Source organism: Antrostomus carolinensis, unplaced genomic scaffold, assembly GCF_000700745.2.
Source record: "Antrostomus carolinensis isolate BGI_N321 unplaced genomic scaffold, ASM70074v2 scaffold14606, whole genome shotgun sequence".
Lineage (NCBI taxonomy): Eukaryota > Metazoa > Chordata > Aves > Caprimulgiformes > Caprimulgidae > Antrostomus > Antrostomus carolinensis.
The window spans coordinates 1-53,861 of NW_010319902.1; the positions used below are offsets into that span (position 1 = coordinate 1).

The window sequence follows — 53,861 nt, forward strand, 5'->3', positions numbered from 1 at the left end:
GCTGCACACAGGACTCAAGGTGAGGCTGCACGAGTGCAGAGTGGAGTGGGACGATCTCCTCCCTCGCCCAGCTCACGATGCAGTGCTGGATGCACCCCAGGACATGGTTGGCCCTCTTGGCTGCCAGGACACACTGTTGGCTCATATTTTGTTGCTGTTACTCATGAAGGCAGCGTTCTGCTGCAGGTAAACAACCTACAAACAGTGGAGTTTCCTCTGAGGCCACAAAGTGCCTCTTCACTGGGCAGCGACAGCGACAGAGAATGAACTAAACCATCCTGCGTCTCCCCCCTTTCCTGGCTGCTGTCCTCCACAGAGGGGTCCCCCTGGATGGGGCTTGCCCTCCTCCCAGGTGGGCCCAGGGCCAGGGCCAAGCTGCTCCTGAGGGTGCGACCAGGCCAGGCATGGGCTGGAAGTGGTTCCTGGGTTCCCAGCTGGCTGTCCCGCTGCTGCAATCCCATGGCCGTCCCTCCTGCAGGGGCTGGTTTTGCTGCGTTGATGAGCTGGCTCCAGCCAAGGGAGGCTGGGAAGACCCTGCAGCTCTTCAGGGGCTCCCACCAGCTCTCTGCCCCATCTCCAGTCCCATCTGCTGGGATTTAGGGAATATGAGCAGCTTCTGACAACGAGTGACAAACATGGTTTTCTTTAGCTTCTCTATGGGACAAAGTGCCCCAAGTGTCACATGCTGCCTTTTGGAAAGGATCTTGTGCCCTGCCTGAGGTGATGATGGTGAGTCCTGCAGTGCTTAGGATGACAGGTTTTTAAAAATAAATCTGGTGATGTCCTCATCCTGTGTCCACCTGCTCTCTATCCTCGCTGCACTGCAGCTCAGCTCCAAACCCATGCTGGTCCTCCTCAACAAGATGTGAGGAGGGGGACAGCCCGCAGGGTGGGGGCAGCCGGGGGCACGCTGAGGGCCTGCGGTGGCTCCTGTGTCCCCTCCATCAGGTGACAAAGTTTCTTCACCCAGAGGGTGGTGGAGCACTGGAACAGGCTCCCCAGGGAGGCAGTCATGGCACCAAGCCTGACAATATTCCAGAAGCATTTGGACAATGCCCTCAGACACATGGTCTGACTCTTGGGATTGTCCTATGCTGGGACAGGAGTTGGACTCATGATGCTTGTGGGTCCCTTCCAGCTCGCCAGAATCTCCTGCCTTTCTTCTTGCCACAATATATACCTATGAAGCTCTAGTGTTTTTAAAAGAGAAGGCTACACCCTTTCCTCATGCTTTATGTGGGCAAGTGTGTTACGTTGCAAGACTCTTTTACCTCTTCAGCTTTTTGCTGAGCAGACAGATTATAAGGTACTGGGTTCTAGAGCACTGAAAGCAGACAAATTGGAGTTTAGAGGCAGGGAAACAAACACCATCATCAGAGAGCAACAAGATTTTGAAATGAAGAAAAGAACTTGACTGTCCACACTGAATACCCACCTCATCTAAGACCTGGTGTGAAAGGCATCAGTCAGCAGGCACAGGGATGTGCGGGCTGGAAGAACTCAGCATTAGGGCTGCTGCCCATGTAGAGGTGCATGTGCCTCCTGGTGTGACACCAGTGGGGCCTGCCTTGGGAACAACAGAGCTTTGTGCCTGACAGATGCTTGGGCAGAGGAAAAACCTCATTTGCTTTCTTTTCCTGGGGGCAGTTAAAGCACAGGGAGTGCACTGACCTGATTTACAGGCGGCTGATGCTTCTCCAAGTCAGGCTATGAGCAATTTGGCCAAGGGCATGCAACAAGTGAGTAATGCTGTCAGAGATGGAGGGAAATCTCTGTGTGTGTGCTTTAGCTTGATGCTCCCAGCACAACACCTCCAATTGTGCATGACATGCTAGTGATTTATCCAAGCAGCATACTTTGCTGATTAGGTTTTATCTCAGTAGTGCCTGGAACAGCCTGTGTGCCTCCCACAAGCAAAAACAGAAGGCATACCTCACTGAACAAAATGTGGTCTTTGACCTCTGGGTCTTGGCACTGAATCATACAAAAGGTAATGGTTACATATGATCCTACTCCTGACTTCATGGGGTGGGGAGGAAAGCCCACCTAATCGGTTGCTCAGCAGGAGGGGGTGCATTTTGCAAGCACAGTGTAAAATCAAAGACAGAAGTGGAGTGAAATGGCAGGAGTCACCACAGGTTTTCACCATTCTGCGCCTGTGAGCACAAGGAGAGGAAGAGGCAGGGTGGCAAAGGACACAAACCTCTAGAAACCTGACGGGGCAACTGCTGGTCTTGCCTGGCAGTTGTTTCTGGAGGCAGCGTCCAAAGTCCGTGTGCCCTATCTGCCTGAGATGTCACGTATCAAAGTGCCCCTTCACTCTCACCTGCATGCACAGTGCTACTGCATGAAAAGCTGCTACGTGCCTGATGCTTTCAAATGCCAGGTGCTGTATTTAGAAAGCTGAGATGTCAGAACATGGGGTCAGGTTCTTAAGGGTGTAAAGGTGCTTAGTTCTCATCAGCCAGGATCTAAATTCACAACGAGCCTTAGGGTCCTATGCCCAATTCCTCAGCTGTTTAGAGCAGCTGTCCAGCTGCTTCCTAAGGTTTCCTAAGTCCTGGTGTTGCTGAATTGCTGAAGTTTGCTTTTTGGCCTGGGCCCCCGTGCTGCTCTCAAACTGAACACTCTACTGCTAGCTGATCTACAGAAACTCTTCCCCTACCTCAAGCCTTCTTCAAATGCACATGAAAGGCACTCAGAAAGAGACTTCTAGGGGTTGTTATATGTGCTTGTGCCTCCACCAGGCCAGCTCTCTAGTGGTAAGGGTGTATGCCTGTGATAGAAAAATTTGTGAAATTCCCTGTCTTTTTTTGGGGAAAAAAACCCCATAATCATACATAATCATTACATTAATCAGAATTATCATGCATATTCAATATAATTATCAGAAATCATTATCATAAAACTCTGCCTCGACACGCATGCCCATTGACTCTTGAAATGAGTCAAAGGACTGGTTTTGTCACCACCACAGACGACTGACTCTAAAGAAAAGACCCTCTAAGGACTTGGCTCAACAGGCTCTTTTCCACATCCCAGTGATCAGTAAAACAGAGTTTTCAAGCTTCTATGGACATTAGAGTAATAAATTTCAATTTCTACAACACTACAACAAAGATGCATTGTTTTTGATTCTGCTACTGAGTTAATTATTAGAGCAGGCCTAGGACTTTACAGTTCCTTTTTATTAAGGTCTTTATGGTTCTCTAGTTCCAAGCTAACAAACCTAACTCAAACATTTGCTTTGTGATTTTATTTCATAATCAAACCCAATTCTTCTGCATGGTTTTGATTATTTCTTCAGAATACTTGCAACACTGGTATTCAGGAACCAAGACTGTCACAGGTTAGGTAAGACATGCTCCCATTACCACCTTTGTGATCTGAGCAGTCAGAGACCAGAGCTCTCCAGCTTTGCTCAGTTGGGTCAGGACATTGTCTTTAGGTCCATAAACACAAACAGACAAATTACAGCAACAAAAAGAAGATTTACCCTGTTACTGGGATTTTGGATGGAGAGAGGGAGAGAGCCAAGACTTGTTATAAGTCAAACTGGAGACCATAGTTGTGACCCTGAGCAGAAGCCACTGAGCACACATGAAGGCAGGACTGTGCTGCAAGGAAGTAAGTAGGTGTAGCTGGGGTTGGAGTTGGAGTTGGGGTGCTGACACATTTCCTGCTCAGCTTTCTGCAAAAGCTCCCAAGATTTGCAGCACAGATCTCTGATGTAGCTGCACTGTGTACATGCCTTGCTGAAAGGGACTTCATTTTTTTCCTGCCTGCTTCCTACTGCTTTTCTGACCCCATGGTAAACCTGTTCAAGCAGACAGAAGGAAGAGACATAGTTTTTCCTCACAAATCTTGTCCGTTTTGAGTAGATTCCCAATCTCTGACCTGCTCTCTGTGGGAATCAAGTTGTGCACCACTCTAAGGGTCAGTAGAGCATGGAGCAGAGTAAAGGCAGAAAAAGGTGAACAGGGCCAAGACTATGCTGTTCAGCAACACTTACCTGTTAGGGTGGCTTAACTGCAATGTGATTTGGGGTCTCGGAGGACTGAAGTCCCATTGGTAGTTTCTCTAGAAAAACCTTCTCTTCTCTATGAAGCTGTAGCTTCCTGCCTTGGGCTTTTATCCATGAAAGTGCCTGAGCAGAGGCTGGTTCACAAGGATTGTCCAAGACAAGACCAGTGACTGTTTTTGCATCCACACAATCCCTTCACACAGTGGTGGCAAGTTTTGTAATGAAGGGTATTGTATCTGACCGAATCAAAGACAGCTGTAACAACCCAACTTATACTGGAGCACAGGAACCCTACTGCATGTCTGAACTTTCAGAAAACTGAGCAGTAAGCCAAGAAATACCTGTACTTGGAGGAACAGGTTGGTGAGTAAGCTCCTTGTCTGTAGGTATGTGTACATATGCATATGTTAATGTGTGACTCAGAGGATAAAACCCTCTGCAGAACAATACTGCTTTATACAATGAGGCTGGAAGTTCAGCATAGATAGTCCCTAGCATTGTGTTTTTATTGGTCAGGGACAAGTGGCACATTATTGTCCTGGATGCAGCAAGAAAAGTCATGTCAGTAAGCCTTTGCTGACCTTTAGGCTTTAGGTTCTGAGATCTTAGTCGAAATATCTGGTGCTAAATCACTTTACAGTTCTTTTTTAAAAGTATGTGAAAGTTGGTGAAAGACATAAAGAAGGAAGTTGTTTTGGAGATGACAGGTTATATTTTTACAACTGTCATGTAAAAAGTCTTTGGTTTCTTCCTCTCCCACCCCTTGGATCTTTCCTTAGGGCACCTTCTGGTGACTGCCTTTTACAGTGCAGTGAAGGACCTATGCATGATTGCTTTTGGCTGCAAAGAGAACTAACATTTAATAAATTGTTTGGAGCTACAGCAGTAAGTGCAGTGCAGACCTGTCTGTCTTCTGCTGCCCAAGTCATGCATCTTGATACACTGCTCATGGTTGTACCTCATCTTACAGAGCTTGCATCCCACAGGCCAGTGCTGAGGTCCTAGGAAGGCGGCAGAGATTATTCCATCACAACATTACACAGGAGGTTCCGCTTAAACTTGAGAAAAAACTACTTTACAGTGAGGGTGACAGAGCCCTGGAACAGGCTGCCCAGGGAGGTTGTGGAGTCTCCTTCTCTGGAGACATTCAAGACCCGCCTGGACGCCTTCCTGTGTAATTTCGTTTAGGTTCCTGCTCCAGCAGGGGGATTGGACTGGATGATCTTTTGAGGTCCCTTCCAATCCCCAACATTCTGTGATTCTGTGATTCTGTGATTCTGTAACTATCTTCTGCTTTGAGTTGCAGGTTTCTACTGGATGGCTCTGCTTAGAACAAGAGATTTCAGTTGATGTCTTCCACAAGTCCCTTCCAAACAAACATTTAGGCACTTCTACAGCTTCCAAATTTCTTTTGTATCTTTCTGGCATCACATTGAGACTGTTGGTCTCTCACTGCTGCCCCTTAGCACAAAGGTTCCTGCACGTTCCTGCACTACTGAGTAGGATTAGTTTCACTTGAGCCATCTCTGGGCAAGCCTGACACCCTACTGAACAGTGCTGTCAGGGTGTACAAAGGGCTGCTCCTCTCCTACCACCTTCTGTGCTGTTGTGTGGTCTGCCTCACAGGAGACACATTGCTGTTGAGTTTGTAGGAATCAAAATCTGCTTTGAGAAACCCACTTTCATGATAAATAAGCTAGTATCTTCCAAGATTGTAACTAGGACTATGTCTAACACCCCAACTGAAGAAACAGTAGCTCAGAGATATGATTCAGTTGGCAGATGTATGCTCAGATTGTTATGGTTATGTGGTTGGTTTCTGTGTCCTTCCACTAGTGTGATCTAGTCAAGATGAAGGTAGTGTCAGGTCACAGCAGACGGTGAGGGACAGTGTGTGACTGTCTGCTGTACCTATTCACTAAATAGTTCACTAATAGCTCATCCGGAAATTTCTTGTTCTTTGCCACCCCATCATAAGCTCCTTGTGACTCTCTTCACTTTTCACTCCCTCCAAATCTTCTTATTTTTCTCCCTGCAAGGGCTCCATTGATTCCACCATTCCTCCATAACCTCTTTTCAAAGAATTTCTGTGTTACAGCTCTCTAGTTGCTCCCACCGTTAGGCTTTGGGTAGAAAGCTTCTGTCCCATAGGCCACGGCCCAAATCCTGTCTGTGCCACTGCACTGCTATGGTCTGGATATCATTGTCATTGGTTGACCTGTCCAAAGTATGATTTTTTAAGCTTATGGAATACCTTACAGGACCCAGTTCTAGATACAACAAGGAGTGGAGACTGGGAGAAATAGCATTGCCAGGCAGAAGAACAGTAAATATGACACCGAAATTGAGAAATAATTTCTTAACACCAACGTAGTCTTGAGAAGCAGGCAGTCTTTATTGCGGAGCAAGATGCACAGGGGATCGCTCCACCTATTGTGCATAACGACTCATCTCTCTACAAAAGCTTTACACTATCAAAACATGCATATTTATTACTCTCCCAAGAAATTAATTGCATTTCCAAGAACTCATTAATATATGTAAATGTCCTTTTTGTATGTGCACTGGAGTCTTCTTGGTGGTCTTTGGGAGTCCTCTGGTGGTCGTTGAAACTTTTGTCACTGTGCCCTTTAGTTGAACTTTTCTTTTGCTCATGCTTAGTTCATCTTTTTGGCCTGTTTACAACACTTCTGTCTCCACAAACCTGGTTTATTCTAACATCATTATCTTATCTACCCTATTGCAAAGATTTGGTGCCTCGAAATTCCTGTTATCATTTTAGCTCAGCTAACGTTTGTCTTTTAGCACAAACTTGGCTAGGCCTAGCTGATATGTAACCATCTTTCAGTGTCACATTGTTTAAGCAGAAGGGCATGTTCTTTCAAAATGGTATCAAATATGAGATGTTAATCTGAAGAAAAACTTCCTTCTAAATAGAGGCAAAAAATGCATAAAAGTTTTCTTCCTGTGACTGGAATTCTGACACGTGGGAATGATTCAGTTCAATCACTGGAAAAAAGTGAGGGTCAAAGTAATTTCTTCAGAAGCTTCCTTCAGGATAAATGGAAAGACCAAAACATATAAAATCTACAGCAGGAGCAGCAGCAGCAGATTGTTTTCCTAATCTTGGATTTCTTAAGAGGAATCTGTGGCCAAGAATACATGTTTCAGGAGTTTACCTTTATACAAAGCTCCCACAGGAACATATGTTATGAGTTTCCAAAAAGATGGATGGTCAGGGTTAACAATTGCACAGTATCTCCCTTGTTAGGAAAAGCACTTTATCTGGAGTTTCTGATCCATGCTGACCCCAGGCTCTTTTGAAGTGTGGGTCAGAATGGGTCATGCTGATCTCCTGCAGTTTGGGATTTGCTTATTCCTCATTCTTCTATGTGCTTTTCATTGCCCTCCCAGAAACAACCATGTCTCTTATCCTCTTCTGTATCTACAAATACTTGCCTGATATCTTCTGAACCATTACCTCTTCTGGCATATATCTAATTTCAGTTGGAAGACAGAGAGCAGGGTGTTTTGTATTCTGCAACGGCATATTCATCTGGAAAGAAGAAAGGAAGATGACATTTGCATGAGAGTAAGAAATCATTCTGACCTCAATCCATGTGCACCTGTGATTAACACATTATGAACCAGAAAACATTTGATAGATGTTGTGGCAGTCTTCCAGTTGTCAAGGCACCCCGTTGCAGAGGTGCACAGTCACTGGCTGTGTTTGTCAGGACACATCATTGCTGTCATCATGCAGGACATAGAGTAGGTTGCAGAACACGCACTCCACGGTCAATTCTCTGGATACTGCTGCTCATCTGCCAGCATGCAGTTCTCAAAGGTTATGCCAAGCTTGAGAAAAGCACGGGAGAACCTGAGCCACAGTTTTGATAACATAAATTCTGTAACTGGGTAACAGCTAATGCAATTTTAGTTCCTTGACACCAGATTGAGAAAGGTGTTTGAGGCACTTAATTTTCTAGTTAGGTGCTTAAACTCCTGTTGGGTTCAGTGGGATTGTCATACTTAAGTATTTCAGTTCCACTAAAGAACAGTTCTTTGACTGTCATCTACTATGGCAATATAAAGTGAAAAACCTAGATAAACCCAATCAGAGAAGTCAGGAACACTGCTACCTTTGAGTTATTGATTTTAACCATTGTGTTCAAACTGTGGAAAGAAAGTAGAACCACACTTGTTCTGTAGGTAGTTTGTAAGAAAGCAACTCCTGAGGTATAACTTTCTAATTTGCATTATGTTGAAATGAAGCAAGAAATGAAAAGACAGGGGGGCAGAAACTGTCTATGCTTCTGCAAACCCTTGGCAGTCTGGCAGTCAAAAGCGGCAGAATTGCTAGCTTGCTCTCCATTTGTCTCTCCTGAGAAACAAAGGCAGCAAATGCAGAAAAGTGAAGAGAAGCTTGCACAAGGAGAGCAAGGGAAAATCCACTGTCCACACCTTGTAAATGCTGAGATTAATATTTTGATTTTACAGGTTTTGCTCCAGCCTACTGAGGTCTCCTACCTGTTTCGTAGTAATCATACATATGTACTGGCACCGGTTTGATATCTGAGACAGGCAGGTTTTGCTCCACACTGAAGGAGAAGCTGATTTCCTTCCGGGAGACCTGGAAATAGCAAGACAACAAAATGTATCAGACTTTTTGTTTTCATACCTATCCCTGAGGCTAGGATTGAACAGATGCATTCCTGGGTCAGACTGGGTGACAAAGTGCTATTCTACAATTCTCTCTAGATTGCAAACTTGATATCGAATCTGATAATTGTTCAAAAGCTGTTGCTTAATACGTTTTGTTGCTATAATTGTGTGCTCTTTTCTTTCTTCCTCTTCATATTTCCATTGCCAGTTACTCCAACCATTCCCTGGTTACTGCAGCTCTCAGCACATCAGCATTCATCCTCTGACTAAAAGCTGCTGTTAGTTTAGTTTCTTTCCTTGCCTTCCTCACCATCTAAAAACACCTTCAGCATTCCTATGAATCTTCTCTCTTTAATCACATTGAACTCAAGAGTCCCCATCCTCTCCTCTGCTTCTGTTCCTCATTCCACACTCTTGCAGCCAAATGTTTCCTCCTTGTTCATTTTCCTCAGCCGAAAGCTTTCTTCTGCATGCCTGGGACTGTGCCCCAGGCTGTTTCCCTTTGTCCTTGTTTTCATCTTGATGATCTCTATAGGAATGGAGCCATGGATACAGGATCTGGACAACTTTTTGTATCACTGGTGCCCTGATGGGAAAACTTTTCACATCTCAACATCTCAGCTTCTCTGTGAATTCAGAATACTGACTCCAGTTTTCCTTATTAGATCCTTGGAGACCAACCAATAGAAAATAGTGTTTGAGAGGTAGATATTATTACTATTTATTTGTGCTTTTTCTCATCTTCCCTTCTTGGTATTTTAACATCCCTTGTGTTTTGATTTTCATCTTTCTCATCTCTCATTCCCTTTATTAATGTCGTTGATGTGGGAAGACTATTCTTTCCATACAGCAATCTCTTTAAAAGGGAGGGGACGATACTGACTCACTGTAAAACACTCTCAGATCAACTGATGACAAGCATCACTTCGAGGCTGAAGAATATTATGCAAACTGGGAACTTTTGCAATATGGAATGCAGCTTAGCTGTGTTTGTGAAGTGCTATTTAATCATACAGCATTCTTCACAAAAAGTTATAACAAATGCATATTTCTTCACTGTAGACTGCAACTGCTGTGTATATACATTTGATGTTGGACTCAGTTAAGTCCCTTCACATCTTTAAGACGAGTGTATTGCTAATCTACTATTAATAAGACTATTCTTTTATCTGGTTTAAACTTCCAATTTAATTTAAAAAAAACCCCAAAAAACCCAACCCCTCCCAGACTTACCTTCTGAAGGTAGAAGAGTATGTGGTTGTTCTTGATGTCTACGCGATTCACAACAGAATTCTGGTACTGAACCTTTAAACAAAGCAAATGATAGCAGTGTTAACATAGGAGACTTGCCAAGGAGACTTACAAATAACTATTTGGTAGCAAAACATGTTTGAAGTTGCTGCCATGCTGCTGTTGGGCCACCCTGTCATCTCGTGGCCAAAATAAGAAATGCAAGCTGAACATGACGAGTGCAAACTGATCACAATGAAAAATAGTTTCACTAGTCAGCTGTGTTGTATGTGACTTTTCTCATTAACTTAGTGCTCTTATTTCAATGAAAATTCACAATTACACGATCATTTTTTAAACTTCTGATTTTTAAAATATACAATACAGCTCAAGCTGACTCACTTTCTAGTGCGTTGTGTATTTTAAAAACAAAAAGTTTTAAAAAAATTTAGAAAAGCACGAGCAAAATTATTTTACTATAAAAATACACCAAAAGAAAATATTCCAAATGTTAAAAACCTATTTTCCAGCTATTTTTCCCCATACCTATAAAAAGGAGTACATATAAAGTAAATGTAGGTACATAAAGTATATATAATGTACAAATAAAGAGGAGCAGGGTGCCAAACAGTGTAACATCTCAATGGAAAAATCTTCCAAAGACAAGTTCTAGTAAAAAAAGAAATTCAGACCTGAATGCTGAGTGGTTATAAATGCATCTAGCTATAAGTAGACTCTACAATGAATTACATCCTTTTTATCTACTTGAAGATTAAGGCTCATGTCTTGAAGATAATGCATCTATTGCAGAACCTAAATTGTGCTAGGAACTGGAATAATGTGCTTATCAATGCCCCAGAATTGTCATCATTGTGACCAAATTTCTGGATTATAAAGGAAGAGCAATACCCACTTTTTTTTGTGTGTTTGTTAAACTGTGCTCTAGAGGAAGGAATAGCCATGTTAAAATGATAACATTGCAAAATGTCCATTTGAGCAATTTAACTATGGCAGAAATATTTCTTACATAGTTTCTGTTAGGTTGTGTGATTAAAAGCTCATCCACATAAACACAAAGGACCAGAGAGTATCCCTGGATCACCTTACTGACTGAAGGGAAATGCTGCCTTCAGAGGCTGAGTATGGGATGCTGGGACTACTGAGAAACAGAATGCTTAGGGGAAGAACCAGAAGCAACAAATGGAGAGATAAAGTCCAACTGGGAGGAAAAAGGATGGGAAAATGGGTTAAAAGGAGTTGGTTGCACATAAATAGGTTGGTCATCAGTACATTTGCCTGGCCATGCTCTGCACCTGGTCACAACAGTCTCTCCCCTCTTCTTATTAAACTCTGTTTCTGATCATTTTCCTGGGTGAAGGGCTCTCTATTCTGCATGCACTTGTGTGTATGGAGTGCAAGTCATGGAAGAGGGGACCACAGATCACAGGGACCACGTGTCTGGAGTGCCAGCATCTTGAGAGATCAGACTTCAGGCCTGTTGTCTATGGGAGTGTGTGTCAGTGGGTGGTCACTAGTGAATATAAAGCTGGACTAGCTGGTGAGCAAGTTAAGCGGCCTGGCATCTACCTACTGGGTCAGGCATAAGTCTGGGCCAAATACTGAAGATACCAGACGATCTCAGTTTGTTATAGGAGGGACCAGGAGGTCCAAACCTGTTACTGGAGGTACCATAAGGTCTTAGGGGTCAGTCCATTGAACTGGACCAGCTAGCGGAGAGTCATTTGTGTGTATTAGTGTGTGTGCATGTGTCTGTGTGAGGCAACTGGGCGACCAGGGGATCCAAGCCCAGCTGCTGCAGAGACTGTGTGTCTAAGGCTGGTTACGGGAGGTACCCACCATGCACATGTGTGGGTGCTGGGAGGCTCAGTTCCAACCACTGCAGTGGGTCTGTGGCCTCAAGGGCACATGTGTCCAGGTGCCAGCCACTGGGTAGAACAAGGATGCAGGGGCAGCTCCTGGGCAGACTGAGTGTCTGAGGTCAGCTACCTGAGGGATCCATGTTGTGTATTTGCATGTGTAAATGTGTGTGTGTATACATATAAAAATATATATTTATTTATCTTTTCCACAAATGAGCTTTCAGTCCGTTCAGCCAGAAAGGGGAACAGGATAAGGCCATTTGTGCTGTCTGTGTTTGTGTGAGTGTTGTCTTTTCTGTCTCTGTTGACCTGTGTGGCTGGCCATGTAAATCTGTATGTATGTGTATATGTACATATATGTATAGTGTGCATGTCTGCCTATTGGGAATACACACTCAGCCTTGCTGTTGGCTGGACCTGGGGATATGAAACTGCAGCAGTCTCACCTCTGTTGGGCTACTGGAGCTGGCAACTCCTAACAGGTTTTTCTTCAACAGATGAACAGCTACAAGTCTGAGACGCAGAGTATGTGACAGAAGGCTGCGCCCAAGGGCTTTGCAGAGTTCTCATGGAGTTCCAGTTTGCTCATTATTTTTGCCAACTTCCTATGTTTTCAGTGTTTACCATTCACTTTGCTCCCATTCTTTACCTTTTTCAGGGAAGATCTTACAGGAACAAAACCTGAGAGCATCTTCACGTCAATAATAGCCATGTTGGAGACTTTGCGATTTCCTGTGTAACTAAAATGAGAGAAGTTTCGTTAGTCTGGTCTGCAAATGGAGAGGAGACCAGTGAATGACATTTTCAGTTTCCAGAGGTCCTATTTGTCTTTCTGCAGCTGCACAGTAGCAGTTAACTGCCTGTACTTAAACCCTTCCTTGGATGCTTTACCAGACTGTGAATGCAAGGGAGTAGGTCAATAAGAGGAACTTACCTGGCGGAGATGACAAGGTCAAACTTTGGTGGGAAGTTGCTTGTGCAGGATACATTGGCCAGACGTACAGAGAGAGAAAATCCTGCAACTTCTTTTGGCAAATGGACATTGTACCTCAGGGTGGTCTAAAAGAGACGGTAATTGTGAGATGGTCACAGACTTACAGGCTTTTGTGGCTTTTGCAGGAGGTATGGAGAGGAAAGAGGTATGGAGGACCCCCCACTTAGTTCTCAGAAGGGTGGTGCTGAGTTTCCAGCTTGCTTACCTGCAGATAGACACAGCCAGTGCCATTCACTTCCACACTGTAATTCCCTGGAATAGTGGGTAAGGCAGCCTGCTGCAGTAGGAAGCGGTTCTTGTCATTCACCTGAAAAGTCTTGCTGGGGAACTCCATGAAGTTGACTTTGACTGTGTTGAGATTTTTTTTAGAGAAGGTGAGGTATCCATATTGGGCTAAAGCTTGGAGAGCAACAACAGTGTCCTGAAAAGAACAACATGATCCCTAATTAGATAGATACCCAGCTGTAAGGTGGTGCATGAAATTAGCACAGCTCCTATTTCCCTGATGCTTTGTCAGTGCTCATAAGTGGAGGGGACTTTGCAAAGAGCTAACACAAGTTCTGGGGCAATAGATTTGAATTAACCCAGAAAAACTGGGATAATGCTGCATCAACAGTGACTGCTGTCTACTGCTAATTTGAAACTCAAGTAAATTCCCATTTCCTAAAACTAAAATATGTATGAAGCTGCCTATGAAGAGCATAAAGTGCCCTGACAAGGACACTTATGCAAAGACCATTTCTCAAATATTATTCAAACTGATATGTAGTCAGGAAGATATGTCATGCTATTGAGACCCAGCTTGCAGGCTGGACTGCTCCCAGAAGCTTTGTTTTTACCACACCCAGCTGTTACCTGGCTGGAGGAGAAACCACCGTAGGGGTTCTGTTGTTTGACAAGCCAGTGCACGATGCGAGAAATGTAAGATAAGTCTTCTGGAGTGAGCTTGGCTTTGTAGAGCAAAGCCAGGAGCGCATAGCTTGTCATTTCAATCTCAGCAGAAGGGGCACGGGAATAGAACACAGGAAAATGTTCTGCTGGTGGCTTATTTTCTCGCTGCCAATGAATTGAACCACCTGAAAACAGAAAAGTGGAGTGCAAAAAGAATGGAAAAATTATTTGCTGGTTAATTCACTACAGTATCGCGTGGGAGACAGACATACAATTCTCTCTCTTCCTTTACCCGAAAGTTTTTTCAGCCATCAGTGTCCTGAACTGATAAGTTTTAGTTCCAAGATGGAAAAAAAACCCAGGAAGAGATGGAAAGGGAATGAATAAAAGGGAGCTATATAAGTCAAAGAGGGGTTGAAGTGAAGGCAGTGCAGCAGAAGGTTGTTAAGGTGGTCATGGACTGGAGCACATGACAGCCAAGTGAACTGGGTCTGTTCAACCTGTAGAAGAGAAGGCTAATGGGGAAACAAGGGGTAGTTTTCCACTGTCTTGGACTGGAGACTTCAAGGGATCTCTCCCCCTCTACATTATTTAATAATTCTAATAAAATCAGGTCACAGCTCTGTCTCAAAAGAGACAGAGAAGTTCATAGAGATCAATTCAGTAGCATAGCAGGCATGAAATGGGAAGGGAGCAGCAAGAATGAGAAAACTGTGCATCAGAATAGCTTATATCATACCACAGGCTATTCCATCATCTGTATTGCCTGGATCATGGCCATACTGCACTTACCATCTCTAGTAGCTGTCTTGTCCAGCTTCTCAAGGAAGAACTGATATCTTTTCTCTTTGTCAGCTAAGCCATAAGCATAGGCGAAGAGAGCCTGGTTATACAAGTTGTGAACCCCATTGCCAAATGCAGTCTCCAAACAGTTCATGCCATTCTGAACCACAGGATGCTGTTAATGCGAAACATAGTAGGGTTGTCAGGTACTTGGATTTGTGTCTCAGCTTCTCTTTAAATACTTTCATCACTCTTAAGCTGCCATCACTGAACCTTCATGCTAAAAATATACATGATCCATGGCATGTTTAAGGGCCTACAGTGTGTATCCTGTAAAAAATACCCTTCCAGTGGTGCTACCTTCTTTCTGCATTTATTTAGAGGCAGCATGGCTGGACTAACAAAGCACTGGTTCTTTTCCCGACTTGCAAGATGACCTTATGCAGGTGAATCCTTTGTCCCTTTGTTGCTTTAGCTTTAAAATGCACATCATTTTTACAGAGCTATGTAAAGTGTATTGAGACCTCATGATGAACCAGTCTCTCTCAAATGGATATTTAGATAAAAGAGTTATTACTCATTTCCTAGTTATCAAATACTTATGGCAAATGCAGGGTTCTGGAAACAGATTTCCTCAGCTAACCCTACTGTCCTACAATCAGTATTTACCACATTGTTGAAGAATACAGATGTGAGGACTGTGACTTGTGCAGTGTTTGACATATAGCTGACCAGACTAGTAAAGCGTAACAGCATCAAATACCTACCACAACAGAGTGTCCAGCCTCCAGCAACGCTGCCACAACGTATGCTGTGAGTGAGTATCCACCTTCTTCTCCACCCTGAAGAAAAAACACAAGTAAAGAACAGGTCAGTACAGATGTCCAAGAAAGAAACAAAATGTGAATTAATTAATAGTTCAGATATCAGTTAGATTTGAGACCAGAAGCAATTTCTGTCTCCCTGTGTGCACAGGAATGAGAAAGATCAAGTTAATTCAGGATAAAGCCAAAATTATTTCGTGCATTTTCTTGAGTTTGCAATAGTGCATATTACAGCCTATGGCTGAATACATAGTGCAGTAGTGGAAAACCAAACCCGAGAGTTCTGCCTCAGAGAGTTCTACTTGCTTCTGCCTCATCATCAATAGCAGACATGAGGAGCATGCCCTACTTGTATGTGACAGACACAAAAGGATGGTACTAGGAAGAGTTAGGGTGTGGTGATAAGCTTGTGTTTGGCGGAAATGATCCAAATCAATCCCAATGGCAGGACTGGAAGTTTGTGACTATACTTATCTCAGTTACCTTCAAAGCATTGTTAAAATGTGACCCAGCATTTTCAAAGCAGCCATCTGACTTCTGCTTGCTTGCCAGCCAGATCAAAGTTTGAGACTGGACATTGCTGTCAATGTAGATGTAGCGTTTGGCTTGTGCAAAGGACTTGTACACAAAGGCAGTGAGCCTGCAGGTCAACCAGAAACAGAAAGCAGGTAAGGCATGGACAAGACCAAGAAGTTTGCCAGTAACTGGATACAGATAGAAAATGCCATAAAATGCACTCCATAATGTCTGAGGTAAAATAAGCAAGTGTTTTGTAAGTTTTAAATAAATAAGATCCTGATATTAAAAGCTGACCTGAGGTTTCTCCATTATTGTGCTGAAACCGTTTGTTCAGAGCAGGGGTAAAGTATAGACACAGTTTGATGATTTATAATAGTAATTTCTAATCTTAATTAATAGAATTATGAAATAAACTAGGTGGGAAGGGACCTCTGGAAGTCTCCAGTCCAACCACCTACTTAAACTAGGGCCTGCTTCAAAGTTCAATCAGGTTGTTCAGTCTCTTGTCTGATCATGTTGTGAAAATCTCCAGGGACAGAGATAGCCATATCCTCTCTGGGCATTTGTCTCAGTGCTCCAGCCTTCTCCTGGAGAAGATTTTTTTTTCCTTCTACCCAGTTCGAATTTTTCCTGATGCAGCTTGGTACACCCTTGACAAGAGTCTGACTCTCTCTTTTCTGCAGTCCTCATCTATGTAGCGGAAAGCTTTACCTAAGCTCCCCATTATCCTCCACTACTACAGGCTGAACAAACCCAGTTCCTTCAGCCTCCCCTTGAACATTAGGTACTCCAGCCCTCAGTCATCTTATCATCCTTTTGTTGCACTCTCTCCAATTTATTAATCTCTTCCTTACTAGGTGATCCAAAGTAATTGATCTATGTCCATTTAGTCTTTTAAAAATAAGAATCACTTAATACTTTGATCATTTTTCAAAGCCTAAACATCCTGTGCTAGGGAAACAGAAAGTGTCATCACGTACCACACACTCCCCTTCCTATCTCGCGTCCCAAAGGAACTGTAGGATCCATCTCGATGTTTGTATGATAACTGTTTTTGGTACCCTGAAAATGTAATAAAGAAGACTTATTTTATAATCACAAAAAAAAAGACTAGTTCTGCTGTTTATTCAACTGAAGCAGCAAGATTTTTGAGTTTAATATTAAGTAATGTATGTCTGGTAAATACTATTAGCAGCTATGAATTCTAGCTGGTTTTGCTCCTGGAAGGATGACATGCTTCTTTGGGGTACTGTCACTGCCTGCTCCTATGTGATAAACGTGGTGCTAGAATGCAGAGATCACTGTTCACTGTGTAGAGCTCTAGCATTAAATGCACACAATCTCAATACTAGATGCAAGAATCTGAAAGCCTCTCACCTGCTGATAAATATCCAGTACCCTTGGCTCTAATCTCTTCAGTCAGCTGCCCAGTTTTATTCAGATAATCCATGACATAGATGTTGGGTGTGAACAAGGCCATGTTTTGTTCTCCACAGCCGTAAGGCATATGGAGGAGGTTCTCCATGTTCCTCAGGGCTGTACCCAAAATGTCTCCTGGAGAATGAAAGATATGAGGAGGCAGTTCAGTTCAAACATGTTTTTGTTACACAGCATTATACATAACTTTATATTACCTTATTATGAACTCAAGGGCAATGACTGATACAGGGTAATCACAGTAACCAAAGACACAGCTTAGAAGAAAGGCTGAAATGTCTTTTGGTTTTTTGTTTGTTTTTCTAATTTTTATGCTAGACACCTGGGATAAACTGAGAATTTGGGAAAAAACTGAGCACCAGTTCAGGCTGACATGGGTTCTGAGAAACAGCTATGAACCCTTGGAAGGATTAGGCTTCCCCACCCTTTACAGTCTGCTTCTGTTTTATATGTACATGTGAGAATCAGGTGAGGTGTGGTGCTGATGGGCTACAGAGACTGTACTGCACAGTATCAGCACATCTCACGCTGACCCAGGCATGCAAAACAATTGTGTTTAGAAAGCAGTCTGAGTTCAGAACCTCAAAAATTTTTCCTTGAAGAGAACTGTCAGTCTTAATAATTACTTTAAGATCAGTAGAGTTGATTGGGACCTGAAAGTATTTTTCTATAGAAACTTATAAACTGACAAAATGTTTTCATTATGCAAAAGCTTAAATTTGAAATTAGGCAGTGAGCAAAGTTTTGAATATTTTTTTTTCAAAGAAGTCTGCTTTATCTTACTTTTCAGCTGAATTAACTGTTTCAGTGTACAGAATAGGATATGCTAACTCAGTATAAACTGAAATGCAATATAAGTTTAGATAATTTGTCTATTTTGTCCTCTTTCGATATGAGAGAATTCTGAGCAACTTTTTCTTTCATTGGCATTTTGCAAAGCAGGAAATATTTTCTCTAACATCATGATTAATAAATCTATAATCTCCTCAATTTTACATTAGTTTTGCATATGTATACATGGTGGCACTTGGTGCAGCACAATAGAAATGCCATTAACTTTTGGTTTTAATCTAAGTACTAAACTTACCTATGACAGAAAAATAAGCTCTGGCTGATCCCTCCACTAGGTTTCTTGGCAGGCTGAGAGAGACTGGTTCAGAATTTGTTATGCCTGATAAGAAAATGTAACAACAAGAATCATTAAAATAATATTTTATTCCAGAATTCTTCACTTGGTAAGCATTACTACAGTGACTGTTATGATCTGCAGTCTGCGTAATGAAATCGCTGCAGAGAGTTGCCCAATTAATCAAAGGTATCTCTGAAAATCCTGACTGGTAGCCCAGCACCTTGACCCTGAGACCCTCTTTCCTCCCCTGGAAGGGTCTCTGGTTTTGTAGGACAAAACCTACAAGACAGTGAAGCAGGTTCCCTAACTCCCTGGAATGAATGAACTTGCCTTACCTTTCGTACAGACGAGAGAGCTCTGAGTCAATTCCTTTTTAATACCTTCAGGCTGTTTGATTGCAGAGAAGTGGTCAGGAAGAGGAAGAAAAGTGCAGAACATCAGGAAACCGTGAACAAGTTAACAGTGTAAAAGAGTATGTGGATGTGGCTATGCAGACAGTGCACCCCTTGTACCCAATCCTGCCCTAGCTCCACTAGAATACCTCTTGGTCTGTGGCTCCCTCTCTCTTTTACCCAACACCCTGTTCAGAGCACCTTCCTTCTTAGAAAGGAGTTATAAAATAGACATTTCCAGCCTCTTAGAGGGACTCTGTCCAACTAATCCTTTGTGGCTAGTGCTTTCTGACACTCAAGATAATCCTTTTTCTTTTTATATCTGCCCTCCACCCAGGTCCGCAGTATGAGAGTCACAGGCTAAAGGTATTTACAGGTAAGGTATGGAGTCTTCCCTCTTCTGGCTACATCTCTACTGACATCTGTGGAGTGTCAGGGCATGTATGCTCATGGTCCCAGGAAGGAGATAGTGATAGGAGGACAGTGGATGTCACTGACTCTTGTGATTGACACTTTCATATTAATGTGGAGAAACCTACTGTACACAGCTCCATCTGTGTCAGCTGTCTTGCCACCTCACGCTAGCTAATTGCCTCTAACCCATAGCTATAGGAATTGCAGTTTCCACAAAGCAAAAAGCACATGCAGATTTCCTACTGTACCTCAACAAGTAGGGTTTGAATCAGAGTGTCCCTGTGAATTATCTTCTCTTCTGGGGATGTGCTGTTTCCAGTACCTCTGGTATTCACTTTGGCCTCAGCAGTAATTGTGAATTTCACCTCACCTGGAAAGCCACCCACCAGCCCAAGAAAAGAAAGTTATTTTCAGTGTCTACAGTTATCCCTGGTTTTCATTGCTTCTTCTAGGCAGAAACATATTGTCTCTGAAGGCAGCTCTGTAGAAGCAAATTTCATGAAGGCTCCATGTCTACCTGCTAGTGAGAAGGAGTGGTTGCCTGGGGCCCTAGCATGAGGAACAAGATAGAGAGAGGTGATCCTGGACAAACAACTGACAGTACACACTACCAATTTCCACCTCTTCTTAGCCTTGTGTTAAGTTTTCTCCGGCCTAGGGTGGTGTTGCAGTAGTTATAGCTTTGCTTTCCTTCAGATGGAATTTGTTAATTGAGGGACAACACTGAGATGCAGCCTCAGTGCTGCTGCAACACAGAGCAGCAACCCTGAAGTGAGCAGCTTTTCAGGCGTTGGTCACTTCAGTTCTGCAACCATTGCAAACGGGAAATCCAAAGAAGTTTTTTACTTGGAACAAAGTGCATTATCATCAGAGTCACAAGAGAGAGACAGTAGCTTTCCTTTTTCCGGCTCTGCAATATTATTTTGCTGCGTATCCAATTTTCATCTCACTATAATTTTGCATCTTTCTCAGTGAGTTTGAAGGAAATAAATCATACTGACTATAAGATCTTAGAAACAACCTTTTAAGGAAAAAATACATCTGTAGCTCATTTTGAGAAGAATTTTTGCTAATTAATTTTTTTTTTGGACTTCAACTTTTGGGGCACTTACACATGCAAGCTGTTGTAACTGCTTTTTATAAAAGACAATGTTGACTTGAAGGCAGTGTGGATTAACACAGCTGTAAAATCAGGGAGAAGTAATGTCCTCCTTTGTTGTTGAGAAACCAGTTCAAAATCATTAGCAAATTTTATTATTGCTGAGTAGAGCTGGATAGGTGCAAAACTGTCAGCTGAAAGATCATAGGTAATGAAATACTGACAGTATTTCATACATAATGTGGCAAGTGAACAGATCTTCCTAAAATGGACAGGAAATGGACTACCAGAAATCAGAAGAGACATAACATCAGAACAATTCACTGCTCATTCAGTGTGTCTAAGGGAACTTTAGCAACTGTCCAATACTAAATTTGTGGAGCAATTAATGGAGCTGTCCAGAAATGCCTGCCTGTGGATTATTGATACTGCATCAAAGAGTGGGCATGACACAGGTAGAAAGATAAAAAAGAGGTATACCAGGGTGATAAAGAGACAAACTTACCAAGTTTGTGGGGGCTAACAGCCCAAATGTAGGTTTTTCTTTCATTGGCACACACCTTTGCTGTGTTTCCCTCTGGTGAAAGGATTTTTGCCTTGTAGTCACCTGACTTTGCCAGTACGGCACTGATCTGAGACAAAGAAAGAAAGTGCAAGATTACAAATGAAGTAGACTGCCCCTAAAGTCAGGCTGCAGGGCAAGGGACTTGCTGGAGAAGCTGTTTGTCATCTGAATCTGTGGGATGATACCAGGAAAGAAGGATGGGGCATTTCTCTGAGGAAATGGCAAACCTATGTCTTTTCTGCCCACTATTAGTGGCTATTTTTGACTGAAGTATACCAAGGTCCCTGTGCTCATTAGTCAAGTCCTTTTATGAGTTACTGCTACATACGACATACTCAGCATGTATTGAGTTTTGCACAGCACAGTACCCATACCCTCTGCTCAGGTTCCTCCTTCAGAACCAAAAAGAAGAGCAGGTTCTTATCTTCTGTGGACCAGACACAGTGATCATAGGCCATGTTTCTCTGATGTTATGACACAGGGATGGGTCCGGTGAGAGAGTAATGTGGTCAGGTTAAGGTGCAAGTTAAACACTTCTGCATTTCTGATACATTATGCAGGAGAATGCTGCTATCTCTGTGAAACAGACAAACCGTAGAGGAAGAAAAAAGGGAGCTTGATATACCTGGATGCATTTGTTAAGGTAGTTGAAGATGTTGGCTATTAAATTAAATTTTTCCCCTCGAATGACAGAGTATGGCAAGGCAGGCTCCACAAAGAATGGTTGGAAAGCTGTCAGTGCAACAGGTGAAGAGATGCCAAACCCAGCATCATCCTGCACGCAGAAAGCGCTGGCTTTCCATTCTGTGATAGTGTCAGGAATGGTGTAAAAGGCATTGACCTCTCCCCTGGAACTGAAGAAAATAAGAAAAACAGAATGAGAAATTATCATCTTTGGCATTTTCAAGACAAATTATAGAATAGGCTCCCTGTTTGAGTTAGTAATTCTGTTTTCATCTCATTTTCTGCAATGTTTTTCTCCATAATTAAAAAAAAAATAATTATAAAACTAGAAGTAAAGATGAAGATGCTGGGGAACTACATGTTAAAAGCACTTGGAAGAATATTCAGCTTTTTAACTTAGAAATACAATTTGTTTAAATACCATAATGCCCAAACATACAGAGAAGAACCAATAAATTTGGATTAATGTTCTAAAACAGCCCCTGAATGCAGAGTTAAGATGCAGATATTCTTATTGCAGATGCTATGATAGCCTGGAAAGAAAAACAAAAACATTAAGTTGGCTGCTGCTGAATTTAAAATATGATGAAAAATAACAGGCTTTACTCCTGTTTGCTCCTAAACAAATGTTCTTACTTTACTCTTAGCCCTCATTCTTTCTCCCATCAGAAGGATGGGGGGCAGAACACAGAGCAGACGTCAGTCACAGCTGAAGCAGGCTTGACAATGTGTACAAGGTTAGAAGCTCAACGGTCATTGAGCAAGATGGGAAAAGGAGACCTGCACCTACAAAGCAGACCTATGTTCCATGGCTTCTTCCCAGAATTCATTTCAGCAACATGTATCAGTGCAAAAAATCCACGAGAGGTAAGAAATGAAGATAAAAATACTCACTCAGTATGAACCAGATCCCAAATCCAGGTCTCGGGGAAGAACTTCCGAACAGTGTTTGGAACTCTTGGACCAGCACCCCCACCAATAAGCCTTGACTCATCTAAAAGATTGTGGATAGTTAAAGTATAATAGTAGAGAGGTCAGACCAGAAGAATTGGAACTGCTGTCAGACACACTCTTCACCATAAATGAACACTGAGTATTCCATTTGATCATTTTTCCATTCTTTGTCACACAAAAAGGGAAAATTCTAAGAGATATAGGGTACAAGAAGAAACAATTTCTAATCTATTACCTTTTCCTATGGAAAAATACTACAAAATTTAGCTATTTCACAAGACATTTCACTTTATTTCATATTGGAAGGTCTCATCATCTAATTAGAAAAGCACGTTTCCTATCCTCTCGCAGTAGCTCTCTTGATTTGCCAATGGGCAACAGTAGCCAATATTCTCACCAAAGCTATAATGCTTTACAAACCTCCCTGAATATCCAGTCTATTGGAAAGCTATTTTTGTTCGTATAGTCAAACTACAGGTCTGATATAAGGAGCTAAGGTCATCTTTCCAGTTTTTCCATGTACTCAACTGTGATATCCAACAACTCATTTAGCGTGGAGGTACCTCATATTTCCTAGCCATATCATGGAAACAACAAGACTTTCTCATTTTTCTGGACTTAGAATCCTAGAATCACAGAATCATTAAAAAACAATCTAGGTTGGAAGGAACCTCTGAAGTTCTCTAGTCCAATCTTCTTGAAGTAGGACTAACTCAAAGTCAGATAATGTTGCTCAAGAGTCTTGTGCACCTCAGTTTTGAAAAGCTGCAGCGATAGAGATTCCAAAACCTCCTGGAGAACCTTTTCTAGTGTAGCACAACTCTCATGGGGAAGAACTTTTTCTTAGAGCTGAGTAGGAATTTCCCTTATGGCAACCTATGACTGCTACTTTTTATCTTTTGCTGAGCAACCTGACTTGGAGAAAGATAATCATAACTCTTGCTTTGAAGACTCTGTGCTAAGTATGCTAAGTGCTGTGTGAATTCTTGGCAATGGGAATTGCCACTATTTTTCTGCATTGGCATTCATTGCCTTTTAAATATTTAGTTGAATTGTGATTTGATTAAAAGTTCTAACCTGAAAAAACCTGAAAATCTAATGTCAGTTTATGAAAGAAGTAGCATCTCAGTATTCCCTGTCTTTTCTGTACGCACCCTGTATCTAAGTGAGAGAGAACTGACTACTGCAAGGACTGTTAGAAAATGATTATGAGAGGCAAACTGGGACAGATAGATCTATTCCACCCAAAAAACTCAACATGCTGGCTATTATTTTATAGAGGCAACAGTTTTGAAGAACAGGAAGACTATAACTGGAGATACAGTATGAACCTTCTTTTACCTGTGCCATAGTTACTGACATGGGTGACACCATGCTCAGAATAGGCAGGGTGATCTTCCATGTCAGATTTGTCTTCATTGCACAGAACTGGCTTCCGTAGCACAGAGTTGGTGAAAACCTTCAGGCCCATATCCTGAATGTGAAAGAATCAATCATGTCACTCTGGGCATGCACTAGCTACCAGTGCATGCTACTTATTCATACCTCACCTCTCTCCTCCCTCCTCACATCCCACCCTTTCGACCTTGAATGTCACAACTCATCCTCTCCAACCCCTATATCTTTCTTATGGAGCAGTGACACCTGATGTTCTGTGGCGAGCAGTAATGATGGGGCTTATGTTAGGTCTTAAGCCATGGGGTCAGCAGACAGTGGAGGCAAGTGTATCAGGAAACAAGTGGCCTGCATCACGGGCTCAGATCTTTACTAGGAATGCTTGAGGTCATGAGCCAAGGCCATGGTCCTGCTTAGGAAATGTTTACTGAAGTATGGGCAGGATCCCAGTGAATATATTTGATAGTGATTTTCAGGCTTCCTGAATAAGAGGGGATGAGAAGGCAGAAACTGGGTGATTGGAGACTTTAGGCAGTTCCAGGCACCAGCTGCTTTCTCTTAGCAGCAAGAACCACCACTTGAGAAAGTTTGATGCTGATGTACATGAATTCTTCTGGAATACCTTCTACTTAAAGAACCACACAGAGCACATACCTTGAAAATCCTGTAGGCATCTCCATCACGACTGACATTCACAGGTTCATAGTACAAGCCATCAAAAAATGTTGTTTTGATTGGGGTACACCTCTCCAGCTTGTCATCTTCCAGGTTGAGCCCACTATAGTAATAGCCATATAAATCACTCACACGAAGATTGTTGTATACCTTCGGAGGTGAGAATAACTATTGTTAACACAAGGAAGGTCCCAGGTAGGTGCAAAATCACATATATTCAAAGCTTATGGTGGCTCCTGAGCAATCCTGTAGACTGTGGTGGGTTTGCCTAGTTTTGCCTACTTAGAAATGAATAAGCAATTTGGTTGATGATACACATGGTTTGGACTCTACCTGCCTCCTCCTGCTCGGCAATGGGGTGTGGGTGAACTTGAGCAAAGAGGACAGAGATATACTCCTGAGTTATGCAGAGATGAGACTGGCGTCCAACAAGATACTAGCTGACATCTACAGGTTTTGTTCTGGGCTCAAGGCCTATTTGAGTCATAAAATGCCATTTTGTATATAATCACACCTCAGGGAGGAATTATGCTTCCAAGCATTTACATGAGGCATATCTTTAGGACATGTCTTACCCTGCCATGCTTTACAAAAGTGAATATTCCACTATCAGTTTCTGGCTTTGAAGTGTACAACTGCCATAGACATTTCTTTAATCACTGAGATGTTTGTTTCCAAAGGAAAAATGAAAACACAGCCAGCAGCAGAAGAATCACAGGTGGGAACCGGAATGTCATTCAGATTGTCCCTAGGTCAAAAGAACACAGGCCTGGGGGTGTGGCTTACGTGCTCAGCAGATAACTCTCGCTCAGGCTGAATAAGAAGTACACTCTGATCTACAGCTCGCAGGGCACAGTAGGAATTGGCAGCAGCTTCAAGGTGGAGACTGACTTTAGAGCCTGGTAGACCCTGCTTCTCAGAGAACTTGAGCTGAAGCTGGAAATGAATAAATCCAAGACAATCACACAGAAATTAAGAGTATGAGCTTGACATGTAGATCTAAATATCACCTTTCACCAGTAATCATTCTGTTCTCTTTGGGGCAAAGCTCCTACTGTTAGATGGCCCTTCTGAATCCCTCTTCAATAAAAACTCACAACCTCTATAGTCCCCTACTCACCTCCCTCTCCACACTCCATTGGGAACTTAGTTTGATTCTGAGCATACGTGTCAATTCCAGTGACAGCACCTCATGTTCCCAGCCACATCTGTACCTTTCCAATCCTAAAGGCCATCTCTAGTGCAGGGCTCTTGATGAAGTCATTCCCTAAATGTTCTCTCAGCAAAGAGCGAGCTAATACAGCCATTGATAAGAAAGCAAATGTTTTCACCTTGTTTTTGAAGCATACATCACTGCGTATCCAAGAGCTATCAGCCACTATCTCCCCATGAGGATGCACTGTGTAGAGCAACAGCCTGGCGCTGGGGGCAAGCTTCTCAGTGACATTTAGTGTGATGGTGAATGTACCTCTGGGAGCTGTGGAAGTAACATGGAACAGGGGAGAAGCCAACAAAAGAGGTTACACAAACCTCAGCTTTGGTGGAGAGACAAAATATTCATCCATAACCTACTAGCACCTTTAAAAACAGGGAAGTTGGATATTGGAAGATTCATCTCTCAGTGACTGAGGAACTTTTCCCATCAGCAAGACAACAGATACAAACTGGAGGATCCTGAGAGCAGAGTGCTGTGCAGAGAGGGGTCTGGGATGAGTAGAAGTTGGACAGGGAAATCTGTGCATCATTGCTACAAGAAGAGCACAACATTGCCTTTGGGTCTCAAACCTAGAACCTCTGACACCAGAGGAGATAGGCCAATCTCCTGAGCGAAAGGAGAGCTCTCTTAACACTAAGAAATATGAAGTTCTTATCTATGTGGATGACAACTACTAGGGCAGGCACAGGAAATTAAGCTTTTGCATAAGTTTTGATGAGTCACACACTATTATACACCTTAGTGTTAGCCCCCAATAATATGGAAAAAACACATGACTTCAAGCTGATTTCATGAAGAAAAAGTAGTGTCACACAGCTGCCTTTTGATGAATGGAATGCCTTTCCCTAAACCATAGAGGAACCTATACTCTGCAGCCATAGTGCATTAATATCCAGAGGAAGACCAAAGACAGCAAATATTAAACAAGTCCTGTGTGTGGAGTGAGGCTTAGTTAAGCCACCGATTGAAGACTGGAAATAGACCAGGTTCTGCAAGAAAAGATAGTTTTAACAATGGAAGAACGAAGTTCAGTTTTCTGTGATTGGTAGGATCATTGTCATATGTGGGTATTTGGAGACTTTCTAAAAGTGCAATGAATTCCAAGCAGTTAACTGCTAAATATTCCTGTCTAATGGGACACCTATTACTTAAAACTTAAAAAAGTTTTAGTCTTCTAATTGGTGAAGACGTGAATGTCAAAGAATAACCATGAAACTGCAAATACTACTTGGCAAGTAATAAAACAGAAGAAGGTCACATTCCTTGGTGTTTGATCACAACAAAGTTTTCATCTTTCAGCTAACAAGATCAGTTTGATATATGGGGCATTGGCTAGATTCTGCAGCAAAAGCAAATGATATTGTGAGTGGTGACAGGTCATGGGGTTTAAGAACTAGTACCTGATTTAGCTGCACTTCTCTGCTTTCATCCCTTCTTACAAAACTTACTGATGCTCTGGTACTCAGAATGATGCTCTGAAGTATATGTAGTAATATGGTCCAGAACTTACCACCATAGATGCTGACTTGCTTCTGGCCACTGAGAATAATTTTTCCTTTTGTCATCATCTGGGCATAGAAAAAAACTCATGAGATGATAGGATCAAAATCACCTCCTCCCTTCCCCCATGAAATCATTGATTTTGAGTAGTGTTCTGTGAGCCCTCAAAGGCCATCAAGCCTAGCTGTGATCTATTACCACTATCTGGCCTGGAGATTTCTACCTTATGCAGTGTTCAAGAGAAAGTGAAAGAGAAGTTTTGGTAGTTAAGGTAGCACTTACCACATAGTAGAAGTTTGTGTGTGTGGCGTTCCTGTAGCCCTCTCTGTTTAGGACATAGTGAACATTTATAGTTATCTGCTGGCCACAGCTGAGCTTCTCCTCTACTGGCTCAATTTTCACAAAACTGTTGGTCCGTGAGTAGAAACGTCGGACAAGGAATAAGACTTGTGGCTCATCATCATTCCTCCAAGTGAAGAAGTCTTCACAGATATCTGGTGCCTGCCTGACCTATAAAGCAGAAGTCATACATGGGGAAACAGCAAAGTGGAATATAAAAAAACAGCAGGCAGGTGAGAGGCAAAGGCATCTTCCCCCTAAAATATTATGTTGGGGAGCTGATTTTGTGGGACTGTTTAAGCCAAGAGCAAGAGCTGATGTGAAAAACTTGTGCTTCACCAGTCCAGAGTGGGGGAACTTCTGGACACCTTACTGTATCCAGACACCTATGGTACATTGGGATTAGGGAGGTTATTTCAGATGCTCACAGGACTGGGACAGGTTCTATAAACTGCTAGGACTTATTGTGAGTTGGAAAGGCATTGTTCTCAAACAGCCTTCTTTTTCTCAACTCTTCCCATCACACCAAAGAAAAGGCATGACAACACGAGAAGACAATGTGATGGTAAGAGGCATGAGTGTTTGTCAGAAGAAAGGCAGGGAAGCAGGCAGGAGCAGGGAAGGAGGCTGGTGTGCATCCAGGCTGGGTGGGGAAGGCAGGGCAGTCTGTGAGGTAGGTTCTGTAGCACACAGAATAAAGAGAAGGAAGGTGGCTGCATAAAGGGCTTCTGAGCAGAGGGAAAAGTAGGAAGGTGCTGAGGATCTTTGCAGCCCACACTCTCCTGGGGCGCAGTCTGCCACTCCTCAGGCAGTGGTGCTTTCTCATACTAGTTTCACAAAGGCTGCAGGTGATGGTGGACTGACTGCCTACTTTCTTCGTCTGAAACAATCCTGCCAGTACCCACTGATTGCTTCTAATCCCTCTCTCCAATGAAGGATTTTTTCAGGAATTAGACTGAAGCCTGTATTTACTTACTCTCAGCTTAAAACTGGGCTCAAAGAAGTTAGACGTGTCGATGGAAAAGGCAGCAATTCCATTCTTGTCAGTGGTATAGTTGGCCAGGTATTCTTCATTGAGCTCCAGCAGGACAATCTTATTGGCAATGGGCTTGCCATCCACATCCGTCACAGCAATCTGAACACAAAAAATACCCAATGGATTCAGAAAAAAAAAACAAACCCAAAAGAACAGGAAATTCTCTGCTCAGCAGAACACACTCTCTTTAGCACTGAGGACAACTGCAGGAGGTAGGAATCAAAAGTGAAATGTATTTGAGTCAAATGCTCCTCAGTATTTTGAAGGAGCAGGAGTTCTGTGACAGGCAAAGACAGGCAATTCCCATTAGTGCAAGGACAAACTATATGTCACAGATGGAGAAGGAGTTGTTTATATGCATGAGCTTGTATAAAAGATTCTTTTAATGATAAGTCCCCTGTTTCTCTTCAGTGACAATTCATTCAGTGGGGCACTACATAAGTTAAAAACTCCTGAGTGAGAGATGATGGTTTAAATTCTTACTTTATGCTCTCCCTTCCTGAGCAAACAGAAACAGAGGGACTTCAGAGCACTTACTCTTTGGAGGGCACCTATTAACATACCTAAAGCAACCAGATTGCTTCGTGTCCACAGGTAACTTGTAGAGGTCAGTAGCACCTCCCAGCTCCTGGGCACCTCTGCATACCCTCTGTATGCTCATCCTCCTTTCTGTGCCTGGGTTTATCCTGTGTGTGCAGGTTGCTAAGAAGTTGAGATGTGCTCCAACACTTGTACTGCTTTAGGTAAACATGCCTGGGACTGTGTGAGGCAAAGCAGGGTAAACTCTACCTTCAGTTTAGACATGCCTGTTGCTGAAGTAGTTACTTGCAGACTATCCTTCCTCACTCATATGACCTTTCATTTACCCACCTTCTAGGCATTCTCTAACTATGGCAGAAGAGAGACCCTAACACTCCAGGTATGATGTACTTTTCTTATTTTCTCTGGAAGTACCTAACGTAATAAGAGAACGAGGCAGCAGTCACTGTTTTGCAACTTTATCATGGGAAGTTGTCAGCACAGAGTTAGGGGACAGCCATAAGTGGGGCAACAGAGAGATCATCATGCTGGACCTCAGGGAGTCTTAATCTAAATCTATCCTCTCAGGTACCCACCTCACCATAGTAAGGAATTCCCCTCTTGTAATAGTGATCCATATTTTTGAACATCACTCTGTCATTTTCTTGGTTGACTGCAACATAGTCGTAGCCTTTCATCTGGATACCTGTGAGACACACCCAGTACAAAGGGGAGGAAACAGAAATCAGACGTGGGCAGAAACTCTTTCGTTTGAAAAGCTATATGGAGCAGTGATGCTCCAGAGGGAAAGGTACAGGAAGAAAATGGTGATGGTTGGTTGTTTGCTGCACAGATCAGGATGCAGGAGATTAATCTCAGAAAGTACCACCTATTAGCTTTAATCAGGTACTCCCAGCCTACACTTGGTGTTACCTGTCCCATTTTCAGTGACGATACTTTCTACATCGAGGCCGGTATACTTCCTGGCATAGCTGCGGTAAAGCTGGAATGTTTTGATGGAGATGACAGTGTTGAGACAGCCATCCTTCCCCAGCTGAAAAAGGAGCACAAAAGGAAAAGCCCATTTTTCTCAAGTTTTGGAAAATTGCTCCTGAATCTGTATTAGTGGGTCTCTGAAGAGCTTCATGCCTCTGCTCACATCCTCAGCTCCTACTTTCTACTCACTCCCCTCCTACCTTACACTTCTCAGTCCCTGGCTCCCTTCCCAGCTCATTGTTTCAGTATCATCTACCCTTGCACCTGGAAACCACTCTCCTCATTCCCACTAGTCCTCTCTATGATCATGTCCCTTCTCAAACCCATCCTGCATGATACCTGAGCTCTATGACCAGACCACTTTAAGTCTGATTCAGTGGAGAAATTGATCATTAGTTTAACATTAGGTGCCCTCAGAGACTCACAGTACAGATAGATCTGCTGATTACTCTTGATAAGAACACAGCTTGTGTTTTAGGAACAATCAGAAATTTATAGTTTCATAAGCTCCCCTCCCTCCTACTAACATTTTCTGAGGGGAAAACCCAGTGTCCTAAGAAGGTCACTGCTAAAAACTACCTTCATGTTTCTTTCAGCATTGCCTGTGAGACAGTAAAAAACATGCCTCTGGGATTGTCTCTCTGGTGTTCTCCAGGAAATGAATGAGGCCACCAAACACTGTGCTACATGTTGGGTAGTAAAGCTGATGGGGAAGAAAGGCCTTGCCCTGTATCATACCAGTCCAGTGACAGCTTTGCAGGATTCTTTCTGCTTTTGCTCACATCGTGGACTATAAAAGCGCTGCTGACACAGATTGATTTGGGCATTCCCTTGCACCGGTTGACCATAGGTGTACCTAGGAGAGGAAGAGACACAAGAATCCAATCATATAGACTTATCTTGAAACCTGCAAAGACTGCAGAGCAATGCAGCGTCTAAACCCTTCCGGAGTGCCCAGAGCACAGACAGAAGGGCAGCTGGGAATTAGAACCAGTTACCCCTAGCAGAATTCCCTTCAACTATTTTTAGGCTGTTTCTGGCATCTTGTTAAAAAAGCCTGCTTTACCATTTTCTTCGTGTAGTGATTCTTCAAGGTCTGAAGCAGGAGACTGGTTGCTGGGCTCAGGGCTGGGATATCATTCCCTGCTGCTTGCTTTTTCTCATTAGTGCCTTAAAGTAAAGCAGGACATATTGCAGAAAGATTCCTATTCACCCCTTTGGCTCATGCCATCCTGCCTTTGGCAGTGTCACAGCCAGCAACCTTAATGATAGACTCTCCTTCTGTACTATTTCTCTCCTTTTCTGTAATAATAAAAACCAACAACTAGTGAGTACGTACCGCTTGGTATCTTCAAGCTGTGGGACACACACAAATTCTTCCAGTTCTAATTCTGCTATGTAGCAGGAGGAGAGTTATCATATTTCATGTCACGGAAGTCATAGCTAAAGGAATTACTCTAACCCATAATCTGAGCAGGGTCCCTGCTTCCCATCATGACACATCATCCTCTGTCCCATGTTTCCTGGCTACAAATGTGCTGTCCTCAGCTCTGATACTTACAAAGCACAAACATTCACCCTGACTTCTTCATCAAAGAAAGAGATCCTGTTTGGCGCACTGGTTGTCACTTCAAATTTCGGCAGCACTGGGGAATGCAATGTGAATATGACTGATCAGTAGTTGCATGCCATTGGCAGATGTGTGTGTAAGACAGTAAAAACCCAGTTGTCAAACACATTTTCACCAACAAGGGAAAGGAAATGGTTCAGAGAAAAGTCTACCTAGGAAATAACTGTAGGATATTATTGGAGAAAAAATAGCCTTCAGTGTTAAGATGAATAATTTCTTTGAAATATAACAATTATACTAATAATGATAACAGCCACAGTAAGAACTGTGATAAATCACTTTAATTTTCTCTACATTTTCTTCAAGATAAAAGTGAGAGTAATAAGGCCTGGAGAACAGATATTATTATGCAATCCAGCCCCATTGAAGGAGACAGTCAACAGATTAAGTGAAGTAGTAACATCAAATAAGTTATTGTTACTCCCTCTTTTCAGTTTATCCCTTGTCCCAGGTCACCAACAGTAATGATAACATATCTGGAAAAAGCCTTTTTCTCACACACCTGTAGGCAAGATACTGGAAGGTATGAAAGAGCTCTGGAGGGCAAACAGGAAAGGTGCTTTACTGCCCTTACAACAAAATTAAAAAATCTGGGAGTTATCCAAGCCTTCTCTGGGGACTACTAAGGAAAATCTGTCACTAAAGGATGAGAAAACTTATAAAATCAAAATGAATTTAGCAGCTCTGTTGATATGGTCTAGTCCAGTGGTTAAACAGATCACTACGAGGGCTTCAGCACCTCCACTATCCACTGTTTTCCATCTTGTGCTTCTACTGGCTATCCAGCTTCCCCCAGTAACAGTCTGGTATCTGTCATTTAATCCATCTGATAGGTAATATCTTCAGATTTCTACTCCATATTTTAGCCTAGTGCTCTTCATACAGTGATGGCCTCCACAAGACAGGACAGGCCCAACTCATTAATTTTTCCTCTGAACAGGTGGAGAATGTAAGGCCTGAGTGATAGGATGTGGGTCTCAAAGTCACACAGTGACTTTGTGCTAAGCCCAGAAAATAGACTCCTAATTTAATTCCTGAAAAGTGCCACCTTTATCAGCTTTTTTTTTTCCTTCTTGCCTTCACCTTCTCCACTCTCTCCATGTCTTTCTTTCTCAGACATGAAGTGAAGAATTCAAAGCATTTAAACTCTACGCTAGCAGCTCCTATCTGACTTAGGCTGAGCCAGCCTTATTGCTGGTGCAGGGCAGTTCACAACCATTGCTTACCATATTCCTTCACTGTGAAGTACTGATACTCTTTTTCACCTGACGACTTCTCCACAATGATGTGGTAGGACCCCAGAATAGGCTCCGGGGTTAGTGTAAAGGAGAGCTGGACAATTCCATGCTTAGATGCTACCTCCAACCACTGGAAGATCTTGTTTTGCTCTGGATCCTGGAGAGTGGGAGAAATAGATGTACAAAAATCTTCATCACTGTTTCTTGTCTTCTTGCCTTCTTTTAAGTTTTGTATCCTGGCATATTGGCTAAGTGCATCACAGTGTGAATGTGAGTTTGAGCTGATGACATGTGCTCTGACTTTCCATTAACTTTCCAGATCTATTTGTGCATTAAATAAGCCTAAATTTATGTTTAGCTGGAAATTAGCTACACTGCCAGATGATCTCAGATTATCCAGGGATAGTACATGATTGTGACTCAGGTTGTTTACTGTAGCTCTTCTAGCATAAGTCTTTCTGACTCAACTCTTTCTTATGTGAAACAGGAATATTATGCTGGCCTCCTTTAGAAACTGCTTTGGATCTAGTGATGTGAAACACCATAGAAGACTGATTCATTGTTAGCCTGTCCCCCAGCAGAACATCACATTTCAGGGAGTTACTGTTCTTATGCCTGTATGAGAATGAGACTATTTCGCTAGTCCTGTGCCATCTCTGACTAACAGCCCCAGCTCTGCTGATTTCTTCTCCTCTAGTGTTTGATAATGAGTACTGCCACTGTTCAGCCTCAAGTCCATTGGCTTCAAAATGTGTGTGCTGGGTGAGTCTTCCTCAGCTACTGACACTATGGGGAATGATGAAGAATACATAGTCTTTCCAAAGCAACTTGTGCTTTAATGACATGTTGCATCTCTTACCTCAATGATGATTCGGGGATACTGGAGGAAGAAAAAAAAGAAAGAGAAAAAAAATGGTCAAAACAGCAAGAATTTAACTATGGAGCTTGAAAAATACTAGAACATAAAGAAAGCTGTGAACGGTTTTCTGTGGATACAGAAGACTAGGCCAAGGAAACATTTTGAAATTCATGTCTGTAATTAAAGACATAATTTTAAGGGGATAACCTGTTTGTGAATTTATCTTTCCTACAAAAACATATAGGGTCTTTTTATATATCTGGAGCAAGTGATTTCAAAATCTGAGCGCTGTGAAGAGTTTTCCAGGAGTGCTTTCAGATCCCTTGTCTGCTATAAAAGCAGGGAAGGGATGGAGTGTGAAGTTAAGGAGTTACAGCAGTTCTCCAAAAACATCAGGAGGTCTGTCCCAGGTACTTTGCATTCAATTTCTAAGCTGTTCTTAGCAAACAGATACTCCAAGAGGGTACTTGAAAAATCTTGACTATCATCCACACTTACTGTTTCCTGAACAGGTCTGAACTGGCTGTCCAAAGTGACCACACGAAACATCACTGAAAAAGACATAGGACAAAAAAGGATCATTCACTTTAGCTTTAAGTCACTTTCAACCTACAACTGAAAGTTTGCCCAGGATTTTAGGGAGAACTAAAGAGTCCCTGGAGAACTAGAAAGGATTTGATTGTCTTAGCCAGTGAAAAAGAAAACCAAAATAAACTGGTCAGCTGAAATATCTCAGTTCTGACCCACTGGGACTAAAGTAACCTCTATAGTAAATACAAATACTCTGTACTGTCTTCAGTTCTCTTGAAGGACTCAGTTCTTCAGAGCATTTCCTAAAACACTGCTTATACAAAACAATTCAATAAAAAAAAAAAACCCAATCAAACCCAAAATAAACAGGAAGAATTTGTCTTTATTTTGACTTTATTCTAAGTGTAAACACTGTGCAGCACTGAAGTATAATCATACTAAAAAGATAACTAGCTATTCCACAGCTAGTACTATCATTTAAATATTGTGATGGAATCAGTGATGTGAATTAGCTTAGCAGTTAAGTAGAAAGACCTGTTGACATCAAATTATATACTTGCTTTATTTTTATATTAATTTTGTTAATTCCAAGCTTAACCTATTATTTGCTATATTTTAAGGATACTTTTTATGTGATTGACCTCAGTAAACCTGGCAAGACTCAATATCCTGTAAACGCAATTGACTCAGTAAAAGCACGTGAACTCCGCTCATTTGCTGCAGTTTTGTGAATTGGTTCTGTTTCTCACTAACTTTTGATGAGCGCAACCTCAGATGACAATTTTACACTATGTGAAGGATTGCTTATGGCCATCACAGTCCATGGTCTTTTCCTTCACAAGAGGAAGTCCTTGTCATTCTAGACCCACACATGCACTCAGTTTCCCGGTTCACTAGCTAACTCAATCTCCTTAGCCAAACCTTTTTGCTCTGGTTTGTAGGTAGGTTTGTCCGTCTGGATGAAGACAGTATTATCCACATTCTGAATTGCCACTGATCTTCTCTCTTCTAAGGTGACTGTGGTGCCTTTGGCAGAGAAGGAAATGAATGCCAGGGGGTCAGAAGTAGCAGGAGGAACCTGGAGAGAAACAAAACCCCAGAAAAAACTTGTAAATGAGACATGTTGAGGTTCCCTGATGCACAGGGTTCTTGAGTAAGACGCTGACTGTCAAGTGAGTCATAAACAGTTCGTGCAAAGTCATGAGAACTCCCCTCTTTGCCAGTGAGATAATCTCTGGGAATTTCTGCTGTGGAAGTCCCATAATCTGTCACCAGGTAATAAGGTTTTAAGCTATGCCCTGTTCTATGCATTTCCTCATCTCATGCAGCTGCCTGCTTATATGCAGGTTGCCCCAGCCATATGGCTCAGTTCTGAAGTGTTTTCTTCTGCTGCATTCTAGAAGACCTAACCTTGGGACTTGTTTGTCATATTTGTCCAGATCTTGCAGAATCATAGGAAACGAAATGAGCGTGTCCCAGCTGGATTCTCCAGCTTGACAATTATGACAGTCCTATAGGGCACATGCACCTGTGATGGCAATCAAAAGCTTTTTTCTATTTACTCTGTGAGTGGTGATGGAAAGTCTTTCTCCAGCTCCTCCTAACAATCCATATGTCTTTTTCCTGTCTATATTGTCAGTCTTTCTAGCAGTTTATCTTTTTTCGTCTTATTCCCTGCCCGCACTCTTCATCTTCTTGCCCTCACTGACAAGGAGAGTTGCACTCATAAGTATTTTTACACCCTCTTAAGTAGCCTTAAAAGAGAAAATACCTTGAACTCCCAACACTTAAAGAAATCGTTCTTTGTCACAGATCCCTCAAACAGCGTCTTCTGGATGCTGCCATATTCCAGGACGATGCTCAGTGACAGAGGCTCAGTGAGACTATGGAACTGCACACAAGAGGTCTGTGGAGAGTCGCTCCGCACTACTGCTGGGACCAGCAGCACATACTGACTGTAAGAAGGCAAGATCAGATCAGAGAGTTCAGTCATGAAGGAAAGTTAAAGCAAACAGGAGAGGAAAATAACACAGAAATCCTGTACATGTGAAGTCCAAAGCTTGCTCAAACTAGTGGAATATGCTAAGAAAGCAGAGATGACAATTTTTTGTCCCTCAAAGTTCTTTCTGAGCTGAAAGACTGGCATTGGTCTATGCATTGTCTTACCCAGGATGATACTGCACCTTTCCATTCCAGGTATTTACACAGCTCCAATTACTAAACACCTGACAAGCACAGCTCTGTTTATTGTCCCATGACCTGTATGTATACTTAAACCTCTGGAACCTCCCATAAGAAGGAGTGATATTTAGCTTATTTTTGAGATCAATGACAAAAATATTAGTTAATCGTTGTGACAAATTTTTAATTTCTTTTTCTATGGTTATGTCTCCCTCCACATAAGAACCAACATATCATAAGTCATTCAGCATAACACACAAGTAATGATCCTGCTTCTCCATTTTGCAGAATATTCCAGGGAATGCTCAATCTAACTTGCATGCTCTCTATTGTTTCCATGCCTCTCCCTGTGTTACTTCCTTTGCTTTTTCTTTCCATTGTTTTTTTGTTGTTGTTTTTGTTGGTTTTTTGATTGGTTTTTTTTTTAATTATACTACTATCTATAAGTAGGACAGCCTTCCTTCCCCAGATTCTTCTTCTAAAAAACATTTGCTATATTTGCACAGATTTGCTATATTTGGCTAAGGTTCTCTTGCTGGCCTCCCATTCTCTGCTGTCCAAACTGGTCTTTCCAAATAATGTATGATAGAATTGATGAGTTAGTTCTGTAGCACAACATGAATAGCACAATCTTTTCTTGGTAATCTGATACTTTCCCATTTTTTCTCCCACAGCTTTGCTTGCTCATATTGTCTTTATTCTTATTTTCACTTGCCCAGTTCAGACTGCACAATATTCAAAGACCAAAAGTAAAATTATTAAAACCAACAGTGTATCTGAGAAAGCTAAACCCTCTGACTTTACAGTGTTTTCCTCTGGAACATTTGAGAAGGGGATTTAAGCTCTAATACTTTTGAAAATTGTGCAGAAATCTTCTGTTTGTATAAAGCCATGGACATTGACAGTGCTGTATAAGCTGTGACAGCACAGTGGGTGCAATACTAATACTACTACTACTGTTATCACTAATACTAATACCAATACCAATACTAATATTAGGATTGCCATTCACTATAGACCCTGGTACCAGGCATTATCCAGCCTGTAGCACCTCCTCGTACACCGTGCTTTCTCTGTACTGCTGATGCATGTCAATCCTGATCATTAGTATTACTCACTAGTCTAGTCTCGAATCTCCTCTCCACTTTACCCATGCACTTTAGATTCAATCTACTGCAATTCTAGGTTTCTGTCATTCAAATCAGATTTCATAGCAGTTTTATGTTGGAGAACATCCTTCCAAATCATCGTTCAATGGCATCTATTCCCTTTTCAGACACGTTTCAGAACCTAGGTCTCAAACATCCAGTTTATTATATAGCAATGTCCCAGCTGAAAAAATTAACTGGTGGGAAATACAATAAAATATTTTATCATCAAAACACAGAATGTATGATCTCTTACGGTTCAGAAGACACTGTGGTAATCCAGTTCAAGGACAAGATACTCAGAAGAATCCTTGACCACATCTCTGTCCGTGAAGAAGAAAGAAGAGAGACTGATTTGAAGTGGACTTGTGGCTTTTAAACTGGCTTGAGATGGTGCTCCTCCTCCATGGCTTAAATCATATCCTACCAAAATATATTTCCATAAAATTTGCATAGGTTCATCTTCCTCTCTCCTGTCTGTTCTCACACTCCTTGAACTCTCAAACAATAGCTTAGGAAAGCTCTCATATTTCACATAGCTTTGTGAGGTATTGCCAGCCTAACCGGTTCCTGCCCATTGAAGCTTACCTCTCTGATTATCATGCCATTGGCTGAAGGTTCCTTAATGTTTCAACCTGTTCATATTTGCCTCTCACAAAACAGACGTAACCATAGCACAGTGCTATTGTAAGCCTGCACAGGGATTTGGGCAGTAGTAATGCAGCATCAGGCTACAGCTGCATTCAGTAGATCACAGAAGGAAAGTCCTAATCATAGTCGTAATTTCTTACTGCACACAGTAACATGCAGCAAGGAATGAAGTTGGCTAGTTGTCTACTCTTTTTGCCAGTGATCAGGACAAGCATATCTCTAAGCAAAGGAATCTGATATCATTATTTCATTTGGTCAATCATCTGTCAGCCTGCTTTTTCCCCTTATCTCTGCTGCCCTCATCAAACAACTTGTAAGCCTGTTGGTGAATTTAAAGTAAATCTGACTCAGAAGAAGTTTCAGAATAATCAAAATACAGAAACATAAAATAATTTAGATAGAAAGGGACCTTCTGCCATTATGTGGTCCAATCTCTCCTTTTAAGCAGGGCTAGCTTCAAAGCTTGTCCAGTCAAATTTTTGCTACCTCTGAGGGTGGAGAGTCCACATCATCTCTGGACATCTGCTCCTATGCTTAACCATCTATGTTATGAAGATTTTTTTTTCCTTAAATGAGAATTTCTCCTACCATAACTTGTGTCCATTGTTTCTAGTTCTTTCACTGTGCACCCCTGAGAAGAATCTGTCTCTGTCTTCTCTATAATCCCACTTTGCATAGTGGAAGACTGCAATTATGTCCCCTCTTAGCCTTTTTCCTCCAGGCTGAATAAATGAAACTGTCTCAATTTCTTTCTGTAGGTTTGTTCCAGCCACTGATCATCCCTGAGACCTTCCAGTCTGTCAACACCTTTCTTGTACTGTGGAGCCAAATCTGGACACAGAACTTCATTTGTGGTCTCACAACTGCTGAATAGAGGAAGAATCAATTTCCTTGATATGTTACTAACACTTTTGGTAATACAGCCTGAACACAGGGAACTAAATAATCTATAGTAGTGAGGAACTGCATTCACACTCTTACACAGGAAAAATGCAAAGCAAAGGTAACCAAAATAAAGTAGCCAGTCAACACGTGTGTAACTGCAACCTAGGGGAAGTAACAGGCAATTTCTCTTCCTCTTCCTCAGCCAAACAGGTGATGAATGGTAAGAGGAAGCTGAGTATACTGTAGGAGTAAATAAGGACATGAAAGAGAGCTACAGGCACTGCAAAAGGTATTGGACAATGCAGAGTGGGTCTGAAGTTATTTCAGTGGCAAGGGGTAGGAGAAGAAAATGAGGACCGTTATAGTGAGGTGGTATAAACGGGTGTGGGTCTGTTGTAAGCCAGATTCTATCAATTTCACTTCTCATGATATAATTCTTGCTAATGATTCAGCCATACAGGGATTATTCTTTCCATCAGCAATACCCTAAACTACCAATGTCTAACCAGCTTACCTGTCCATTGTTCCCAAAAGCTTTCTGATGACCAAGTTAGGACACAAAGAAAACTGCCCAGGGTGCTGCTGCAGCTGCTATCTAATCCCACTGGGTTACTAGTGAGAAATATTGCACAAAGCTTCCCAGAATGACCTGACATTACAGTGACGATGCTGCGTGGCAGGTGGGTGGTGTGCAAACAGGGCAGTCACATTGTGAAGAAACTTGCTGCATTAGTTGTAGTGAGGGCAGAAGACAGCTAAGAATACGTCACAGACATGTTTGTATTGACAGCTTTGAAATGCCTTAGACTTCATGTCTTACTTCAAATGGGTACTAATAGGCAAAAAAGGATTAAGTAGGGAAAAGGAAATAGCGATCAATTCCAGGGCCCTGGTGCGAATTGCTCCAGAAGGTCATCTTTTATTTAAGTGTCTCATGCCTCTAACCTGAATGTAAGAGGGCTTTCTTGTTGATTCACAGACATGGAAAAGAAAAAGATAAAGCATTTGAAAAACTGAAATCTTAGAAGACATTATGTTCAGATCAGTTGAAAAGGTTTCTCTGGAAACAAGCTATTGAATTTGTTACATTAATGAAAATACTGATCCCAGAGGACCACATTGTTTTGCAGCAATGCTGTGATAAAAGAAAGTAGGTTCAGATCTTTATGCATATCACTACTATGTTGGGGATAATTCTTAAGAAGACTACAGTGCAATGGGGAAATTATTCCAGTTCTCTTTGGTAGGAGGGAAAATTAAGTAGTTTTGGATTGTATGATTAAGGAGCTGGGAGCAGAAGGGCATTAATAATCTGGAAGCACAAAGATCGGGATTTAACTTGGGGGAGATAATAAAACTCACACTAAGCAGCTGTTACAAGACAGACACACAGAAGGTACCTTGATGCTGGACGTCATATAAACCAATCTGTTGATCCTAGACTGGCACTTCTTTGTATTGGCATAAGGAAAGATGTAATTGGAGATCATAGTTTGGCTAGAAAATTGATGAAATGAGAAACAGTGCCAAATGCACTTCAAGACCAAACCAGTGCAAATATAGACTTCATTATCATATGTACACTTGATTTTCAAAGTAGAGTCATGTTGCATGCTCTTTGGACAGCAGAGAATCAAGATTTCTTCAACTCAGTGCAGACTTCAGAAAGTTACTAAATTTCCTTTCTCTTATGAAGAAATTTTATATACCATTTTTTTTTTCTCCATTCTTTCTCTAGAGGGATGATTGTTGCAGTTGCATTGGGAACATGGTTTTCACATGTCAGTTTTCTTTCAAATAAAGCTGAATTTACCAATTAATTTTATCACATAAGATGCACCTGTCTTCTTCTCTTTTACGCTGGGCACACATATGCAGCAGGGCAATGTAAAGTTTTCCAACTAACACTGATCCTATTCACTTTCTGGGAGCAGTTAAGTTCAGTGTTTTGCATGGGAGAAATTCTATGAGGTTGTGACTTGCCCACTTCCAGTATCCTAGCTAGCTTGTGTAGAGCATCTCAGATGTCCCTACACTTCCCCAGAATGCCCAGTATAGATGTATGTGCAGAATCTAGACACTAGATGTAGTCATAAATTAGAAAATAAAAACATCAAGTGATGTCCATTTGCCATGCAGAACACTACATAGTCTGAAAGTTGAGATGAGACATTCAAATTCTCGGTCAATACAGGTATAAATCATGCCTGTCTCCTTTGTGTCAGAGAAACAGCAGGAAGTTCCATGAAAATATGAGCAGCTTTCAGCAGTGAAGCCTTGGGCTTTCCAGAAGAATGAGTAATACATAATTACTTGTTTCTCTTCTATGGCTCCACTTTATATTTGCATAACACTTAAGGACTGCGAGTACTTACTAAATCATGACTTCACCTGAGACAAAGTACAAAAAATCCACCCCACACTACAATACCTGTTTTATTGTCTGATCTCTTTCTCTAAAGCAGGTAGATGTGGAGCCAGAGCCCCAGCTTTCATTTCACTTACGCAAATACTCTCATCAACAGTTCCAGGCTATTTGCTACCCTGTGATATTCTCAGGGAATTCTATTGTAATCTGAGAAATGCTTCCGCACAACACATTTATCAAACTCGCTCTGACAAAACATTTTGTTTTAAAAAGCCAACATAGAACAGTATTGTATACATCTCAGAGTTTGGATACTTTGGATGAATTTGCCTACACAGCCTTCCACTCTTCCAAGGCATATCCCCATCTGCAAGCTTTTTAGTTTGCAAGTGATGGTATTTCTCAGAACATTTGCTGGCAACAGGCAGCTCATAGTGTGGCTGGTAGAGTATGCTCTAATATGTCATATTAAATGGATGGCACATTTTTCTGATATTCCTCCATTTCTGCAATAATAAAGATCAGGTAATATTAAGCATCGCAACACTGTTATATTGAGAAGTTATTGAGCTCACTGTTCAGTCCCTGAAAGATCTTTGTTACAGATAGACTTATAGTAAACTAACTAGTATGGTGTTAACATCCTCTTTCTGGAACATATTTTAGCCCTGTCTATGAAAAATGAAGTATTAGAACCTCATATGGCATGAAACACTTGAAATACCATGCATTGAAATGCCATTGATCTAGAAAGTGTAATGTATATAGACATTCTTGAAAAACCCCTGCTGTGTCTATGATTAAAATAGGAGGACATAATCATAGCAAAGCAGGCCAAAAAGATTCTAAAAATATTAGCAAAGGCAATCAAAACTAATAATCAATCTTTCTTCAAAAACAATGGGAATAGGAAGCCTGACAGAGAATCCACAGGGTTGTGTAATGAGAAGGATAGAAGATGAGGTCAAGAAGAGTGCAGGAACAGTACAAACAATAACAATTATTCTCTATTGTGTCAGTTAATCTAATAAGTATTAAATATCACTATATTTAAATGAAGCATTTGATATAAAAATTACATTTCTCAAAAAGTAATTCTGAATTAGCTCAAAATATTTAAACAATGACATATTGGCTATTAAAGACCTCTGTTTAAAGAGACATGACCAATTTGGTTGCCTGACCAATTTGGTGGCCTATGGTGGAGCTGCAGCTTTGGTGGGTAAGGGAAGAGCATCTGCTGTCATCTACCTAGTCTTGTGCAAGGCATTTGACACTGTCCCGCATTGCATCCTTGTCTCTAAGTTTGAGAGACATGGGCTAGATGGATGGACCACTTGGTGGATAAGGAATTGGCTGGGTGGTCACACTCAAAGAGCTGCGGTCAACGGTTCAATGCCCAAGTAGAGACCGGTGACGAGTGGCATCCCACAGTGGTTGGTATTGGGACTGGCACTGTTTAACATCTTTGTCGGTGACATGAACAGTGGGATTGAGTGCACCCTCAGCACGTTTGCTGGCAAGACCAAGCTGTGTGGTGCAGTCAACACGCTGGAGGGACGGGATGCCATCCAGAGGGACCTTGACAGGCTTGAGAGGTGGGCCCATGCAAACCTCATGAAGTTCAACAAGGCCAAGTGCAAGGTCCTCCTTCTGGGTCAGGGCAACCCCAGGCACAAATACAGGCTGGGTGGAGAATGGACCATGAGCAGCCCTGAGAAGGACTTGGGGGTGCTGGTGGACGAGAAGCTCAACATGAGCCAGCAAGGCACACTTGCAGCCCAGAAGGTCAACTGTATCCTGGGCTGCATGAAGAGAAGCGTGGCCAGCAGGTCGAAGGGAGGTGATTCTCCCCCTCTACTCCACTCTCGTGAGACCCTACCTGCAGTAGTGCATCCAGTTCTGGGGTCCCCAACATAAGAAGGATATAGACCTACTGGAGTGTGGCCAGAAGAGGGCCATGAGGATGGTCCAAAGGCTGGAGCACCTCTCCTATGAGGGCAGGCTGAGAGACTTGGGGCTGTTCAGCCTGGAGAAGACAAGGCTTCGAGGAGACCTTATAGCAACCTTCTAGTACCTGAAGGGGACCTACAGGAAGGCTGGGGAGGGACTTTTTACAAGGGCAGGTAGTGATAGAACAAAGAGTAATAGTTATAAACTGGATGAGAGTAGGTTTAGATTAGGTATTAGGAAGAAATTATTTCCTGTGAGGTTGGTGAGACACTGGGACAGGTTGCCCAAAGACATTGTGAATGCCTCCTCCCTGGAAGTGTTCAAGGCCAGGTTGGATGAGGCTTTGAGCAACCTGGTCTAGTGGAAGATGTCCCTGTTCATGGCAAGGGGGGTTGGAACTAGATGATCTTTAAGGTCCCTTCCAACTTATACCATTCTGTGATTCTATGAACACATATTTCACTTGATTACGAGGGATGAAAATGTGTCAGAGAGCCTCTTAAAGGGTAAAAATAATTTTTCCTTCAGTAGAAAAGTTTTCCTATTTTCATTGTTCCCTTATTCATATTGTTCTTCTACTTTAGGTGGAGATAGGAAGAGATGCCTAAGAGCAACACCTCCCCAGTTGCATGGTCCAACGAACCACTACCAAAAAATCATAAAGATGAGTGGACTACCATGAGCACGTAACTAGGCATCTTGATTATGAAACTTCTAATTGAAAATGCTAGAAAGACTAGATGATCTCATGGCTAAGCTGAGAATTAGTTACAGTCATATGGGCCACCAGTGGTTCAGGAGAATCAGTAGTTAAAAGACATAAAAGATACTATATAAAGAGATGTCATCCCTTTGTATTTTAAGACCTGGTTTTCCCAGTCTTTTGAGCAATGTATCAGTAATGACTCTAACACATGCCTTGCAACTCCAAGACTTCCATTTAGTACAAGACATTTTTCAGGTGTTATTTCATCTAACAAACCCCTACAGGCTGCTGAAAATTTATTCCTGATGATATGAAACAACTGCAGTAGCCACATATACCTGATGTGGTATCCACTGCAATTTTGCAAGGGGTAGCACTCAGTGAGGTAATCTGTAAGCAACAGGAAGCTGGAGAAGCCTTCAAGAGTTACTCTTCAGGCAGCAAAACCAAGGCTTTGCATCCCTCCCCATCCTGCCTGAAGAACCCATCGTTCTTGCAGAGACCAGAGACCAAAGACTGTGCCGCTCAAATCACTTAGTGTGTCCATGTCACCTTTTCCAACAAGTGGGATCACCCTACAGCTCATCCCTTTGAAGAATTTGCATTTTCCAGGAGGAACACCTTAGATGCTACAAAACCCTGAGAGGGTTTTATAACCTTTCCACCCCTGTACACCTTTATGCAACACCACTGCCACAGGTACAGCTCACATGGTCATCCCCTGTCCCTTCAGCTAATGCCTCACCCTCTCGGTATTAGCTCCCATGTCTGGGTTCCTAGTTTGTCTGCCCTGCATGGATGTCAATTCACCACACGGAACTATTGTGGAATGAACCAACCTGTGCACTATGTATAGTCATGCTGGGTTGGACCAGGGTATAGTAGGTCTCTTTTTACTTTTTCGGTAGGCTTTGCACTTGCAGTCACTCCCACATGCCTCCATTGTGCATCTCGGGACACACAACACTTAACCTTCTGGACTACAGCAAACCCCTATTTTACTTCTGCATTTAAAGACTCGACCTGGGCTTAATACTGTGCAATTCAGCCACTCCAATCTGTTCTAGAGCCCTAAGTTGGTGAACACAGGGCATTTAGCATCATGTGGTCTGATCAGAGATCTCTCCCTAAAGAGGATGCCTTTAGCAATGGAGATACTGTCTCTGTTGTCTCCTTTTGACTGTCCTTTGGTTACAGCAGGAAACATGGGAGCATGATGTGTGATATTCAGGAAGGTTAGTTTTCTCTGCAGCAGTGGGGGGAATCTATTTACATCCCTCAGCAGAGTCGCTGTTTCCTGGTGCTAACCTGAGAACCTGCACTTCATACTGAGTAATTTGAGCTCTGCAGATCTGTTTGTGGGGTTGTGACCAACAGCAACTAACCAACAATGACCTCAGTGGGAAATGCTTAGATAAGACATGCAAGCTGTGAAGTGTAATACTAATTTAGACAACTAATTTTGTTGTCAAAAAGAAAAAAAGCAGCCTATAGACTGGGAAAGTGAAACACAGTGCAGTCAAGAGTCTGGATCTTGATCAAAATGTGTCAAATATAAAGTGTAAAGCAGATTTCTATTTCCATACTTGAATTAGCAGAATGTTCTTTCTCAGTCAGACAGTAGTTGGGACCTGATGTTAGAGGAGCACTGCGCTGTACCATGGCTGATCCATAACAGCAGCAAGAACTTGATGAGTAGCTCCCTTCACTAAGTAACAACAGCAGCCCAATGCTGAAACTCATCTGGTGTTGGAAGCTGAATGTTTTCACTCTTACAAGAACAAGAGGCTACTTTTGGCTGGTGAGATCTGGAACTAAAGGTCAGAACTGGATCAAAAGTAAATTTTAATTCTCAAAGTTAATTTTGAAAGTTTATTTAGTTTTATATAGCACGTTCAAACCACGGAGAACATAGTCTATGTTTTACCTGATCTGATAATATTTTGGTTTGCAAGACCCCATCTGCTGATGGGATCCACATTGTGCATATACATATGCACTTACATTTCGCATTAGTGGACCTCTAGTGGATACTGCTCAGCCAGGGAGGAAAAAAGGAGGGAGGCTGTTGGTGCCCTTTGTGTTCATGGCAGTGCCCTGTGTGTCTGTGTAGGTCTGTGTGGGGGCCACGTGTGTATGTGTCTCTGTGGTGTGTATGTGCATTTGTGTGCCTGTGCTCACTGGGAATAACACACTCAGCCTCACTACTGGTTGCACCTTGGAGCAAGGAACTGCAGCAATTTCACCTCTGTTGGGCTGGCAGATTCTGCCCTCCCTAAGAATCTTTTGCAACGTGTCCATTACAAGGTACATTTAAAGATTCAAGCACAAGCAGAGGGCTCCGTCTATTCTCTGATTAGGGAAGACATTTCAGTAGAGATGCTGTCGAAGACATGAACAGAGCTTAAAAGCATGCTACGTTACTTGAAAACTACTTCTGTGTAAACTCATAATTCCGGTTCTTTTCTAAGAGGAAAGGAAGATGAGCAGAAGCACCAGTGTCCCAGTCTCTCTCTGTTCACCCATGTAAATCTTAGGAATTTATTAGCACTCCTAGCTGCTGGATTGCTAAAAATAAGGCCACAATGTAAAAAACCAGTTTCTTAAATTAGTAAAGAAATGCTTTGAAATATTCAATGGTCCTAGAGAACGCTCACATGTAACTGTGTAACTGAACACAGGGAGGTCTTACGCTGAAAGCCCTGTCTCTAGAGGCAGCTTACCACTAAGTAGGAGCTTTACTTCTTTGTAGCTGAGAAACATCTCAGATAAATAACAAATAAATAGAATAAAAGAATGCCTAGGTATGGATCAAGTCTGCATTTTATTTATTTTTAGTAGAAGTGCTTTTAATGATATAAACAAGACCCAAACCCTTCACTTTGTTAGATCAGTAATTGCTCTAATTTTTCAGTGTGCCTGGATCTGATAGGAACTAATCATCTTTCTCTCGAAGCAGTGAATACAGTTTGATTGGTGCTGAAAGCAAACGCTTTGGGCCACCAACAACTGAAGGAAAATCTGAAGATCCCTAGAACTGTGTCACCTTCCTGTCTACAACCACTCTGCTTGGGGATTGGTGCTGCTGTGGAAAAGGAGGTTATTGAATTCATAACCCTCCTGGCAAGAGTCAGACAGTAAAAGGACATCCTGAAACTGAAGGAATAAACCCTTGTCACTACAGTGACACTGGCCACTAAGTGTTTTCCTTATGCTACTGTGAACACCAGATGTATATTCATTATAATCCTGGATTACACTGTTGTGTTGCAGCCTTCTGAACCTTGCTCAGGCTGCATAGGAGGAAATAAAAATAGCAGTTCCTGAGGGAACAGAAGAATGAGTCCTGCCACATAACTCATTATTGTCCTGTGCAGAGTGGAGCAAGGTCCTCCAACCACAGTCCAAAGCAGAGCTGATACAGAGGTAAGCTGCAGCCAGGGGCTCTTGGACAACAGTGCCAAACCACCCTTACAAGATGTGCAGGAATAGCATCATTATAAACAATGATTACAGTTTTCATCATCTGGGGATGATTACCCAGTAATTAAGGAGCAACCACGCACAGCTCTTCAAATGACGTCCCCAGCCATCCTGGGACTGCCAGGAATCGGGAGTGGCAGCTCTGGGTGTGGTGTGAGGCACACGGACAAGCAATCAGGAAGCAAAGGGAAACTAAATGCAAAGCTGTCACTAGATAGACGTTCCTGCGTCAAAGAGAGCAGGGCAAATACTGACAAGTGCTGCAGGCAACGGCTGATAAGGAAAGAAATAGAGAAGTGTGCCGAGGAGACAGAGGAGTGGGATTGGAGACACGTTTGTGGGGATGACCCTAGGCACATCTCCTGTCATCAGGCTGGAGCAGGCATTGGACAACTCATGTCTCAGCGAGACCAGGAGCCACAACGAAAGGCCATGACACCTGCAGCCTCCCTACCCTGTGCCTATGGGGAGGCTCTGGCTTTCCAGGCAGCAGGCAGAAGAAGTGCATGTTTTACCGTAGCAGTACACGGCATCAGTAGTCTCTCTAATTTGTCTACTTCTCTGTTACTTATTGCCCTGAAGGGAGCAGTTGGACTGTGGGGAGACACCAGACTTGATGCACTGGTCCTGCCTGTCCAGCTCCTGGTGTGTGAGAAAACCAAGGGGACAGGACCCCATGCAGATCCCAGTGGAGCAGCCAGATGGGTAGACTCCCCAGGAACCCCTGGGCCAGCTGCTGTGACTGCTACTGCAGGAAAGCACTCAGGAGTGGGATGGTGGGGAGGGACATGGTGGGGCCGGGCTGGGGGAACTGCACTGTTGGGGGGTGATCTGCACCCCGCATGCCCTGGTCCTCACCACGGCTGAGGGGATGGGACCTTCTGGAGCTGATGTGTCCCTGAGCTGCACCCTGCCACCTGCCCCCTGCACTGCCAGGCCCTGGCATGATGAGATGAGGCTTGTGCAGGAGGGGGAAGCAGCTCTCATGGTGGGGCACTGGTGTCCTGAGGATCCTAGAAGAAGCACACCTGGAAAGCTCTGCAGTCAGTGCAGCAGTGCAAGGAGGCAAGCCTAGTCCTCTTGCTGGGCTTTGGCAGTGATGACCACCTGAATCATGCTGACAAGCATTTCCTTGTTGGCTTTCCTTCTTCTTCTTGCACTGACTGTGCTTCGTTGTCAGCTTCTGCAGGGGACTCTTTCAGGAGGACCACCAAAAATTTGAGGAGACTGGATTTTGCAAGGTGACCTGGGATGGCCAGGTCTCTGAAGAGAGCCAAGAAGTGGGTTTGCAGGGTGAACATCAGTCGGTGGAATGGAAGCATTGCACTGCAACTTCAAATGCATTTCCCTGCTGTAAGGAGACCTAAAATAGCTCTTGTGCCTCTGCTAGCCAAACCAACATGAAAGCCCAGGGGTGCCACTAGCAAAGTTACAGTGTACCTTCTGGCATCAGTGAGCAAGCAGTGTGTCATGCCCAACATGAAAACGCTCTGTAAAATCATGGCATGAGGAGTTGCAGCAAGGATTAGGTAAGATTTGGTTTAATCTATGCTAGGGAAGGAGCAAGGGAGCATTTCAGTGAAAAAAGGCATGTCTGAGAGCTAAGCAGACCAAAATTTCTGAAGCTGTGAGTGGGTTAGGAAGCATCATCCTCAGATAATTTACCCATTTTTCTCATTATTTGATGCATTTTCTCTTAAATCTCTCTGGCAGCACATTCAGGCTCTCACAAGACATCCCAGATGTCAGCTACTCTCAGGTAAATGCAGCCAATCATTAATTCATAATCCTGTGAACTCTACTGGCAGGTTAAAAGCATGTCATTATCAAAAACTACAAAATTGATGTGTAAGCTCATCTCTACTGCAGTGTACTGAAATGACTAATCTTTAGTTGAGTCAGGAAATTAATGTTTCCACATGTACATTTCTTCCTGAAGCCTTACTCTGTAATGGTGGACCTGCTTAAAAGGACACTTGGTCCTTTCTGGGGCAGGATGGTTCCTCTGCTTTCACTTTTCACAGGTAGGAATTGCTCCCAACTAAAGTGTTTTTTCAGGCTGATGCCAACATGGACTTTACAACATGTATTTTGTTATGGTGTTTTTTTATTAAACCTTCTTGCTTAGTCCTTTTGTCTCTTGCAGGTGGTGTCCCTCTTCTCCTGCTGAGTTAGGAGTCAAGACAGTCATGTGTCTCAGATGAGATGGAATAATGCAGCAACCTGCACTCAGTCTGCTTTGAAATTTCAGTTGAATGTTGAACTTGCAGCTTTGCCCTTGCATTTGTCCCATGAAAGGGAAAATGTAATAAACAGGCCAAGCAGTTTTCTAAAGATCTACAGCACAGCTTTTCCTGCTGTGCTGGAAAGATGGAAGATGGAAAATTCTCTTTCCAGCTCACCAGCTCTCTGCAGTCAGTAAAGTTTGCTCTTGACTTCTGTATTTTGGCCAGCTCAGATTCTGTTGTGCTTCCTTATGGCTAATTCAAAATGTATTCTGAGTAAAAGCTATTTCTGTAATCTGTTTCACATGCAGCAAAAGATGCTGCAAAGATTGTTTTCAAAGAACGTACTGATACCAAGTCATATTCTGGAGTCTGATCTCTTCATCCTGCTGGGAAGGGAGAACTGTAGGTCACTTAGCTGAGCTCTGATGTTTACACAAGTCACTGTATCTCTTTTCAACACGTGGCATTGGTTGAGATCTTCACTTGCAGCTTTAAACAAACTAGGCTTTGAGCAGGACCAAATAAAACTAATTGCCTTCTCAGCTAGTGTCTCTCTAAAATTAAACTGAAAGCTAGGAGAAACACAGGAAATTATTTCTGCTGAGTTTGTGTTTAGAAAATAAGCTGTATCAGGCAGCTGTTAATGCCAGACTCTAGCATTGTCCTCTGAGATCCAAAAGCAAACATCAGCTGGGCAATCTCTAAGTAGCACAGGGGTATCCCTGTTCTGAGCCCAATGCTTCTTAGTATGTTGGGGAGTTTCCTGGAAGGTGTTTCCCTGAGCAGAAAAGAATCCTCAGCTTTAAAACTCTGCAGGCTGAAAATCACTCCTTTTCTCTAATAATGATGCTTGAGTGGTAAAGTTCACTGGGACGTATTGTGCTCTGTTTTTTCATACAGAGTTCTGATATGTGATGATGAGGACTCTTCAACATTATTATTTGTCCTCATCATGTCTCTAGAGGCTCTTCTTTATTGGCAATCATTATTAATCACTATTAACTCAATTTTCGTCTTGCCCTTTACATCTTCCATGAGTAGAGATTTACTGAGATCTTTCGCCTGACTATCATCTCTTGCCCCTTGCAAATCTGAGGAAAAATTACTGAGTCTCAGTGTTCTTTATTTTCCCACTTGAGTATTTTATGGCTTCAAAGCTGTTTTTCAGCTCTTTGCACCTTATCTTTATGGTTTTTAAATTGCTGCTGCTCTTGTTCTCTGGTTATTTGAGTGACAATCTTCTGCACCAGTTGAGACATACCATGTCTTTTATCTCTTGTTCTGCTCTCTATTCAGATGCCGCTTCATACATGTCTCCCTTCAGATGCCATTCATTCCATACGCAAGATTTCTGTTACAGAGATCTGCAATTTAATGCAATATTTGCCTCAGAAAATACATAAGGCACCCATGGATAGCTTTTCATTGCTGTGCATGCCAACTACAGAAAGCTCACATGTAGGGGACCTGCAAGCAAATATGCAACATACATGAAAAGCAGAAAAGGAAACGGAGGGACCCTGGATAGTCTCAGTGTTGACCTGCTGCCACCTTCAGGTCATAGAATCACAGAAGCAATTTAGATTGGAAAAGACCATTAAGATGGATTCCAACCGAAAACCCCAACACGGCCAAGTCCACCACTAAACCACGTCCCTAAGTGCCACATCTACACGTCTTTGAATTACCTCCAGGGTTGGTGACTCAACTACTTCCCTGAGCAACCTGTTCCATTGCTTGACAACACTCTGGTGAAGAAATTTTTCCTAATATCCAACCTAAACCTCCACCTGCACAGCTTAATGCCATTTCCTCTTGTCCTGTTCTACCACAAACAGGTAAGGATAATTTGCAAGCATGAACTGTGACAAGGTTTGTTCCTCAAAACCATCTCTGTGGGTGCTGTTGTCCTATTTGTATTTCAGAACACCCTTAATGCTCTCCCCCTGTAAGGTCTCTGCAAACAGATTTTTAAGGCAAGGGTTTTTTTCACAATGTTTAATAAAAAGGGAAATCTTAATCCTTGTGCCCCATATTTGAAGGGATTTCACTCTCCCAGACTGGATGGTTCAGTCCCAACTTCCTTATACGGCGATGTAACATTGTCTCCCTGTTGTGCTTTCTCAGAACAAACTGCTTTTTTGATGAGGAAGTAAACGTAGTTTCATGAGACCTGGGGCAAAACCTAAGTTGCAGATCCTTATCTACCCAACAAATACAAATTAGTGATATCATAATAGACAGGTGACCTTTATGACCAGAACTACTCAAGAACAGAATTTTAATTTCTGTTGTGGGTTCATAAAAGTATTTGCCTATGAAGTCTCCTACAATATTTAGTATTTTACCCAAGCTGTTTGAATCATATGACATTGGGCATATTGGCTATTAATTTTAAAGCTAGATTTCTAGTTTCCAGTGTGCTAAAGATATCTATGAAAACTGAGTCCAACCTGGAAAACAGGAAGGCAAGTCCATCTGCCACCCTTTGACAGGCACAGCCTGTGCATCCCATCAGGCTGCCACGTACACTTACAAAAGTGTTCCTGAGTCAAGGAGTGTAAGAGCAAACAGTGGAAAATTTGAAAAGACATGGGAGATGGAGCCTATGGGAAGACCTGGCTTTACTATTTGAGTTGAAAGTGTGAAATGCACTCTGGGCAATGTGAAGAGGGAATCGACCTCCAAAGTACCTAAATGATATGTTGGCATGAATTTTTAGTAAAAAAATAGCAGAAAAATAAAAAAAATTACTCCTCCGTGTCATCTGGAAAGCCTACCTATATTGCTGCAAAAAGCTGAGAAGACTGAATGTGCAGAAGTCAAAAGTAAATGTCTCTAACATATTTATCTTGATGGAAGGCACTTGAAGAGACCTCAGGTTACAAATTCAGACAAAGCACATTGCCTGCATTGCCTCTGGAGTAAAGTACAGGAGACACAGTACCAAAGACAGGAATATTCATCAATCCTTGAGATGTTCTCAAGGCATGTTCTCAAGGCAGCCTTGCCCAGACACACCTGCCCTGGGCAGTCACATTCCAGGTACCTGTGTCCTTGTTACCACAGCAGGTGTCAGGGCTGGTGTGGAATTCCTTCTGCGTGGGTCACTCTCCACCCTGCCCTGCCCAAGATGGGAGGAGAGGGAAGAGAAAGGGAAAGTAAGGAGCATTGGAAGAGGAAGTCACAGGAAAATGTGGGCTTTGGATGGAGGGAAAAGCTGAGAGCTGGGGCTGTTCATCCCAGAGAAGAGGAGGCTCAGGGAAGGTTGTGGAGTCTCCGTCTGGGGAAAAATTTAAAACACGATGGGACCCAGGTCTGGGCAGCCTGATCTAGCTGAGCCTGCTTGGGCAAGGGATTGGCCTAGATGATCTTGAAGGGCTCCTTATAACATTCTGTGGCTTTGGAATCCATGACATGGGCAAGGAGGTCCTCTCCCCAAGAGTGGCAATGTGGGTTTGGGTTGGAGGGGAGAGGCAAGGGCTGAAGGGAGAGCTGTGGCAGAGCAGGGACAGAGAGGAGAATGTAGAGGAGAGCACTTGGTCTTACAGTGGCTACCTCCGTGCCAAGTGGAAAGAGCCTAGAGAAAAGGAGGCTGAGGGGAGACCTTAACACTCTCTACAACTATCTGAAAAGAGGTTGTAGTGAGGCGGGTGTGTCTCTTTTCTCCCAAGTAACAAGTGATAGAACAAGAGGAAAAGGCCTCAAGTTGTGCCAAGGGAGGTTCAGATTGGATGTCAGGAAATACTTCTTCACTGAAAGGGTCATCAGGCACTGGAATGGACTACCTAGGGAAGTGGTTGAGTCAACATCACTGGAGGTATTTAAAAGATGGGTAGA

At 42.5% G+C, this 53,861-nt stretch overlaps 1 protein-coding gene across 1 annotated transcript; it reads right to left on the bottom strand.

The window, feature by feature from the left end:
* Positions 1-7,527: 7,527 nt before the first annotated feature.
* Positions 7,528-38,068, bottom strand: LOC104517850 (ovostatin). The gene is made up of 35 exons (XM_010169435.1): positions 38,004-38,068; positions 36,190-36,373; positions 35,340-35,496; positions 34,386-34,438; positions 33,888-33,908; positions 33,017-33,185; positions 31,722-31,806; positions 30,899-31,016; positions 30,098-30,218; positions 29,761-29,870; positions 28,586-28,744; positions 27,553-27,780; positions 27,281-27,338; positions 25,886-26,031; positions 25,341-25,490; positions 24,534-24,704; positions 23,826-23,958; positions 22,425-22,524; positions 21,472-21,700; positions 20,787-20,913; positions 19,431-19,552; positions 18,712-18,763; positions 18,335-18,418; positions 17,188-17,364; positions 16,791-16,872; positions 15,775-15,931; positions 15,235-15,309; positions 14,477-14,642; positions 13,649-13,869; positions 12,999-13,214; positions 12,734-12,858; positions 12,449-12,539; positions 9,923-9,994; positions 8,555-8,657; positions 7,528-7,580 (listed from the first exon to the last, which is right to left on the bottom strand). Exons 1-35 carry the CDS (start codon positions 38,066-38,068, stop codon positions 7,528-7,530), a joined length of 4,380 nt encoding a protein of 1,459 aa, XP_010167737.1.
* Between the last annotated feature and the right edge of the window lie 15,793 nt (positions 38,069-53,861).

Coding starts and splice junctions, on each gene's coding strand:
- LOC104517850 (XM_010169435.1), bottom strand. CDS start 38,068: ATGTGGTCAAGGATTCTTCTGAGTATCTTGTCCTTGAACTGGATTACC. Junction 28,745..29,760: donor GAATTCCTTACTATGGTGAG/GTGGGTACCTGA, acceptor TTTTGTGTTCAG/ATTGCTGTGACGGATGTGGA. Junction 16,873..17,187: donor TACTGGATATTTATCAGCAG/GTGAGAGGCTTT, acceptor TTACATTTTCAG/GGTACCAAAAACAGTTATCA.